We start from the raw sequence: 72089 nt of genomic DNA, 5'->3' as shown, positions 1-72089 counted from the left end.
TTTGCCCCCAGTGATGCGTTGTGCAGACCTCACTACCCTCTGGAGAGCCTTCCGGTTATGGGTTGAGCAGTTGCCGTACCAGGCGGTGATACAGCCCGACAGGATGCTCTCGATTGTGCATCTGTAGAAGTTTGTGAGTGCTTTTGGTGACAAGCCGAATTTCTTCAGCCTCCTGAGGTTGAAGAGGAGCTGCTGCGACTTCTTCACCACGCTGTCTGTGTAGGTGGAACAATTCAGTTTGTCAGTGATGTGTACGCCGAGGAACTTAAAACTTACTACCCTCTCCACTACTGTCCCGTCGATGTGGATAGGGGGGTGCTCCCTCTGCTGTTTCCTGAAGTCCACAATCATCTCCTTTGTTTTGTTGACGTTGAGTGTGAGGTTATTTTCCTGACACCACACTCCGAGGGCCCTCACCTCCTCCCTGTAGACCGTCTCGTCGTTGTTGGTAATCAAGCCTACCACAGTAGTGTCGTCCGCAAACTTGATGATTGAGTTGGAGGCGTGCATGGCCACGCAGTCGTGGGTGAACAGGGAGTACAGGAGAGGGCTCAGAACGCACCCTTGTGGGGCCCCAGTTTTGAGGATCAGCTGGGTGGAGATGTTGTTACCTACCCTCACCACCTGGGAGGCGGCCCGTCAGGAAGTCCAGTACCCAGTTGCACAGTGCGGGGTCGAGACCCAGGGTCTCGAGCTTGATGACGAGTTTGGAGGGTACTATGGTGTTAAATGCTGAGCTGTAGTCGATGAACAGCATTCTCACATAGGTATTCCTCTTGTCCAGATGGGTTAGGGCAGTGTGCAGTGTGGTTGCGATTGCGTCGTCTGTGGACCTATTGGGGCGGTAAGCAAATTGGAGTGGGTCTAGGGTGTCAGGTAGGGTGGAGGTGATATGGTCCTTGACTAGTCTCTCAAAGCACTTCATGATGACGGAAGTGAGTGCTACGGGGCGGTAGTCGTTTAGCTCAGTTACCTTAGCTTTCTTGGGAACAGGAACAATGGTGGCCCTCTTGAAGCATGTGGGAACAGCAGACTGGGATAAGGTTTGATTGAATATGTCCGTAAACACACCTGCCAGCTGGTCTGCGCATGCTCTGAGGACGCGGCTGGGGATGCCGTCTGGGCCTGCAGCCTTGCGAGGGTTAACACGTTTAAATGTTTTACTCACGTCGGCTGCAGTGAAGGAGAGTCCGCAGGTTTTGGTAGCGTGCCGTGTCAGTGGCACTGTATTGTCCTCAAAGCGAGCAAAGAAGTTATTTAGTCTGTCTGGGAGCAAGACATCCTGGTCCGCGACGGGGCTGGTTTTCTTTTTGTAATCCGTGATTGACTGTAGACCCTGCCACATACCTCTTGTGTCTGAGCCGTTGAATTGCAACTCTACTTTGTCTCTATACTGACGCTTAGCTTGTTTGATTGCCTTGCGGAGGGAATAGCTACACTGTTTGTATTCGGTCATGTTTCCGGTCACCGTGCCCTGGTTAAAAGCAGTGGTTCGCACGAATGCTGCCATCAATCCACAGTTTCTGGTTTGGGAATGTTTTTATAGTTGCTGTGGGTACGACATCGCCGATGCACTTTCTAATGAACTCACTCACCGAATCAGCATATTCGTCAATGTTGTTGTTGGACGCAATGCGGAACATATCCCAATCCACGTGATCGAAGCAGTCTTGAAGCGTGGAATCAGATTGGTCGGACCAGCGTTGAACAGACCTGAGCGTGGGAGCTTCTTGTTTTAGTTTCTGTCTGTAGGCTGGAAGCAACAAAATGGAGTCGTGGTCAGCTTTTCCCGAAAGGAGGGCGGGGGAGGGCCTTATATGCGTCACAGAAGTTAGAATAACAATGATCCAGGGTTTTACCAGCCCTGGTTGCGCAATCGATATGCTGATAGAATTTAGGGAGTCGTGTTTTCAGATTAGCCTTGTTAAAATCCCCAGCTACAATGAATGCAGCCTCAGGATATGTGGTTTCCAGTTTACATAGAGTCAAATAAAGTTCGTTCAGGGCCATCGATGTGTCTGCTTGGGGGGGAATATATACGGCTGTGATTATAATCGAAGAGAATTCCCTTGGTAGATAATGCGGTCGACAATGGATTGTGAGGAATTCTAAGTCAGGTGAACAGAAGGACTTGAGTTCCTGTATGTTGTTATGATCACACCACGTCTCGTTAATCATAAGGCATACGATTAACGATTAACGATTAACGACGATTAAGATGTCTTACTTTCTGGTAAGACATCTTCTTACCAGAAAGATGCTTGTTTCTGTCGGCGCGATGCGTGACAGAGTGGTGTGACAGGGTGCATCAATGCCTTTAGTTATATTAAATCCATGACACCCCTGGGATGCATCACAAATGGCACCCTTTTATAGTGCACTAATGTTGACGAGGGCTCTGGTCAAAAGTAGTGCATTATTTTATGTATTTATGTTTTTGACATTTTGCAGGCTGAAATCTCTTGAGATTGAAGAAGGTTAAACCAAGGCCTTATACCTTTTAAAGGGATAACAAATTATGTTATTATAAACTGCAAGGTCTCCTCTTCAGGAGGAGGTCTCTTCTTCAACCTGTTTTTGAGTGTTGTGACCTTCAGACACTATCAGAAGGCCTCTATGTTCAGACTCCTCCTGTCTGGATCCCACCGTGGTTATCTGGTTTTCCGAGAACACAAGGCTGCCACAGACCTGATGAAACCAGCCACCTGCCAGAAGATGCTTATGCTCGTTCACATTGTTATGACTCTATACTTGTGATGAAAGGTGAAGTTTTGGTCAAACCCACTTCTGAATTTTTACTTGCTGATAAGATGGTTCCTGCTGTCAGGGGGAGGTTAGATTTATTAAAATGTTGTTGCTAGGGAAAGTTACGTAAGGGGGATTGGGGAGGCTATATAAGTTACAGAATGTCTTAGACATTTTGCAGAACTTGGGGAGAACTATCATATACTGTTATACTGTAGTCTGTATCAACTTCTGTCTACAATTGTATTACTAAAAGGAGTATTTTAATACTTAAACAAAGAGTCTGTTTCCTTTCCATTACTAATGTATGTTTGATTATTATATAGACCTCATCATTTGTTGAAGAAATTGACCAACAAGATGCACCATCTCATTTTCAAGAGTTTCCCCAAAAAATACAAGTAATTATAATATGGCACTACTGCAGGGGCGTCAGTTGGGTATGGCAGACTAGCTCAAAAATGTAAAAGTAGGCTATAAAATGAGAGTAAAATCATTCCAATCCCGATTAAAATACAATGGCTGTTTAGCGTGTTGATTGGCTAGCTTTAGCACCATGCAGAACATTGCTCGGAGAGAAGCTGACAACCTGTGTGCCTTTCTCTCAGAAGAGAGCAGAGACAGTCCCAATCAGTTTGCTTTGCCGGTCAGCCATTTAGGCAGTGTGCCAGTTACTTTCACATTGATGTCGGCATAGGCGGTGCGTCCAATAGGGTAGGGGAAGATAAGCTTCCCCTAAAGTAAATTTAATTACATTTGCCAAAATTTGCTTTAGAATTGCTGATGCCTATACATAAATAAATTAAATATTTCAAAATACTACACCAGAGAGCATGATTTGGCTACAGATGATCATTAGCTTCTTTTAAAAATGAGCTGTGGACTGTTTTAAGCAGGCAATTTGGGCAGAGACACGGCAAATAACCTACCAAATAGCTGATGTTAACTTGCAACGGTCAGTGAAAAGCAGTTAAATAGGCCTAGAGCTATTGCAATATTTCAACATTCAATCGTAAAAACATAGTTTAGAAAGCAAATGGCTATTGCTGAAAAGAGAAGACCAAGAAAAGATTCCAATCTGTCTTTAGTTATACAAATGATCAACTCCCAATTGAGCGAACGGTAGCTCACCGGTATCTTATTGGCACCAGCAGAGAGGATCAGCCATATCCCCAGGCGCATATTCACTGTCTTTATCATTCACATTTTTTGTTGGGGACAATAATTCTCCTCCAGGCTACATGGACGTCATATTGTACAATTTGTGTCTCCCCTTTTCGTAGGCCTAGATTAGATGATTGCATTCAAGTCAAGGTCATTTTTATTGATCTGTTTGTCTGTGTCAGCAGAGTAAGCTACTAATTTGTGTCATATAAAAAAATATGTTGCTTATGTCTCCAGTCATATAAAGTGTAGTAGAATTGCATGAAATGTGTTTATAAAAGGCACGCGCTCAGGCATGTATTGTTATGATCTGTTTGTTTTGCTGACAGAGATTGAGTTATATTATTAGTCTAAATTATAACTATGCAATATACTCATCACATTAGGAATATTAGATTACTCTGCAAATTTCACGATAGATGTATACAATCCTTTAATGTAAAGGTGGGATTTTAGGATGAAAAAATACAGTAGGAGGGAGGATTAAGCCCTTGTATCGATTACCGTGGACTCAATGACGTCTCCACGAAGTATCGGTAGACTCTCCTGCTGGTGCCGTCAGCCATCGAGCAGCTCTGCGGGGCCCGGTTCTTCACCAAACTGGACCTGCGGAGTGCCTACAATCTCATTCACATCCGGGAGGGGGGATGAGAGGAAAACGATGTTCAGCACGATGTCTGGTCACTACGAGTACTTGGTTATGCCCTTTGGCTTAGCCAATGCTCCATCAGTGTTCCAGGCATTCGTCAACAAGGTGTTCAGGGACATGCTCGGACGTCAGGGGATTGTGTACATCGATGACATCCTGATCTTCTCGACCAACCTGGAAGATCACATCACTCATGTTCGAGCAGTCCTGGAACGCTTCTTGGCTAACCACCTGTTCGTCAAGGCGGAGAAGTGCCAATTCCACCAGAGGGCTGTCTCCTTCTTGGGCTACCAAATCAGCCCGCAGGGAGTGAGGATGGAAGACAAGAAGGTAGATGCGGTAAGGTCATGGCCAGTCCCAACCACCATGAAGGGGTTACAACGTTTTTTTGGGTTTGCCAACTTTTACCGCCGCTTCATCAGGGACTTCAGCGCCATCGCCGCCCCTCTCACCTCCCTCCTCAAGGGTGGGCCTCGTAGGTTGGTTTGGTCTCCATGAGCCGACGAGGCCTTTCGTCTCCTCAAGGGGCGTTTCACCTCCGCCCCTTTGCTAATACATCAAGATCCCACGCTACCTTTTGTGGTTGAGGTAGATGCATCGGAGGTGGCCCCCTAAAATTATATCATTGTGCTTTCTCCTCCAAGAAACTGTCCCCCGCAGAGAGGAATTATGACGTTGGCGATTGGGAGCTCTTGGCGGTGAAGTTAGCATTAGAGGAGTGGAGACACTGGCTGGAGGGTGCCAAGGACCCATTCATCATCCTCACCAACCATCGGAACCTTGAGTACATATGGACAGCGAGTAGACTGAATCCGCGCCAAGCCAGCTCGGCCCTCTTCACCAGGTTCGACTTCACGCTGACCTATCTCCCAGGTTCTAAGAACATCAAGGCCAATGCCCTGTCCTGTATCTACGATTCGGGAAAGGCTCCTGTCCAGAGGGCACCCATAATCCCATCCTCCCGAGTCGTGGGTCCAGTGGTTTGGGATGTAGATGTGGACATCCGCCAGGCTCTAGTGAGTGCGCCCGCACCCTGGAATTGTCCTCCTGCACGCATCTATGTTCCCACAGGGATCGGCTGCTGACCTGGACACACACAGCTGTCGTCGCTGGGCATCCAGGTTGCTTGGCTGGGCTGATTTCTCACACGATCCATTCCATCACTGAGAAATACTGATGGTTCACCTTGGTGCAGGATGTTACGCGGTATGTCAACTCCTGTTTCGTGTGTGCTCAAACCAAGTCCCCCCAGAATGCTCCAGCAGGGAAGCTCCTGCTGCTCCCCGTGCCTCAGCGACCTTAACCCCATCTATCCATTGACGTTGTAACTGATCTTTCCCCTTCTGATGGTTTTACCACCACTCTGGTGGTAGTGGATAGATTCTCCAAGTCATGTCATTTAATCTCTCTTCCTGGTCTTCCCAAAACTCTCCAGGTTGCTGAGGCACTCTTCCAGCAGGTCTTCCAGCATTACAGCCTTCCGGAGGACATTGTCTCGGACCGTGGCCCCCAATTCACTTCCCGAGTATGGAGGACCTTCTTGGAGAAGCTTGGGGTCATGGTTAGCTTCACATCCGGGTATCGGCCTCAGTCTAATGGGCAGGTGGAGAGGATGAATCAGGAGCTGGGGAGGTTCCTGAGGAGTTACTGTCAGGACCGGCAGGGTGAGTGGGCACCTTTTCCTTCCTTGAGCAGAGTACGCCTAGAACTCTTTACGTCACTCCTCCACTGGGTTGACCCTCCCTTCCAGTGTGTTTTGAGTTTCCAGCTGGCCCTGGCCCCTTGGACCCTGGGCCAGATCGTGGCTCCTGAAATAGATGAGTGGTTCCGGCGTGCGGAAGAGGTGTGGAACAATGCGCACATGAGACTCCAGCTCGCTGTCCATCGTCAGAAGGAGCAGGCAGACCGTGACCGCAGCGAGACCCCAGAGTACCATCCTGGGGATCGCATCTGGCTCTCTACTAGGAACCTCCCACTCCATCCTGCCCTGCAAGAAAGCCCCTGGTTTGTGAGGCCGTTCAAGGTTCTCCGGAAGGTCAATGAGGTGACGTACAGGTAACAATTACCCAGTCACTACCGTATCTCACCCTCTTTTTATCTCCCTTCTCTGGCCGGTGGTTCCTGGTCCCCTAGCTGATGCTGTTCCCCACGACACACTACCACCCCCCTCCCCCTGGACATCGAGGGGAGTCCGGTGTAGATCCCGACGTCGTGAGGGTCGGCTCCAGTATCTGGTGGACTGGGAGGGGTATGGCCCAGAGGAGCGGTGTTGGGTTCAGGTGGAGGACATCATGGACCCCAAAATCATCCGTGATTTCCACCTTCACCGCCGGACCGACCCACTCCTCGGGGTCGTCCCTCTGGTTGACGTCGTCCTGCGGCTGGAGCCACATGTCGGGGTGGGGGGGTACTGTCACATCAGCTCCTCCCTCCGGCGTACGACATCGCCAGAGTATTAACCACCGGTCCTGGGATTCATTATTACGCACACCTGGCACTCATTACACGCAACTGTGAATCATTACTTTTTAAAATTTTATTTAACCTTTATTTAACCTCTCGAGGGTACGTGAGACGGTAGCGTCCCACCTCTTCAACAGCCAGTGAAACTGCAGGGTGCCAAATTCAAATCAACAGAAATCCCATAATTAAAATTCCTCAAACATACACGTATTTTACACCATTTTAAAGATACACTTGTGGTAAATCCAGCCACAGTGTCCGATTTCAAAAAGGCTTTACGACGAAAGCAAACCAAACGATTATGTTAGGTGAGTGCCTATTCACAGAATAACACAACCATTTTTCCAGCCAAAGAGAGGATTCACAAAAAGCAAAAATATAGATCAAATCAATCACTAACCTTTGATGATCTTCATCAGATGACACTCATAGGACTTCATGTTACACAATACATGTATGTTTTGTTTGGTAAAGTTCATATTTATATCCCAAAATCTGAGTTTACATTGGCGCCTTACGTTCAGAAGTTCATATACATCCTTTGATTTTGCAGAGAGCCACATCAATTTACAGGAATACTCATAATAAACATTGCTAAAAGATACAACTGTTATGCATGGAATTTTAGATGCACTTCTCCTTAATGCAACCGCTATGTCAGATTTCAAAAAAGCTTTACGTAAAAAGCAAACCATGCAATAATCTGAGTCGGCGCTCAGAGACCAATCAAGACACAAATATATCCGCCTTATTATGCAGTCAACAGAAGTAACATTATAAACATTCACTTACCTTTGATCTTCCTCAGAATGCACTCCCAGGAATCCCAGTTCCACAATAAATGTTTGTTTTGTTCGATAATGTCCATCATTTATGTCCAAATTCCTCCTTGTTGTTCTAGCGTTCAGTACACTTTCCAAACACACGACGTGCGGGCAGGTCCAGCAGAAAGTACGGACGAAAAGTTTAAAAAGTTATATTACAGTCCGTAAAAACATGACAAACGAAGTATTGAATCAATCTTTAGGATGTTTTTAACATAATTCTTCAATAATGTTCCAACCGGAGTATTCCATTGTCTTCAGAAATGCGATGGAACAGAGCTCGCTCTCTGGTGAACACGCAAGGTCAGGGCATGTTCAGGTCATGATAGACCTGACTCATTCCTCTCTCCTTCGGCCCCACTTCACAGTAGAAGCATCAGACAAGGTTCTAAAGACTGTTGACATCTAGTGGAAGCCTTAGGAAGTGCAACATTACTAATATCCCACTGTATCTTCAATAGGAGCTGAGTTCGACCAATCTTAGATTTCCCACTTCCTGGTTGGATTTTTTCTCAGGTTTCTGCCTGCCATATGAGTTCTGTTATACTTACAGACATCATTCAAACAGTTTTTAGAAACTTCAGAGTGTTTTCTATCCAAATCTACTAATAATATGCATATGCATATTCATATTCTATATTCCTTTATGGCTTTGTAGCAGGCCGTTTACTCTGGGCATGCTTTTCATCCGGACGTGAAAATACTGCCCCCTACCCCAAAGAAGTTAACCAGGTAGGCCAGTTGAGAACAAATTCTCATTTACAACTGCGACCTGGCAAAGATAAAGCAAAGCAGTGTGACAAAAACAACAACACAGAGTTACACATAGGATAAACAAACGTACAGTCAATAACACAATAGAAAAAATCTATATACAGTGTGTGCAAATGTAGTAAGATTAGGGAGGTAAGGCAATAAATAGGCCATAGTGGCAAAATAATTAGAATTTAGCATTAACACTGGAGTGATAGATCTGCAGATGATGATGTGCAAGTAGAGATACTGGGGTGCAAAGAGCAAAAATAAATAACAATATGGGGATGAGGTAGTTTGGTGGGCTATTTACAGATGGGCTGTGTAAAGGTGCAGTGATCGGTAAGCTGCTCTGACAGCTGATGCTTAAAGTTAGTGAGGGAGATATAAGTCTCCAGCTTCAGTGATAAAAAAATAAAAAAATAAAATTCGTTCCAGTCATTGGCAGCAAAGAACTGGAAGGAAAGGTGGCCAAAGAGGAGTTGGCTTTGAGGATGACCAGTGAAATATACCTGCTGGAGCACCTGCTACAGGTGGGTGTTGCTATGGTGACCAGTGAGCTGAGATAAGGCGGCGCTTTACCTAGAAAAGACTTATAGATGACCTGGAGCCAGTGGGTTTGGCGACGACTATGAAGTGAGGGCCAGCCAATGAGAGCATACAGGTCGCAGTGGTGGGTAGTATATGGGGCTTTCGTTACAAAACGGATGGCACTGTGATAGACTACATCTAATTTTCTGAGTAGAGTGTTGGAGGCTATTTTGTGAATGACATCGCCAAAGTCAAGGATCGGTAGGATAGTCAGTTTTACGAGGGTATGTTTAGCAGCGTGAGTGAAGGAGGCTTTGTTGTGAAATAGGAAGCCGATTCTAGATTTAATTTTGAATTGGAGATGCTTAATGTGAGTCTGGAAGGAGAGTTTACAGTCTAACCAGACACCTAGGTATTTGTAGTTGTCCACGTATTTTAACTCCGAACCGTCCAGAGTAGTGACGCTAGTCGGGCGGGTGCGGGCAGCGATCGGTTGAAAATCATGCATTTCGTTTTACGAGCATTTAAGAGCAGTTGGAGGCCACGGAAGGAGTGTTGTATGGCATTGAAGCTCGTCTGGAGGTTTATTAACACAGTGTCCAAAGAAGGGCCAGAAGTATACAGAATGGTGTTGTCTGCATAGAGGTTGATTAGAGAATCACCAGCAGCAAGAGCGACATCATTGATATATACAGAGAAAGGAGTCGGCCCGAGAATTGAACCCTGTGGCACCCCCATAGAGACTACCAGAGGTCCAGACAACAGGCCCTCCAATTTAACACACTGAACTCTATCTGAGAAGTAGTTGGTGAACCAGGCGAGGCAGTCATTTGAGAAACCAAGGCTGTTGAGTCTGCTGATAAGAATGCGGTGATTGACAGAGTCGAAAGCCTTGGCCAGGTCGATGAAGACGGCTGCACAGTACTGTCTTTTATCGATGGCGGTTATGATATCGTTTAGGACCTTGAGCGTGGCTTAGGTGCACCTGTAACCAGCTCGGGAAACCAGATTGCATAGCGGAGAAGGTATGGTGGGATTCGAAATGGTCGGTGATCTGTTTGTTAACTTGGCAGGGTGGATATAGGTCGATAACAGTTTGGGTCTAGAGTGTCTCCCCCTTTGAAGAGGGCGATGACCGCGGCAGCTTTTCAATCTTTAGGGATCTCAGACGATATGAAAAAGGTTATTATTCACACCTAGACTCCAATACCTTCATAATTTCCTCCCCTTTATATGTCACTCTCCCATGTCACTCACCAGTTGGTATTGTTCTTGTGTGTCAGCCTTATGTTAATGTCGTGTTCTTGGTTTTGTTGTTTTATTAAAATGTTGCACCTGCTTCCGACTCACCGCCCCATCATTACAGATTTGTAGAAACCATGCTGTCTGTCTCTCCGACATTTGCAATGTTGTTTCAATATTCAAATTCGATCTCCTGCTGTTCCAAGAACATGTCGGGAGTCGGGACAAGACAGAAAGGCAGGCAACGTTTCTCAGCCAGTCGAAATCATGAATCTGCTGGCATAATTTTTATGGATATATACAAAAAAATGACAATTCATAAAAGGTCAAACAAAATGCAGCTAATTTGCAGTCTTTCCAGCTTCAGTTTGAAGTGATTGTGTTACTGTAGCTGTGTTGGCTAGCTCCTCTGAACAACAGTGTCCTGACGAGTGAGAACATCTTCTATGCCAGGCGAAATCGTGCCTCATTAGCTTATTGTTATGGATGTATTCAAATAAATGTCACCAGAAAACAGCTTATGCAAATGCAGTTACTTTGCTGTTATTCTGGCTACACTTTTTGACTTGACTAAGTTAGCCGTAGTTGGCTAGCTAGCAAGCAAGGGATAAGAATGTTGCCAGCAAGTATGGCAATGGAACATTTCGAACAAACAACTGGGTCGCGTGCATAGATACAGAACAAAAAGACTGAATGACTGGTTCACATCCATCGATACAGAACAAAAAGACTGAATGACTGGGTTGCGTCTATAGATACAGAACAAGACTGAATGACTGGGTCGCATCTCTAGCAACTCTAGATCTGTGTCAGGACTATATCTGGTGGAAGGATGAAATTGTATGAATAAATTAATCCAAATAACGTTTTTAATGAAAATATGTCAGTCATTATTTGAATTTATTGGTAACCCGTTGTTTAAAAGTGATAATGCCCTCGAAGCCGGTGTTTGGATGATATATTGGCATGGTTTACTTATGTTGAGGTTGAGTAGTGGTTGACATTGTATATGTCGATCGACAGACCCTTTAAACCTAATATTGTGGTAACATGGGGTCATTTTTGTTTGTTTTTGCTTTTCTCCAAATAGCATTTGAGTTTTTAAATTCTGTAAAAATGCAGTAAATGAGCTTCAACTTCCAAAAGATTCCTTGGAACCACCCCCCCACAACCCACTTTGCCATACCCTAGGTTTAGCTGAACTGACATTACTGCACTGCTGTCTAATAATACTAAAATTCCATTTGGGATACAGACCTAGCCTTCTCCATGTGGGGCAGTGAGATTTCTCTGTCTAGACTAGCTGGTCATATTAGAATGAGGACAGCTATTCAGATGTTGACAGAGATTGTTCAGGAGATGTCTGGAGAAGCCTGATGTTATTGGTGGATTAATTTTTTTCTTCCCCTTTCGAAATGTCAGAGAGAAGCAGAGATATCCGAGACTAGTATGAGGGCGCTCACCTGTGTGTCTGTGTATGTGTGTGTTTTGGGGTATGTGTGTGTGTGCCTCATTTTCTCAGGTGTGTGTTTGTCTGTCTGGTATGTGTTCGATGTGAAAAGATGTGTGTGAAGGTGTGTGTGTGTATGTGTGTGCTTGTGTGTGTGTGGCCCACAGGCCCCCGTCAGCACGTCTGGTAATTGAATTGGCCTGTTGGTGTAATTGAATATTTCTGCCGGGCTGGAGGTAGAGGAGGCTTTCATTACTGTATGAGTGATGTGCTCTACTTGGGCTCCATAAGCAAATCAGCCCAAACGAATACATGAATATAGATTAATGGACAAGGACAAGACAGGGTCAGCCTCCCTCAACAGTCTCGGTCACTCACCTACCTGCAGATAAAGTGCATTCGGAAAGTATTCAGACCCCTTGACTTTTTCCACATTTTGTTACGTTACAGCCTTAAATTGTTTTCCCCCTCATCAATCTACACACAATACCCCATAAATGAAAAAGCAAAAACAGGTGTTTATTTTTTGTGCAAATTGATTACAAATAAAAACAGAAATATCACATTTACATAAGTACTCAGACCCTTTACTCAGTACTTTTTTGAAGCACCTTTGGCAGCGATTACAGCCTCGAGTCTTCTTGGGTATGACGCTGCAAGTTTGGCACACCTGTATTTGGGGTGTTACTTCCATTCTTCTCTGCAGATCCTCTCAAGTTCCCCCAGGTTGGATGGGGAGCGTCGCTGGACAGCTATTTTCAGGTCTCTCCAGAGATGTTCGATTGGGTTCAAGTCCGGGCTCTGGCTGGGCTACTCAAAGACATTCAGAGACTTGTTCCGAAGCCAATCCTTCGTTGTCTTGGCTGTGTGCTAGTCACTTGTGGTACAGTGGCTTGTGAAAGTATTCACCCCCTTGGCATTTTTCCTATTTTGTTGCCTTACAAACTGGAATTAAAATGCATTTTTTGGGGGTTAGTATCATTTGATTTACACAACATGTCTACCACTTTGATGATGCAAAATATTTTTTCCTGTGAAACAAACAAGACAAAAAAAACTGAAAACTTGAGCGTGCATAACTATTCATCCCCCCAAAGTCAATACTTTGTAGAGCCACCTTTTGCAGCATTTACAGCTGCAAGTCTCTTGGGGGTATGTCTCAATAAGCTTGGCACATTTAGCCACTAGGATTTTTGCCCATTCTTCAGGCAAAACTGCTCCAGCTCCTTCAAGTTGGATGGATTCTGCTGGTATACAGCAATCTTTAAGTCATACCACAGATTCTCAATTGGATTGAGGTCTGGGCTTTGACTAGGCCATTCCAAGACATTTACATGTTTCCCCTTAAACCACTGGAGTGTTGCTTTAGCAGTATGCTTAGGGTCATTGTCCTGCTGGAAGGTGAACCTCCATCCCAGTCTCTAATCTCTGGAAGACTGAAACAGGTTTCCCTCAAGAATTTCCCTGTATTTAGCACCATCCATCATTCCTTCAATTCTGACCAGTTTCACAGTCCCTGCTGATGGAAAAACATGGGATGGTGTTCTCGGGGTGATGAGAGGTGTTGGGTTTGCGCCAGACATAGCGTTTTCCTTAATGGATAAAAAGTTCAATTTTAGTCTCATCTGACCAGAGTACCTTCTTCCATATGTTTAGGGAGTCTCCTATATGTCTTTTGGCGAACACCAAACGTGTTTGCTCATTTTTTTCTTCAAGTAATGGCTTATTTCTGGCCACTCTTCCGTAAAGCCCAGCTCTGTGGAGTGTACGGCTTAAAGTGGTCTTATGGACAAATACTCCAATCCCCGCTGTGGAGCTTTGCAGCTCCTTCATGGTTATCTTTAGTCTCTTTGTTGCCTCTCTGATTAATGCCCTCCTTGCTTGGTCCGTGAGTTTTGATGGGAGGCCCTCTCTTGGCAGGTTTGTTGTGGTGCCATATTCTTTCAATTTTTTAATAATGGATTTAATGGTGCTCTGTGGGATGTTCAAAGTTTCAGATATTTTTTAGAACCCAACCCTGATCTGTTCTTCTCGACAACTTTGTCTCTGACCTGTTTGGAGAGCTCCTTGGTCTACATGGTGCCGCTTGCTAGGTGGTGCCCCTTGCTTAGTGGTGTTGCAGTCTCTGGGGCCTTTCAGAACAGGTGTATATATACTGAGATCATGTGACACTTAGATTGTGCACAGGTGGACTTTATTTAACTAATTATGTAACTTATGAAGGTAATTGTTTGCACCAGATCTTATTTAGGGGCTTCATAGCAAAGGGGGTGAATACATATGCATGCAACACCTTTCAGTAAAACATTTTTTTGAAACAGGTAATTTTTTTACATTTCACTTCACCAATTTGGACTATTTTGTGTATGTCCAGACATCAAATCCAAATTAAAATCCATTTAAATGACAGGTTGCAATGCAACAAAATAGGAAAAATGCCAAGAGGGATGAATACTTTTGCAAGGCACTGTAATAGTCACACACACACACATATTTTCCAGTGTGTTCTAATAAACACACAAACCCAATATAGTGCATTACTTTTGACCAGAGTCCTATGAGTCCTGGTCAAAAGTAATGCACAAAATTGGGGATATGGTGCTGTTTGAGACACACACAGTGTTCAAGTGGTTCTCTTTTGCTGTTTGTCATCAGGTTTGGTTGTTTTCTGTTAGTCGTTATGTCACCTGTCGCCATGGGAACCCGGCACTGAGTGGAGTCAATCTGAATCTCTCGTTCTCCTCCCACTACCCTGTAGGAGTGTGTATGGTGTCTGGGTTTTCATTATGGCGCGTGTGTGTGTGCGAGCAAGTGTGTGTGTGGGATGGCGTGTTTGTGTGTGGGAGAGATTGTATTCACTATAGCTTGTCTTGTTTTTCTTCAGTAGCAAGTTGGACTCAAGCAATTATCAGTGTAGTTTAGCTGATGGGCATGTGAAAATCCTCGGTGTGTGTGTGTGTGTGTGTAAGAGAGAGAGAGAGGAAAGAGAGAGAGAGAGCAACAGAGAGAGAGAAAGCACATGTGATGATATTAACACCATACAGTAAGCCAACCATCTATCATCTCATTCCTGCAGATGCATACATTCACCCACAGCTAAGCTACTGTTACCTTTGTGCAATCTCACAGAAATGTTTTTGGAGGTTAGCATGTCCACTTTTAGGAACCCACTTGAGTGGTTCAGTAATCACAGCCCTTACAGTGTGGTCAGAAGAGGGGGGGCCGAGAGGGAGAGAGGGAGTGAGAGAAAGAGAGAAAGAAGAGAAGGAGAAGAAGAAAAGGTGACTCCTCCACACCAAAGAGAGGTCACTTCTCCAAAGGGAATGAGAGAGGAAAGGGAAGGCTTTTAGCGTGGCGACATGCCCCTCCCCTCCATCCCTCCCTCGCCTCGTTCTTCTCTCCTCCCATACTGAGCCGCAGGCAAGGAGAACCGGTACAGAACAGAAGTACAGCAATTAAAGACGGAGTGTTCTAACAAACGACCGACCCACTCTCTGTCTGTGTCCCAAATGGCACATTATTCTCTACATAGTGCACTACTTTTGACTAGAGCCCTATGGGCCCTGGCAAAAAGTAGTGCACTAAGTAGGGAATAGTGTGCCATTTGGGACGTAGCTTCTCTCTGCAGCAGGCAACGTTGACCTCCTCTGGTCCTTTGATCTCTGACCCCAAGGGAGGTAGGCGTCTGGGAACCGAAAATATCCAACTGCCTTTACTCTCACCCTCTACACATTTTGTATTTTTTCAAACGCTGTTGTATAGATAAACAATTACTGCTCACAATTGATAAGAGAGAGTATGTTGGTGTGTCTGTTTGTCTCTCTCTGTGTGTGTGTCTGAGGCCTAGATTCAATCCGGACCACGGAAGATTCATGGTAAACACTGCATATTTCGGCTTAATCGGAAATGTAACATTTTTATCACATTATAACGCAGATCTTCCACGGTCCGGATTGAATCTGGCCCTGAGTCAGTGTGTCTGTCTGTCTGCGCATGTGTGTGTGTATGTATTTGTGTGTGTGCGCGTGCTTGCATCCATGTGTGTGTGTGTGTGTGTGTCAAGCCCTCTCTAAAATACACGTTTTATTGTGGCAGTGATTGGATGACCAAGTGGATAGCCACATGTCTGATGTGGTGTTAATGAACTCTTATTCACCCACCAATAGCAGTGATGTGACCTTCCAATTCAGACAGCCTGCTCTGCATCACAGGTAAACCCACAGCTATACACAAACACTCACACAGGCAGACACATGCCCACACACACTCAGGCACACACTTATAGACACAGGCACATAGAAACACGCATAGACACAGGGCAAACAGACAGCTATGCACACACACAGAGGCAAAAACAGACACTCACTCATAGAAACAGGCACACACACATATACACTGGATGTTGTCACTTCGTAAGGGTATGTATACACTTCAACACAAACATGTGGTTGAAAACACACTTCTGCACACATTCACACAATGCGATGTAATTATTCAGTTTTGTCTTTTTGATCTTGTACAAACTAGGGGAGTGAAAGCATCTTAGTGAGTCTGAGAGCTGATTTCCCCTGGCAGTAAATGCCGAGCAAACCTCTTGTGTAGAGAGCTGTTTAGTGTGTGTGTGTGTGTGTATGTGTGTGTGTGTGTGTGTGTGTGTGTGTGTGTGTGTGTGTGTGTGTGTGTGTGTGTGTGTGTGTGTGTGTGTGTGTGTGGAGTGGTTTTTAGTCTGTGTGTGTGTGCACGTGTGCATGTGATTGAGGGGAAGGTGACCCTGGCAGATCTGGATGAGAGATGAAAAGGCTCTGCCAAAGTGGGATACCAGACACCGTCACTGAACCTCTTCAAAGTGTGTGTGTGTGTGTGTGTGTGCGTGTACGTATGTCTGCATCTATGCCTCAGTATGTACACTGAACAAAAATATAAACGCAACATGTGAAGTGTTGGTCCCATGTTTCATGAGGTGAAATAAAAGATCCTAGAAATTTTCCATATGCACAAAAAGTTTATTTCTCTCAAATGTTATGCACAAATCTGTTTACATCCCTGTTAGTGAGCATTTCTCCTTTGTCAAGATAATCCATCCACCTAACAGGTGTGGCATATCAAGAAGCTGATTAAAAAGCATTATCTTTACACAGGTGCACCTTGTGCTGGGGACAATAAAAGGCCACTCTAAAATGTGCAGTTTGGTTACACAACACAATGCCACAGATGTCTCAAGTTTTGAGGGAGCATGCAATTGGCATGCTGGCTGCAGGAATGTCCACCAGAGCTGTTGCCACACAACGGAATGTTCATTTCTCTACCATAAGCCGTCTCCAACGTCATTTTTTTATCGATGGCAATTTGCATTTTGGCAATATCAATGACAGAGATACCATGACAGGATTTTGAGTCCCATTGTCGTGCCATTCATCCACCGCCATTACCTCATGTTTCAGCATGATAATGCACGGCCCCACGTCACAAGGATCTGTACACAATTCCTGGAAGCTGAAAATGTCACAGTTCTTCCATGGCCTGCACACTCACCAGACATGTCACCCACTGAGCATGTTTCGGATGCTTTGGATCAACATGTACGACTGCGTGTTCCAGTTTCCGCCAATATCCAGCAACTTCACACAGTCATCGAATAGGAATGGGACAACATTCCACAGGCCACAATCAACAGCCTGATAAATTCTATGCGAAGGAGATATGTCGCGCTGCATGAGGTGGTCACACCAGACACCGGTTTTCTGATCCACGCCCCTACCTTTTCTTTAAGGTATCTGTGACCAACAGATGCATATCTGTATTCCCAGTCATGTGAAATCCATAAATTAGGGCCTAATGACTTATTCCACATTTTGTTGTGTAACAGCCTGAATTCAAAATGTATTCAATAGATTTTTTCTCTCTCACCTATCTACACACAATAACCCATAATCGCAAAGTGAAAACATGTTTTTCAAAATGTTAGCAAGTTTATTGAAAATGAAATACAGAAATATCTCATTCACATAAGTATTCATTTCCCTTTGCTATGACGCTCCAAATTGAGCTTGGGTGCATCCAATTTCCTTTGATCATCTTTGAGACGTCGGTACAACTTGATTGGAATCCACCTGTAACCAATTCAATTGTTTGGACATGATTAGAAAGAAACACACCTGTCTGTCTATTTAAGGTCTCACAGTTGGCAGTGCATGGCAGAGCAGAAACTATACCATGAAGTCCAAGGAACTGTCTGTAGATCTCCTACAATAGATGGAAATGTGATTAGGCATATACTGTTTCTGGGGAAGGGTATAAAACAATTTCTAGAGTGTTGAAAGTTTCCAAGAGCACAGTGGTCTCCATTTGAAAATAGAAAAAATATGGAACTGCCAAGACTCTGCCTAGAGCTGGCCGTTCGACAAAACTGAGCAACCGGTCAAGAAGGTTCTTGATCAGGGAGGTGACCAAGAACCCAATGACCACTCTGACGGAACTACTGAGTTCCTTGGCTGAGATGGGAGAACCTGCCATAAGAACAAAAGTCTCAACAGCACTTTACCAATCTGGGCTTTATGCGAGAGTGGCCAGACAGAAGCCACTCTTGAGATAGCACGCTTGGAGTTTGCCAAAAGGCATGTGAAAGACTCTGATATCATAAGACAAAAATTCTGTGGTCTGATGAGACAAAAATGGAACGCTTTGGCGTGCTATGTTTGGAGAAAACTAGGCACAGCTCATCACCTGTCTAAACACCATCCCTACCATGAAGCACTGCAGTGACAGCATCATGTTATGGGGATGCTTTTCAGCAGCAGGGACTGGGAGACTAGTAGGGATAGAGGGAACAAAAAAAATGGAGCCAAATACAGGCAAATCCTTGATGAGTAAAAGGGCCTCCCATCTGTCTAAGGCACTGCATCACAGTGCTAGAGGCGTCAATACAGATACGGGTTCGATCCCGGATTGTGTCACAGCCGGCCGCGACCGGGAGACCCATGAGGCGGCGCACAATTGGCCCAGCATCGCCCTGGTTAGGGGAGGGTTTGGCCGGCCGGGATATCCTTGTCCCATCGCGGTCTAGTGACTCCTGTAGCGGGCCGGGCGCATGCACGCCACACGGTCGCCAGTTGGGTGGTGTTTCCTTGGACAGGTTGGTGTGGCTGGCTTCTGGGTTAAGCGAGCAGTGTGTCAAGAAGCAGTGCGGCTTGGCAGGGTCGTGTTTCGGAGGATGCATGGCTCTCGACCTTTGCCTCTCCCGAGTTCGTACGGGAGTTGCAGCGATGGAACAAGACTGTAACTACCATTTGGATATCACGAAATTAGGGTGAAAAAAGTACAAATATATATTTTTTATCCTTGATGAGTGCAAATGACCTTCGACTGGGGTAAAGATTTACGATCCAACAGGACATTGACCCCAAGCATACAGCCAAAGCAATGCTGGAATGGCTTCAGAACAAGAATGTGAAAGCCCAGACTTGAATCCCATTGGAAATCTGTGGAATGACTTGAAGATTGCTGTTCACCGCCGCATCCCATCTAATTTAACAGACCTTGAGAAAATCTGTGAGGAAGAATGGTAGAAAATCGTCAAATCCAGATGTGCAAAGCTGATGCAGACATACCCAAGACGACCTGTAATCTCTGCCAAAAGTGCTTCTACAAATATTGACTCAAGTGTGAATACTTATGTAAATTAAATATTTCTGTATTACATCTTCAATAAATTTGCAAAAAATTCTGCCCCATAATGACAAAAGGTGAAAACATGTTTTTAGAAATTGTGTAGATGGGTAAAAAAAAAATTGAATCCATTTTGAATTCAGGCTGTAACACAGCAAAAATATTGAATAAGTCAAAGGGTATGAATAGTTTATGAAGGCACTGTATATGGCACTACTTTTGCCTTGATCAAAAGTAGTGGACTATAAAGTGAATAGGGGGACATTTGGGACACAGCCATGGTGTCCGTCCTTTACCCGGATTACACAGTGCTGCCTGGTGCGCGACTGACAAATTAACTCTTGTGTAGAATGTCGAGGTAGGAGGCCTGGGTTCACTCCCAAATTTCACCCTATTTCCTAAATAGTGCCTAGGCTCTTACGTTCAAAAGTAGTCACTATAAAGGGAATAGGGTGCCATTTGGGAAGCAATGGCACACGACCCATTGACCTGTGATCTTGTCAGGGATTAATCGGCAGGATACACCAGCAGGTTTAGGCACCAGATTAGGCTTCACGCTGACCCATGGCACTGCTGCACTCTGGCTGTCATGGGAACTATGGAGGTGACATTACATCATCATCACTAATCTAATCTGATTGGTCTGAAGATGTTGTTTTTTTGAGAGAAGAATATTCCCATTGATCCTTCTGTACATACTTGGATTTAACACACACATGTAACATGTTTACACACGCACGCACACACACACACACGTACACATAGACAGAGGCCAGGATTCAATCCCATCGCAGATTATAGGAATTTCAGCTTTTAAAGGCAATGTTCCTGCTTTTGCGGAGATCGCAATTCCAATAACCGAGATCGGATTGAATCCTGGCCACACACACAAAATTGGACCACATACAGTACCAGTCAAAAGTTTGGACACACCTACTCATTCAAGGGTTTTTCCTTATTTTTAAAAATGATTTTCTACATTGTAGAATAATAGTGAAGACATCAAAACTATGAAATAGCACATATGGAATCATGTGGTAACCAAAAAAGTGTTCAACAAATCAAAATATATTTTATATTTGAGATTCTTCAAAGTAGCCATCCTTTGCCTTGATGACAGTTTTGCACACTCTTCGCATTCTCTCAACCAGTTTCATGAGGTAGTCACCTGGAATGCATTTCAATTGACAGGTATGCCTTGTTAAAAGTTAATTTGTGGAATTTCTTTCCTTAATGCGTTTGAGCCAATCAGTTGTGTTGTGACAAGGTAGGGGTGGTATACAGAAGATAGCCCTATTTGGTAAAAAACCAAGTCCATATTATGGCAAGAACAGCTCAAATAAGCAAAGATAAACAATAGTCCATCATTACTTTAAGACAGTCAATCCAGAACATTTGAAGAACTTTTGACTGGTACTGTATTTCAACTGCTGTGTCTCTGTATGCACGAACGCACGCACGCACGCACGCACGCACGCACGCACAGTCAAGGTCAAGCCACCGAGCTTTATGGAGAGGTGGTTATACTGGCAGCTGGTAACTGCCCACTGGACATACACTGGTTGAATGAATGAAATGACGTTGAACCAATGTGGAATAGATGTTGAATTGACATCTGTGCCCAATGCCAATAAGGGTCTGTTCAAATGTATGTACTATGTAGGGAGTAGGGTTCCATTTGGGATGAAACGACGCCAGGTCAGCGGAGTCAATCACCACCTTCCGGAGACACCTGAAACCCCACCTCTTTAAGGAATACCTAGGATAGGATAAAGTAATCCTTCTAACCCTCCCCCCCCTTAAAAGAGTAAGATGCACTATTGTAAAGTGGTTATTCCACTAGATATCATAAGGTGAATGCACCAATTTGTAAGTCACTGGATAAGAGCGTCTGCTAAATGACTTAAATGTAAATGTAAATGGATGTGACCGCTGTGTTATTTCGTTGTTGGCCCAGCTGTGGCATTTTTTTACCCCATATTTTCAGGCGTCGATACATAACCCTGATACATAGCCTTTTGAAAAATAAGAAATGTTTAATTTGTTGGAAATATACACGCACACACACACACACACACACACACACACACACACACACACACACACACACACACACACACACACACACACACTTTATCCCATAGCAGATTACACTTTCCATTTATTACTCAAAGTCGATTAGTCCTGTAGGATCAGGGACCTTATAAGGACTTACACATCAATCTATACTGTAACTGTGGATCCTCTCCACTTGAAAGTGTGTGTGTTGTGTGTGAGTAGGAGTCTCTGACTCCGTACCCCAAATTGCCAATCATAAATCACACCTGTCTCTCTCTTTTCTCTCTCCCTCTCCCTTTTCTCTTCTCTCTCCATCCTTCTCTCTCACTCCTCTTCTCTTCCCTCTCTTCTCTCCTCTTAACTCCCACACTTCTTTCTCTTCAGTCACATCACAAATGATTATGTCAATGAGAAAAGAGACACAGTTAAAACGCAGTTACATTTTGTAATTATATATATTTTTTTGATGATTTATTAAAGTTTTCATCGTTTATTGTTCATTGAAATAAACCAAAAGGTAGGAGAAAAATATATCAACAACAACCCAGTCAGTGTAATTCAGCATCTCGGGCTCGTTCAGAGAGTGGAAGACGTCCGATAGAGGTCAAAGTTCAACCAGTCCATCCAGTCGAGTCAGTTACCGAATCCCTTCTCCTTTCTGAAGATAAATAGCAATTAGTTTTAATCAGAGACTTAGTGAGCAGCTCGGACATCTCTTATATCTCCACAACTTTCTGGTTGGTATCATCTGATGGCTTATGTTAATGATATTTTAAATCTAGATTTAGAGATTATAGATCAGTAGTTATGACGTGCTAAAAGCTCAGTTTGAATGCAGTTTCAGTTTGTATCTTCCCCCCAATTCCCTCTCCTCATCCCCAGGTTTTCAGTTTCAGTTTGTGCTCAAGTATCAAGCTAACTCAAACCCTTTCCTCATCCTCCAAGCATATTCAGAGATATTAAGAAGAAAAACCAGCTCACCAAGATTGATATAAAAATAGAATAGTGTTGATTTATGAAAATAGTGAGCAAGTAAGATTCCACTGCACATAGACAGACTGCCCTATCTACGGACCCATATGGGAGTATTACTAAGAGTCATGGATAACTAAGTCTAAGTCACAAATGGCACCCTATTCCTTACATAGTGAAATACTTTTGACCAGGGCATAGGTAGTGCACTATATAGGGAATTGGGTATCAAAAGTGTTAATTCGACTCATTAAATATCAATGGTCATCCACTACCCTATGATACCGTAGATAAAGCAGATGTTGATGATGGTTTTGCATCTCTATGATCGCCCATTGCCATCATTATTACGGAGACGACACCTGCTACTACGACAACAGTAGTAGCAGCACGTTTCCCTTCAAAGTGCACTACTTTTGACCAGGGCCCAAAGTTGTGCATGATATATCGTGCCATTTGGACGCAACCAATCTTCCTTGCCATGTGTTTACCTTCCCAGAAAGCTAAATAATGTGATGCTGTAGAATTACCAGCCAGTTCACCCGTGACACCAGTCAGTAGTCGACATATATCAATATCTGATATGACGTGGAAACTGGCCACTAGGTGCAACAGGGAGCACCGTTACCTTCAAGTAGGTTTTGGTTTTGTTTAGATATTGTAGACAGGGATGGTGGGTAAGCATATGCATCTGCTGTCAAAGGTTGCATGTTCAAATTCAGTGAAAGAAAGTTGTTTTTAAGTTTTTAACTCCACAAAATGTGGAGTTAATGTCTAAGTACACAATTTGACATTTGGAAGAACTTAGAAATTGGACGTTTGAGAGACATGGATGAACGTCTAATTCTGACGTGAGACTGTGAGAGCTAGTTTAGAATTACAATGTATTGATACTGTTCTCTCCATTCCACATGAATTATTATGAACAAAACGATATAGCCGCACAATTTAACAGATCAGATAGTGTGTGAATTACACAAAGTTCTGAAACAAAACAAAAAAATCAACAATTACTTGAATATTTCGTCAAACCACTACTCCTCCAAGTTCATTAGCCATCTGACTGGCATCCATCCAACATTGCTTTTCAAAAGGTGATGGCCATTCTATACAAGACATTTCTATGTCTCTAATGTCTACTCTATGAAAGATTGCCACAAAAACTATTATAGGCTATATAGTGAGTTACTTTGTGCAGTAGGAGGGACAAGGACTTCTGGTACTCTACAAAAATATACTAGAAAACAGTAACCTGTTTGACCGGTCTGTGGATCCTCCATACAGTGTCCTGGGGCTCTGTTGGGTTTGTAGGGAGGACTGAGGGTGCGCCCTTAATGGCACCTTATTCTCTATGTACTGTAGTACTCTATTTTACTTTGCTCTACCAGAGCAAGAGCACCATAGTAGACTATATAGGGAATAGAGTGCCATTTTGGATATCGCAACCTGACACATACAGTACATGGACGAGTATTGCTCAAGCTCATGCACTAAAACCAGCTCTATCTGGCTCTGACTACACAGTCCAGTACACAACTTTGGTTTAGGTTTCATTTGGGAAGAAGAGTCCCGACGGGTAGTTAGGGCTTGAAGCCAAAGTTTTGTGTTGCTTGAAAGTGTTGAAAGAAAAGAAGCATCAGGAGGTCTATTTTGGACCTATCTTCTGTCTATCGCCAAGGGTTTGAATAATAAGAGTCAGTTGATTGGATCGGATACAACATGAGAGGTTCTGATACACGCCCACAAAAGCCAACAGCAAGCTTCACCTTGAGAATAATGCTTATCTGAATGGACCTTGATAGACAAGGCGTATTCTGGATAGCAGGACTGTACAACCCAGTTTTAATTTAACATAAACCACTGTAGTACCACCATACACTTCTTGATTCCCGTTCAAAACTGGAGTAGCATAAATTGGTGTAAGTTAAACAGTAGTAACCTAACCTAAGAGAGTTTCTGATCTACTACCATAATACTGACAAATTTCCAAATCTGTCAGGTGTACACTTACTGTTGTGTTGAACCTAAATTAATGACCTGTCTTGACTCTATAGTATTGTTTTCGTGTTGTTATTAATTTTCACTCTTCTTTAAAAAAAACGGTATCTAAGGTGCATAGTTCAGATATGAAAAGCAGAAAGAACAAGGATTGCATCACAAATGGCATCCTATCCCCTACACACCTATAGGGCTCTGGTCAAAAGCAGTGCACTATGTAGGGAATAAGTACTATGGGTTCTGGTCAAAAGTGGTGCACTATGTAGGGAATAGGTACCATTTGGCACTATTTCCCACCCAGAGTTTTTCTAATTCGTGGTGACAAGTTTTGCAGGCAGTAATCTATTTCTACAACACATTTAATTTATTAAATTATGTTACATATTCCCCCCGTACTGTAATTAGACATGTTCATTTCTCCAAGTGCTGCCTGTCTGCAAAGAGCCCTTGTGGGAGAACAGGTCGCTAATGTAATCCTCTTTTGTCTCTCTCCATTATTCTATTTCTCACTATTTCCTCCTTTGGGTCTGTTTAGGGATGTCCAATGGTATCTCCTCTTTAAGCAACCTCATGGCCGTGTTCATTAGGGCACACAACGTTTCAAAACATATGCAATAGTGAACAAAAATTTGCGGTTCCTGTTTTAATCTGTTTTTATTCCCTTTTGGTGCCTGATGAACATGACCCATGTCTTGATTGATGTCTCTTCAGCCAATGTGATGACTGGAAGGAGATGTAACAGTGCAAATTATATACCCATTTTTAGTACCGTACCATACTTTATTCCCACTTTTCACTTATTTCCTCTGTTTTAAGGTTTTTGGTAAGACTGTCTGTCAGTAGGTCAATTCTACAGTTCTATATTATCTGGTCTTTAACCTCAGTCACCCAGCCAACTCCCATTTTAGTATTATCAGCTGAAATGTAGCCTAATATACAGCTAAGGCTACCGCTCTTTTGTTAGCCAATCTTTTGCTTTTGTGCGGTGGCTATTGGGTTAATTTGTTTGATTTTCAAGTGTAGCCGAGTGTAGCCCCTTAATGCAGTGCTTTGTTCTATTTGTGCTAGATTTCGGTACGAGCTAACCTGTAACTGTGCTTTATCAATGCCTGGTCTGCCGTTCAGCTGTGTGCAATAACTGGAGCTGTCTAAATCAATCAGATTCCCTGTTCAAAACAAATAAAGTGGTGGGGTGCAATTGCTAGAGAGTGATTTAGACAGCAAAACATAGTGTTTTGTTCACTTGATAGTAAATTGTGCCCACTAATTGTTTTCTATACAGATTCCCAGTAATATAACAAAATCTACTTTCATGCTATCAATTGTTCACTTTCTAAGGGATTCAAATTGCAAAATACACAACGCAAACGTATGCATTTATGCATTTTATCACTGTATTCTTCCAATTTGAAGTTTATATTTCATATTTATTTCAAATAGCTAATTAGCAGCAGGCAATGTTTATGGAAAGCACCTTTAAAACTACAGGTGTGCATATATAAAATGTTTAACTAAACAGCAGTAGGTATCCAGTGTTTCTATTTCCAGCACACTCTGCCTCTTTGACTCTGTAAACTACAACATAGGGCAGTTGTAAGAATCCCCCAAAATCCCCTCTTGATCTGTTGAAAATACTTCACACACTCAACTAAGAAATCAATATATATTTTTTTATAGCTAAGATATTATTTCCTAATAGACAATGAATATTGCATTATATAAAGCTCCTACCTCAAACCATCTCATGACCAAAAGATTTAAAGTTTTCTTAAAGAGAGAGGGGTCTTTTTTATGACTGTTCCTGTTACTCCATGCTATGAGCAAGCATGGCTGTTTCAGAGTGATTTCCTCCTTCCTCATGGCTGTAGCGTGATGCGAACACATAAGTCATGGGTTTCATATGGCACTTGCATTGCTCTGCATGTATTCACATGGAAAACAACCCGCTAGAACTGAGTTACAAGAAAACTATTTTGAAAGGTCAAATGTCAAAGGTCATATCTCTGATTCTCTACGATATGACCTCTGGTCTAGGCTGACGGTGGCCTGCAGTCTCTCCAGCTCTGGCACCCTGTCCCCATCCTCCTCCCCCTCCTCATCCTCTTCCTCGTCCTGGCTGATGAAAGCCAGCTCATTCTCATAGCAGAAAGTGTTGGCGGTGGGCGTAGGATCCTTGTCCTCATCCTCCATCTCCGCCATGTCCTTGGCACTGCACTGGGGGGTGGATGGCACCTCAAAGGTTTTGTGGAAGTGAGCGTAATCCACTTTGTACTGGCTCTTCTCCTCGAAGACGACAGGCTCGAAGCGGTGACCCCACAGAATCTCTGAGGACAGGTAGGAGCTGCGAGCTTGCGCTGTCATGGCTGTGGCTTCCACCATCCCTTCAAGTATCACCACTATCTCAAAGTCGGACAACTCCAGGTCCTGCTTGCTGATGCCAAACAGGGGGCTCTCCTCATCGATCTCGTGCACAATGGTGAGCGGAGAGACCAGGAAGATGCGGTCAATGCCCGTGTCATACCCTACGTTGATGTCGATCTGGTCCAGGGGGATGTACTCACCCTCCTCTGTGATGCGGGGCTTGATGAGCTGGGCCCGGACATGGGCCTCCACCATGTGGCTCTTCCTCAGGTTGCCCACCCTCCACATAAGGCTCAGCTTCCCATCCCGCATGGCGATCACTGCATTGTTGCTGAACAGTAGCGTCTCTGCACGCTTCTTAGGCCGCGCCATCTTGGCTAAGATGGCACCAATCATGAAGGAGTCGATGATGCAGCCGAAAATGGATTGGAAGACCACCATGAAGACGGCTGAGGGGCACTCCTCCGTCACGCAGCGGAAGCCATAACCAATGGTGGTCTGTGTCTCCACGGAGAACAGGAAGGCGGCCACAAAGCTGTTGACCTGCAGGACGCAGGGGGTGAAGTTATCGTCTCCACCACCCGGGTTGTCCATATCTCCGTGAAGCAAAGCGATGACCCAGAAGGCCAGGCCGAATGCCAGCCAGGACACCACGAACACCAGTGTGAACATCAGGAACATCCAGCGCCAGCGGATGTCCACGCACGTGGTGAAGATGTCCGACATGTAGCGCTGCGACTTCTCGTCCATGTGCGAGAAGTGCACATTGCACTGGCCGTTCTTGTTCACGAAGCGGCTGCGGCACTTGCGGCGCGTCGTGTGGATCTTGCCGTTACCGAAGCCGTTGCCCATTGTGACGGAAGGCATGGCACCGAGACGCAGGCCTTCTTCCTCCGAGGACACAATGCTGTAGCGGTGCGCCCCGACCACACTCATGACCAAGTCAGGCTCAGCCAGTGGGGCACCAGAGAGTCGCTGCTCCAACTCAACAGTCAGAGTGGTAGTCGAGATGCGGGAAATAGCACTGGGGATCACAGGAAATGGGCATAGGCAGTTCCCCCCTGATGCCAAAACAGATCTCTGTCCAAGTGGCCAAATGGGTCCTAGACACACCCTTCCTGACCTGAGGAGAGAAGAGAAGCCAGAGGTTAGTGTACTACACACAGGATCCTGATATTATCTACTGTTTGTATGATAAAACAATTAATAAACTAAATATCTAAAACATTGATGTGTATTCTATGTGCAACACTTCAATAAAAACTAAGCTATTACACGCAGGCCATGTTAAACAACACCCCTCCCATTCTGCCTCAAAGACTCTTCTACTCAGTGGATTTTGGCTTTATTTTAAGCAGTGTTTTATCACTACAAAGGTGTAGTGTGTAGTACTCCGTCACTTTGGGCTCGGTGCGCCTTAGCAGCAGCAGATGTTGCTAATTAAACCAAGTTCACACTCTTTCTTGTGAAAATTGTAAGCAGCCATTCAGCTGGGATCCTGGTTTTTAGGCTTATAATAGTCGTTTTTAAACTCCTCAGTAAACTAGGTTTGTCTCCCAAATGACACCCTATTCCCTTTTATAGTGTACTACTTTTGACCAGGCCCCATAGGGCTATAGTCAAAAGTAGTGCACTATATAAGGAATATGGTGCCATTTGGGAAGCATCCTAGATCTAAACAACAGATTCATTTGCTTCAGGGTTGGGGGTTCAATGCCATTTGAACTCAATCAATTCATCACCAATGTTTTTATTCAATTGGGAACTGGCAACAATTTTCACTATGTATGTTTTTATAGTCCTAAAATTGAATTGGAACTCATCTTCTGAATTGAACAATACAACCTTAGATGTGGGGTTATTATAGATAAAGTAAGACCCTTTGTACTGTAACTGTAGTAAGCTAATAAGGCATTTATAAGTGACATTCTTTAAGAACCAATTGGTATCTTGACCCATTAATGGACCTGATTTAGGAGTAACCTCCCACCACCACCCGTCATCAGCACCCCCTGGTCTGGCTCTGGCTGTACTGTAGTCTAGTGGCTGAGCAGTGTGATTTGTCTCTCTAATAATAGCTGCCAGTCACGTTGAGTCCCCTTTTCCACAGCTCAGGCTCTGAGAGCTCACTGTGTTCTGAGTGCGTTTCTTTTCAACACAAGTACTGTACAGACCATTTTATTTCAATGCATCTCCAGCACAGTTCATGTCAACGCAACTAAGAAGCTAGTTTCAATGATACAATGTTTTGACTCTTAGGTGTTCATCAGGTGCTGAAGATGAAGACAGAACTGATACCATATTGCAGTGAAATGTTAGTGACACAAAAAGTAGGTTATGGCATATGGACCACATCGTTGTTGATTGACCTCCTAACTAACATGCACCTCTCTCATAGTCTCTCTCTCTCTCTCGCTCGCTCTCTTTCTCTCTCAAGTCTCTCTCTCTCTCTAATATTGCCACATGGTGCGTTTGGCTCAGTGTAGCGACCAACCAGTAAACAGGAGTTGCCGAAAGGGAACCTGATTTGCTGAGGTATTGTGGGATGGCTCAATGTAAGAGAGTGGTAAAAGCCATCACCATGGAAACAAGTCACCGCGCCGAGACTGAGGTCTGCTGAGATTGGGTGCGCGGCATAGCAATACCTACAGTAAGATGTGTTAACTTTGGGGGCTGGTTTGATCGCAGGTGTGAGGTGGTTTGTAATTTCCTAATGTTGGTGGATTGTTGTGGTCTCAGTACACAGGTAACTTAAAATCATCCAGGGGCAGTCTTTCCTTCCTGCCCTCTTCACTATCTCCTCCTCTCCCAGAATATAGCTGTAAATCTTTTTTTTTTTAACAGGAATAACTGGCCTGGCCTGTCTTGGTGTCTTGCCACCCAAACTTAAGTATTTCTGGTTCACTCCAGGTGGCAAAACAGTCAGAATGCCATTTGGAACGCAACCCATGTACAGAGAAACCAGCCAACAGCGAGATAGATTGAGGAAGATTAGATGGAGAGGGCTAGTGATGGTGAGAGGGAAGTACTGTAATGGAACACAGAGAAACCAGAGAGAGAGAGAGTGAAGAGGTGAGAAGAAAGGATTAGAAAAGGATAGAGGTCAGGGAAGACAGGGGAAGCACTGTGGAAGGACACAAGGAAGACGGAAGGGTAGAGAAGGAGGCAGAAAACAGGGGGGACCCTTAAGATTGTAGAAGGGAGGGAGAGGGAGAAATGGATACTGGTCTAAATATAGCTTGTCTGTCTGTTTCGTCAAATGTCTGCCAAGAAATGACTCCGCTATCTCTCCAATAACCAAAGAAAAACCCTCTGATGCTGTCACCGTGGTTACTGCTCTCATCTTGTTCTGTACCTACCTGCCGATTAGACATTTCAGTATAATTTTACTTCATTTTACTGCAGTTGGCGAAATCAGGGTCACATAGAGTGTTTCTTGGTAGTCTTAAACAAATCTACTTTTAAACAAAAGTGTACACCTCACACACATGGTTATGGGCAAAAAAAACAGACAGCATGTCAGATATAGAGTTGAAATGTATTCAATTTTGAGTTTGCATCCTAATATTACACTTTATATGCATCTCAGAAGATTGAAATAAAACAAAATTGTTTAACATAGAAACACAGGATTTTCCGACACCCGCAATTTTTTTACTAAATTAATTCTGAAATTCTGAAAATATTAATAAAATTTGACCCATGAGGCCACTGGTAATTTTACTACAGGAAAGGGCTAGAGCCAACAGGTACAATGCATTATGTTGCCAGAAGAGGCTTCCATTTTACGGGCTCCTAACCAATTGTGCTATTTTGTGTTTTTTTTTCGCGTTGTGCGTAATGTTTCTGCCACCGTCTCTTATGACCGAAAAGGGCTTCTGGATATCAGAAAAGCGATTACTCACCTCGAACTGGAGAAAGATTTTTTCTTTAACAAGTCGAACGCAAAGGATTTACTCGAGATACCCGACCAGGCCCAAATACCCATCATTCGCATGAAGAGAAGACGCCGATACAGGGGACGCAGGTCAGGGTGCCATGGGAGAATTCATTGGTGAGTGGGTAACGCGCCTCTACCATCCGTCCTATTGGACAACGTGCAATCATTGGAGAATAAACTGAATGAGCTCCGTTCAAGACTATCCTACCAACTGGACTTAAAAACTGTAATATCTTATGTTTCACCGAGTCGTGGCTGAACGACGACATGGATAATATACAGTTGGCTGGTTTTTACGTGCATCGGCAAGACAGAACAGCTGCCTCCGGTAATACAAGGGGTGGTGGTCTGTGTCTATTTGTCAATAACAGCTGGTGCTCGAAATCAAATATTAAGGAATTCTCTAGGTTTTGCTCACCTGAGCTAGACTATCTCATGATAAGCTGTAGACCACACTATTTACCAAGACTTTTCATCTATATTTTTCATAGCTGTCTATTTACCACCACAAACCGATGCTGGCACTAAGACCGCACTCAACGAGCTGTATAAAGCCATAAGCAAACAAGAAAATGCCCATCCAGAGGCGGCACTCCTATTGGCCGGGGACTTTAATGCAAGGAAACTTAAAACCGTTTTACCAAATGTGCAACGAGGGGAAAGAAAACTCTAGACCAGCTTTACTCCACACACAGAGACGTGTACAAATCTCTCCCTCGCCCTCCATTTGGCAAATCTGACCATAATTCTATCCTCCTGATTCCTGCTTACAAGTAAAAACTAAAGCAGGAAGTACCAGTGACTCGCTTAATACGGAAGTGGTTAGATGACTCAGATACTAAGCTACAGGACTATTTTGCTAGCACAGCCTGGGATATGTTCCGGGACTCATCTGATGGCATTGAGGAGTATTCCACATCAGTCACCGGCTTCATCAATAAGTGCATCGATGACGTTGTCCCCACAGTGACCATACGCACATACCCCAACCAGAAGCCATGGATTACAGGCAACATCTGCACTAAGCTAATGGGTAGAGCAGCCAATTTCAAGGAGCGGGACTCTAACACGGACGCTTATAAGAAATACCGCTATGCCCTCAGACAAACCATCAAACAGGCAAAACGTAAATACAGAACTAAGATGGAATCCTACTAAACCGGCTCCAATGCTCATCGGATGTGGCAGGTCTTGCAAACTATTACAGATTACAATGGGAAGCCCAGCCGTGAGCTGCCCAGTGGCACAAGGCTACCAGAGAAGCTAAATAACTTCTGTACGCACTTCGAGGCAAGCAACACTGAAGCATGCATGAGAGCACCAGCTGTTCCGGACGACTGTGTAATCACGTACTCGATGTGAGCAAGACCTTTAAACAGGTCAACATTCACAAGGCCGCAGGGCCAGACGGATTACCAGGACGTGTACTGCGAGCATGCGCTGACGAACTGTCAAGTGTCGTCAATGACATTTTCAACCTGTCCCTGGCCGAGTCTGTAATACCTACATGTTTCAAGCAGACCACCATAGTCCCTGTGCCCAAGACCACCAAGATAACCTATCTAAATGACTACCGACCAGTAGCACTCATTTCTGTAGCCATGAAGTGCTTTGAAAGGCTGGTCATGGCTCACATCAACACCATCATCCCAGAAACCCTAGACCGACTCCAATTTGCATATCGCCCCAACAGATCCACAGATGACACAATCAATATTGCACTCAACACTGACCTTTCCCACCTGGACAAAATGAACACCTACGTGAGAATGCTGTTCATTGACTACAGCTCAGCGTTCAACACCATAATACCCTCAAAGCTCATCACTAAGCTAAGGACCCTGGGGGACTAAACATCTCCCTCTGCATTTGGATCCTGGACTTCCCGACGGGCCGCTCCCCAGGTGGTAAGGATAGGTAAGGGTAGGCAACAACACATCTGCCACGCTGATCCTCAACACAGGGCCCCCTCAGTGGTGTGTGCTTACTCCCCTCCTGTAATCCCTGTTCACCCATGACCAAGTGGCCAAGCACGACTTCAACACCATCATTAAGTTTGCCGACGACACAACAGTAGTAGGCCTGATCACCGACAATGATGAGACAACCTATATGGAGGTCAGAGACCCGGAAGTGTGGTGCCAGGACAACAACCACTCCCTCAACATGATCAAGACAAAGGAGATGATCGTGAACTACAGGAAAAGGAGGGCCGATCACGCCCCCATTCTCATCGAAGGTGGCTGTAGTGGAGCAGGTTGAGAGCTTAAAGATCCTTGGTGTCCACAACACCTAAAAACTAACATGGTCCAACCACACCAAGACAGTCGTGAAGAGGGCACGAGAATGCTTATTGAAAAGATTTGGCATGGGTCCTCAGATCCTCAAAGAGTTATACAGCTGCACCATCAAGAGCATACTGACTGATTGCATCACCGCCTGGTATGGCAACTGCTCGATCTCAGACCGCAAGGCGCTACAGAGGGTAATGCGTACGGCCCAGTACATCACAGTGGCCAAGCTTCCTGCCATCCAGGACCTCTATACCAGGCGGTGTCAAAGACTCCAGACACCCTGGTCATAGATTGTTCTCTCTGCTACCACACGTCAAGAGGTACCAGAGTGCCAAGTCTAGGTCCAAAAGGCTTCTTAACCTTTTCTCAATATAGGGGGTGCTGTTTCCACTTTGGAAAATATCGTCTCCAAATTAAACTGCCTCATACTCAATTCTTGCTCGTACAATATGCATATTATTATTACTATTGGATAGAAAACAATCTCTAGTTTCTAAAACCGTTTGAATTATGTCTGTGGGTGAACCAGAACTCTTTCTGCAGCGAAATCCATGACAGGAACTGCGAAGGTCTGAAAACGAGGCTCTGTTCTCAGATCAGTTTAAAACTCTGTATGTATCCTATGGGTCGACATGAACTGCACCCGCCTTCCCCTGGATGTCAGTAACCAATGAGAATTGGAATGGAGTTTCTAGGCAGATCTCAGACCTTATAAAGCCCCAAGGAACGAAGGGAGCTCTCTTTTCGACGTTCGTCATTGCGCAAAGCAAGACCTCAGGATGGCATTTTGAAACGCTCAGTTATCGGCCTTAGATATATCCGTCTGTAATTTAATTCGATATAGGTGTTAGAAACATCATAACGAAGTTATTTTAAACCGAGTTATATCAGTTTATGCGAGTATATTGCTATTTTCGGAATTTCCTTAGTATTGCGTTTTGAGGATTTGGGCATGTTGTGGCCACATAGCTATAGTTAGCTGCTAATTCCGAAGTTGAAGACGACGTTTTACAACCAAGCAACGATTATTTTGGACAAAGGACAACTTGCCCAAGATTCTGATGGAAGCTCGTCCAAAAGTAAGAGCTATTTATGATGTTATTCCGTATTTATGTGGAAAAATGTAAACGCATTTGTCCGCCATTATTGCGGCACTAGTCTGGCTGTAACGCACACTGTATGTCTAGTAACGTTAATTTTAAAAATCGAACTCAGCGGTTGCATTAATAACTAATGCATCTTTCATTTGCTGTCCAACCTGTATTTTTTAGTCAAGTTTACGATTATTTATTGATTAGATTAGGTGCCTTTCCAAGATGGCGCCGGCCAGAATGCATGACCTGTTGCCACTGATCACATTGTATAACCACGATTTGTGCTGCTAAATATGCACATTTTCGAACAAAACCTATATGCATTGTGTAATATGATGTTACAGGACTGTCATCTGATGAAGTATATCAAGGTTAGTCAAAAATTATATATCTTTTGCTGTATTGTTACGATCGCTAACCTGTGCTGCTGGTAAATTGCTTGTGTTTCTGGCTATTGTGCTAAGCTAATATAATGCTATATTGTGTTTTCGCTGTAAAACACTTAAAAAATCTGACATATTGGCTGGATTCACAAGATGTTGGGCTTTCATTTGCTGTACGCTGTGTATTTTTCAGAAATGTTTTAAGATGAGTAATTAGGTATTTGACGTTGGTCTCTGTAATTATTCTGGCAGCTTCGGCACTATTTCAGATTGCAGCTGCAATGTAGAACTGTGATTTATACCTGAAATATGCACATTTTTCTAAAAAAACATATGCTATACAATAAATATGTTATCAGACTGTCATCTTATGAAGTTGTTTCTTGGTTAGTGGCTATATATATCTTTATTTGGTCGAAATTGTGATAGCTACCCATGCAGGAAAAAAATGGTGGGAAAAAAAAGTTGTGTCTTTTGCTATCGTGGTTAGCTAATAGATTTACATATTGTGTCTTCCCTGTAAAACATTTTAAAAATCAGAAATGATGGCTGGATTCACAAGATCTGTATCTTTCATCTGGTGTCTTGGACTTGTGATTTAATGATATTTAGATGCTAGTATTTACTTGTGACGCTATGCTAGGCTATGCTAGTCAGCTTTTTTTACTGTGGGGGGTGCTCCCGGATCTGGGATGCGTAGCAGCTGCTACCCCCAAGCCATAAGACTACTGAAGAGCTAATGAAATGGCTACCTGGACTATTTTGTATTGACCCCCACCTTTTTTTACGCTGCTGCAACTCACTGTTTATTATCTATTATCAATGTATAGTCACTTTACCTCAATTACCTCGACTACCCTGTACCCCCGCACATTGACTCGGTACCGGTACCCCCTGTATATAGGTCTTGTTATTGTTATTTTATTATTGCTATTTTATTTTTTACCTTAGTTTATTTAGCAAATATTTTTCTTAACTCTTATTTTTCTTAAAACAGCATTGTTGGTTAAGGGCTTGTAAGTAAGCATTTCACGGGAAGGTCTACACCTGTTGTATTCGGCGCATGTGACAAATACAATTTTATTTGATTTTGATTTCGGTTATGATGTCTGTGTGACCCCTTGTAATGAATCATAAGAAACAAATTATGTTTTAGTTGTCATAGAAGACTTGGTAAACAAGTTATGTATTATAGCTTGAAAACATGCTTAAAAATAATGTAATGTTGCTCTCTACAGATATAAAATATAACTCAAGCGCTATCTGCATGAGAAAATAAGTATTTGTCAGAGGCCCACCCTGAAATGTAATGCATTACGCACATCTTACAGAGTGAGAATTTAAGTCCATTACACTGTCCCTGTGCAACACATAATGTTACCCAAAGTTAATATGCCTCTTCTTTGTCAGTGAAACCGTGAGATAATTGCCATCTGAACCTGATCAGCCATCTGAGATGGCAGAGTCACACAATATGCAGAGGCTGCACTATTGCCAGATGACTCGCAGATCATATGAAAGTTTTAATGCCACGAATAGACACACGGCGGTGTTAGATGTTACACAGTAGAGGGACAGGACAGGAGTTGGAACATCTTCAGAGGGGAAAAAACATATATTAGTCTGTCTGGCCATTGAAACAAGGCTGGTTAGACTAGTTTAGATCAGGCCTTGTACATAATGTCACTTTTCTCTTTAATGCTTTTCAGATGAAGTGGGGCTGAATATTGTCTATAATGTACACTGAACATGTATTAATTAAACACTTTACATTTCATGTCATTATTGAAAGCCTGCTGGTTCCAATTGCAATGAAATTATCACAGAGTTAGTGGGAGAGGAATAAAATAAATGAGAGCTGAACAGAGGAACACACACACACTTTCAGAGCGCCCTATGGGCCCTGCTCAAAATACGTGCTATTTGGGACACAGGCTAAGTGAGTCAGAGAGCACTGTAGAGAGAGACATCTACTGTGAGATGATTCAGCACATAGCCAATTGTAATCAGACCTTTATAGCTGATCCCCCACCCTCGACTTATGTGACCCACTGCCTGACTGGCTAACAAACACACTCCGAACTCTCAAAACAACACAAACGTTCAAACACAGAGACAAAGACAGACAGAGAGACGAAAATACAGACAGACACAGAAATGTGTGTCCTTCCATGATTATCTCCTTGGTATTTATGACTATTATATTTCAAGAGGGTCTTAAAGTCCAATGAATGAAGTCCGTGCCAAGACGATCTCGTTGCTGTAGTTTGGTTTGACTGACATGTAGTTACAGACATTTAGGCTACCTGTCTGCTTTCTGAATATTCACAGCAAAGGTATAGGGTCAAGTGAATTTCATGATCTACAGAATTTACTATTATTTTTACTGCATCTTTTGAATGTACTGAGTTGAAATGAGAGGACCTCATAATTCCCAGCTTTGATCTATACTGAAATCAAACTCCCAGAGCTGTCAGCATGCAGACGGGACACCACAGGTGTGTGTGTGTGAGTGTTTCACAACGTTCGTAGTAGAGTATGTATGAATACTCATCTGACATGGAACAGAATGCACAGACTACAGGATGGAATAACATGGCTATGTGAACGTTGTGTGGCTCTTTCTCATATTTGTCTCATACCACATTCATAGCCAATCCAAGTAAAATGCTTACAGTTAGAGATGAATTATCACACAATTTGGAAACTTGGAAACTATCAGAATTCTGTCTTCCCTAAACACAATTAAAATTATTTGGGTGTTCTGTAAGATTTCAGTAACCCTTTACTTGACACCCAGCATCAGAACACGTTATGCCACCGTCATAACCATGTCATAATTTGTCATAACAGCTGACATAACTTGTCATAACCTGCTATAACTGTCATGACACATATATTTAGACCTGTTGTGACATGTATTGCGTTATTTTATGGCTGGTTACCACATCTACATAAGAGTGTCAAAACCTACCACAAAACATTGGGCCATAACACCATTCCATTACACCATAGCCTACATGTCAAAGGTATGTTAATGTTAAATAATACTTTTTTTATTGACCATGTTAAATTGTCATTGTAATTGCGCACACATTGATGTCAGACATGCACCTACGACACGGTTATAACCGTGTCATAATGTCTTATGACATTGGGTGTCAAGTAAAGTGTTACCAAGATTTCTAGAATATAGACTGATGTGAGTATAGTATTTGTTAAGCCATGTTATAAAAGTGGTTTATTTACTGTACACAAACAAACACATACTCTCTCTCTCTCTCACACACACACACACACACACACACACACACACACACACACACACACACACACACACACAACTGTGCAAGAGAAAGAAAGGGGCGTACAAAGAAGTACGATTACAAAAGCATTTTATAATAATAATAATACAGTGCCGATAGAATGTCTACACTCCCCTTTGGATTTATTCATATTTTATTGTGTTACAAAGTGGAATCAAAATGGATTTAATTGACATTTCTTGTCAACGATCTACATTAAATAATGTCAAAGTGTGAAAACAATTCAGAATTTGATAAAAAATGAATGAAAAATAAACACTATTATATACTTTGATTGGATAAGTATTCACCCCCGAGTAAATACATGTTAGAAACACCTTTGGCAGCGATTACAGCTGTGAGTCTTGGGTAAATCTCATAAGAGCTTGGCACACCTGTATTGTACAATATTTGTTGATTATTATTTTAAAAATTCTTCAAGCTCTGTCAAGGTGACATAGATTTATCAAGCAGATTTAAGTCAAAACTGTAACTTGGCCACTCAGGAACATTCACTGACTTCTTGGTAAGCAACTCCATTATAGATGTGGCTTTGTGTTGTAGGTTATTGTCCTGATGAAAGGTGAATTCCTCTCCTAGTGTCTGATGTAAAGCAGACTGAAGCAGGTTTTCCTCTAGGTTGTTGCCGGTGCTTAGCTACATCCCATTTTTTTCATCCTGAAAAACTCCCCAGTCTTTGCTGATGTCAAGCATACCCATATAGCCACCACCATGCTTGAAAATAAGGAGTCAATTACTTAGTGATGTGTTGTGTTGGATTTGCCCCAAACACAAGGCTTTGCATTTAGGCCAAAAAGTGTATTCCTTTGCTGTGTGTTCTTGTAGTATTACTTTAATGCCTTGTTGCATACTGTACATATGCAAAAAACGGCTTCAGTCTGTATATTTGTATTCAGTTCAGAAGGACTACTGCATCTTTGTGTCTGGGTGATTTACTACATCATCCACAGCATAATTATTAACTTGACCATCCTTTAAGATATATTCAATGTCTGATTTGTTATTGTTACCCATCTACCAATCACTGCCCTTCTTTCTGAGGCTTTCGAAAAGCTCTCTGGTCTTTGTAGTTGAATCTGTTCTTGAAATGCAATACTTGACCGAGGGACCTTACATATGTTGAACTTATTATGTGATTTGTTCAGCCACATTTTACTCCTGAACTATATTTAATTTTAATTAGGGATCCAAGGCAGCAGCTACTCTTCCGTGGGTCCAAACACATCGGCACTTATATCACACATTAAACAAAAGATAAACACAGTACATCATACAATATTATTACACCACTACATATCCACAACATAAAATGTACAACACCACCATACAACAATATTACAATGTACGTATGTGTAGAGTGTGTGAGTGTGCATATCTGTATCTGTCTGTGTGTGTGTGTGTGTGTGTGTGTGTGTGTGTGTGTGTATATCTTCATGTCACACCCTGATCAGTTTCACCTGTCCTCGTTATTGTCTCCAACCCCTCCAGGTGTCGGTTGTTATCCCTGGTGTATATATCCCTGTGTTTCCTGTCTCTCTGTGCCAGTTCGTCTTGTACATTCCAAGTCAACCAGCGTGTTTTTCCCGTGCTCCTGCCTTTTCCATTCTCTTTTACTAGTCCTCCCGGTTTTGACCCTTGCCTGTTTTCTGGACTCTGTCCATTCTGCCTGCCCTGACCTAGAGCCTGCCTGCCACTCTGTACCTCCTGGACTATGAACTGGTTTTGAACTTTTGCCTGTCCACGACCATTCTCTTGCCTACTCCTTTTGGACTAATAAATATCAAAGACTCAAACCATCTGCCTCCCGTGTCTGCATCTGGGTCTCGCCTTGTGCCCTTATACTTCACATTCTCCGCTGTTCCATAAGGTGTATTTTTATCAGTTTTTTAATCTGATTCTACTGCTTGCATCAGTTAACTGATGTGGAATAGAGTTCCATGTAGCCATGGGTCTACGTAGTACTGCTCACCTCACATAGTCTGTTCTGGACTTGGGGATTGTGAAGAGACCTCTGGTGGCATGTCTTGTGGGTCATATCCGAGCTGTGTGCTAGTAGTTTAGACAGACACCTCAGTGCATTCAACATGTCAACACTTCTTACAAAAACAAATAGTGATGAAGTCAATCTCTCCTCTACTTTGAGCCATGAGAGATTTACATGCATATTATTAATGTTAGCTCTCCATGTACATTTAAGGGCCAGCCGTGCTGCCCTGTTCTGAGCCAATTATAATTTTCTAATGTCCCTCTTTGTGGCACCTGACCACACCACTGAATAGGTGTGACAAAACTAGGGCCTGTGGGACTTGCCTTGTTGATAGTGTTGTTAAAAGGCAGAGCAGTGATTTATTATGGACAGACTTCTCCCCATTTTAGCTACTGTTGCATCAACATGTTTTGACCATGACAGTTTACAATCCAGGGTTACTCCAAGCAGTTTAGTCACCTCAACTTGCTCAATTTCCGCATTATAACAATATTTAGTTGAAGTTTATGTTTTAGTGAACGATTTGTTCCAAACACAATGCTTTTAGTTTTGAAATATTGAACGTATTACTTGCCACCCATTCTGAAACTAATTGCAGCTCTCTGTTAAGTGTTGCAGTGATTTCACTTGCTGTAATAGCTGACGTGTATAGTGTTGAGTCATCTAGATACATAGAAACACTGGCTTTACTCAAAGCCAGTGGCAATTCATTAGTAAAGATTGAAAAAAGTAATGGGCCTAGACAGCTGCCTTGGGGAATTCCTGGATTATGTTGGAGAGGCTTCCATTGAAGAACACCCTCTGTGTTCTGTTACATAGGTAACTCTTTATCCACAATATAGCAGGAGGGTGTAAAGCCATAACACATAAGCTTTTCCAGCAATATACTATGATCGCTAATGTCAAAAGCTGCACTGAAGTCTAACAAAACAGCTCCCACAATTTTTTATCATAAATTTCTCTCAGCCATTCATTTGTGTAAGTGCCGTGCTTGTTGAATGTCCTTCCCTATAAGCGTGCTGAAAGTCTGTTGTCAATTTGTTTACAATAAAATAGCATTGTATCTGGTCAAACAATGTTTTCCAAAAGTTTACTTAGGGTTGGTAACAGGTTGATTGGTCGGCTATTTAAGGCAGTAAAGGGGCTTTACTATTCTTGGGTAGCGGAAATACCTTTGCTTCCCTCCAGGCTGAGGGCACACACTTTTAGTAGGCTTCCTTTGTTTTGTCTTTGTTTAGTTGGTCAGGATGTGAGCTGGGTGGGCATTCTATGTTATGTGTTTCTATGTTGGGTTCATGTTCAATTAGCCTGATATGGTTCTCAATCAGGGGCAGGTGTTTTACGTTTCCTCTGATTGAGAACCATATTAAGATAGGCTGTTCTCACCGTTTGTTTGTGGGTGATTGTTTGCTGTGACTGTGTTTGTTCACCTCACGGTACTGTTTCGTTTCGTTCGTTCGTTTGTTCCTGTTCGTGCGTTCATTTGTTTTATGTGTTCTCATGTTCAGGTCTGTTAACGTCGTTTATTATTTTGTAGTTTGTTCAAGTCTATTTTCGTCTTCGTTATTATTATAAAAATTATGATGGATTCAACCCAAGCTGCATATTGGTCCGATCCTTGCTCCTCTTCAGGCGAGGAAAACGACCGTTACACTTAGATCGAAGATATGGCCAAAAGGAGTGGCAATATCGTCCCCTATTATCCTAACTAATTTTCCATCCAAGTTGTCAGACCCCGGTGGCTTGTCATTATTGACATACAACAATCATTTTCCCCCTCTTCCACACTCACTTTACGGAATTTAAAATTACAATTGGTTGGTCTTGTTGGCAGCGATGGGCCCTGGTCAAAAGTGTACATTATATAGGATGCCATACACCTATGGGGACAAACACCTACAGTACTGTAAGTCCAGACAGTATGCTTCAGAGGCAACCTGTTCCATAACTCTGTGTACAAATGAGGGTATTAGGGCTCCCTTGTGCTTTTGGTGTGTGAGTCATGAGTCATGAGTCATATGTATTCAAGTTATGCCTCTTAGTAATATTGAAATTATAATTAGTAGCATTTAAATTGCGCTGATTCCTGGGTGTCCTATGAGTGTGAGAAATTGCTGTGTTCCAAATTGTCACGGTGGGTTTCCTTGGGGCTTAAAGATATTCATGGTTGAATGATACCTTAGTGAAGCATTGGGTCAGTCAGGACAATGCGAATAAACCTGGTCCCAAGTGTTGAGAATGTGCTCATTCCCTGTCTGTTTAGTTGTGTGAAGTCTTTTGGATACAGGAAGGACTGTGCAGTTGCGTCCCCTGGGACTTCTGTAGGAGACCCCTAGGGTACCTTGCTTGTCCCTTTCTCCTCTCCCCCTTCTTCTCACAGCACACACAGCCCATGGCCTAAATATCCACCTCTTCCTTCAAGCCTCACTTCCCTCTCCCCTCCCTGCACCACAGAATGCTCTGGATCTGGAATCCAGCTGCAGTGGAGGTGTTTTGACAATAGGGAGAAAGACAACACGGAGGGAATAGAAATATAATTACTAGAATGTAGTGCTGAGCGATTAACATAAATGTTGGTTAAGGGAGCACCTCTATAGAGATGAGATGTTGACTTGGAATGAAATAATAGTCATCAAATAAAACAACTGTAATATACACAATAACTGAAATTTTTTATTAAAGTAATGTGAATAAATGATGGTTAATAAGCGTAAAGGAATAATGGGCAGTCACTACCATTATGGGACTTTAATTCATTGTTTTATTCTGAGTTGTTACAGCATTCAACCCACATAATGCATAGTGCATTTAATGTTTAAAACAATTCTCCAAACCAAAATCGAAAACGGTGATTATTTAAAAAATACTCTAACCAAAACCTAACCGACCTCATCGCTCAGCACTATTAAATTGTTACCCGTTTAGACTTGAATGGGGATGTCTGTTCAAGTAATAGGAGCTAGGGTTAGGTTTATAGGGTTAGGGTTAAGGTTAGATTTTGGGTTTAGAGTTAGGGTATGGGTAAGGTAATGGTTAGGATTAGGGGTTAGGGAAAAAAGGATTTTGAATGGGACTGAATTGTGTGTCCCCACAAGGTTAGTTATATAAGACTGTGTGCGTGCGCATGTGTATTTGTGCACATGTGTACGTGTGTGTTTGAGCTGGGTGGATTGAGTCCGGATTAGGTTATTCCAGGCTTCAGTGATGTACGGTAGATAATCATCTGACTAGAGGAGCTTTAGTGTGCTGTTGTCATATTGCGGGGCTGTCTCTGGCTGGTCAGGACTTCACTCCTGTCCTTTGCGTCCTCTGCGCTTCCTGAATCAAACTACAAAGGTTGAATCTCAGTCTTTCCTCTGTCCTATCCTCAAATCCTCTCTTCCTTTCCTCTCTAGCCATTTAACTACTACTAGTTTCAGCCATTAAGTTAGTCAATCGAGATCTCCTCTTCCGTCCACAATAACATCAACAGCAGGGATGTAGACGTCAAAAAGGTGGGTAAACTCGAGGCAGATAAAATCTTATGACACATATAAGCCTAGGGGAGACAAAGACTGGCTGCACAGACCAATGAGACAGAGATCAGATAAAGGGATGAGATCAAGGACAGACTCATACAAATTACAGCCAGAGAACCACAGATTGAACGTGGACATTCGCTCTGTATAAATGTACTATTTCCATCTGTCCCTGTCCAGGTCTCCCACATAACAGAATGTTAATAATAAACAAATAAATAAATAATTACACGTCTCTTTGTCCCCCTTGGCATCCTTTCATCTCAGGTTTACCTGTGCCCAATCAGATGAGACAGCTGTCATCTTACTGTTCTCATATTCTGAAGCTACGTCCCCTACGGAACACTATTCCCTATATAGTGCATTACTTTCGACCAGGGCCCATTGTGCACTCTAGGAAAAAGGCTACCATTTGGGATGGAATCTGAATGTAAAACCTCCTGACAAACAACGCCGGAGGAGGATGACATCATGACACGTGCTGATCGGGGAAGGCATCCATATGCAAATGTAATGCTGAAGCAGGTGCATGTGATACGTTTAATAAAACAATAAACATGGAACGAGACAACATAGCAGTGGCGTCTTCACATAAACACAGAAACAATACTGACTGGGGAAAGAACCAAAGGGAGTGCCAGATATAGAGGAGGTAATAAGTGAGGTAATGGAGGTCAGGTGTGCCTCATGATGAAGTGCAGGTGCGCATAATGATAGATGCCAGGACCGGTGGTTAGTATACCGGCGACGTCAAACGCCGGAGGGGGGGAGCGGGAGTAGACGTGACAGCAAAGGACGGCAGGTCCCTGACAGACCAGACTGTCGACATGCCCATCACCAAACCAGCTCCCATGAGACCCAGCGGCGCTCTCAAAGAATCACCACGGCAACAGGAGAACAGTCAGGGCTGCTTGTTTGCTTGGCTATTTGTCTGAACAGCAGAATGTTATGCACAATTTTACATGGCCAATTTAGGACTTTAGGATCTCTTATCTGCTCTGCAAGATGGTCTGGAGAGAAATCTGCTCTAATATAACGCAGAGTTTTTTCATGTTTTATAAGACAGGATGGAAGTGGGGAGGGAGAACAGAGGGGGAGGGGCGAAGGAGCCAGAGGGGAGTGGAGTAGCTGGGCACACAAGACCCATTTGTGCTCTTTCAGTCCCAGTGAGTCTGACAACTGAGGAAGAAATGTTCTGCCACACTTTACTAGAAGGGGGTATGTAAGTATAGTGGCATCTCAACATCTCATAATGAACATGAATGTTTCCTTCAATTCCTTCATTACTTTCCTTCAATTTATTTATTGTAATATGCCTGGAGAGAAGAAAATAAAAGCATCCCTTTCATCGCAGTAAAATAAAGATAGAATAAATGCATGTCCAAAAAGTCACTTTTATTTTGACTAATGCTGCCAAGCTGTAATGTTAGGAATGACAATGATGTTGAATGAATGCGTCATCAACAAAGATGTGGCAACACTCACAGGTGCAATGAAAGGGGTTATCAATACCATCCTTTAAGTAAATAGTGTTAACTGAACATTACTCCTATGCATCCCTGCCTCCCATCCTACCCTCATTGTGTCAGTGGAACGGTATCTTTCCGTGTTGTGTGTTTGACAAACAGAGTTCTGATTTACATATCTACAGAGCCTACACTCTTATAATAAAGGGTTCCAAAAGAGTTCTTCAGCTGTCCCCATAGTAGAACCCTTTTTGGTTCCAGGTAGAACTATTTTGGGTTCAATGTAGAACCCTGTATGGAAAGGGTTCTACATGGAACTCAAAAAGGTTCTACCTGGAACCAAAGAGGATTCTTCAAAGGGTTCACCTATGGAGACAACCGAAGAACCCGTTTAGGTTCTAGATAGCACTTTTTTTCTAAGAGTGTATAAAAAGTCTACACCCCGTTGAACTTTTTTCACATTTTGTTGAGTTACAAAGTGTGATTGAAAAAGATGTTGTAATTGTTTGTTATTGTGCTACACAAAATACTACATAATGTCAAAGTGAAACAAAAATTATACAAATGTTTACAAATAAAATGACAAAAATAGTCGTAGCATAAGTATTCATCTCATAAAGAAGTGCAGTTTTTGGTAAATTGGTAACAATAACAAATCAGACATTGCCTTCAGAAAGTATTCATACCTCACTTGACTTATTCCACATTTTGTTACCACCTGAATTTCGAATGGATTAAATAGATTGCTAGACAGACAAAGACTTTCAAGCCGATTTAAGTCAAAACTGTCTTGGTAAGCAACTCCAGTTTATATTTGACCTATTATTATTATTATTATTATTATTATTAACAATATTATTATTATTGTTATTGTCATATTGAGAGGTGAATTGGTCTCCCATTGTCTGTTGTAAAGCAGACTGAGCCAGGTTTTCCTCTCCTATTTTGCCTGTCCTTAGCTCTATTGCATTTATTTTTATCTTTGAAAACTCCCTAGTCCTTGCCGATGACAAAGATACCCATAACATGACGCAGCCACCACCGTGCTTGGAAATACAGTCCATTCAGAAAGTACTCAGACCCCTTGACTTTTTCCATATTTTGTTACGTTACAGCCTTATTCTAAAATTGATTAAATACTTTCCCCCCCCTCATCAATCTACACACAATACCCCATAATGTCAAAGAAAAGTTTAGATGTCATAATGTCAAAGTTTTTAGAAATGTGTGCTAATTAAAAAAATAAAATAAATGATATCACATTTACATACAGTACAAGTCAAAAGTTTGGACACACCTACTCATTCTAGGGTTTTTCTTTATTTTTTAAAACTATTTTCTACATTGTAGAATAATAGTGAAGACATCAGAACTATAAAATAACACCATATGGAATCATGTAGTAACCAAAAAAGTGTTAAACAAATCAATGTAGAAAAAATGTTAAATGAGAAAAAAACCTTGAATGAGTAGGTGTGTCCAAACTTTGACTGGTACTGTAAGTATTCAGACTTTTTTGATGCTCCCTTTCCAGCGATTACAGCCTCAATTCTTCTTGGGTATGAAGCTACAAGCTTGGCATACCTGTATTTGAGGAATTTCTCTACAGATCCTCTCAAGCTCTGTCAGGTTGGATGGGGAGAGTCGCTGCACAGCTATTTTCAGGTCTATTTTCAAGTCCGAGCTCTGGCTGAGCAACTCAAGGACATTCAGAGACTTGTCCCAAAGCCACTCCTGCGTTGTCTTGGCTGTGTGCTTAGGGTCATTGTCTTGTTGGAAGGTGAACCTTTGCCCCCAGTGTGAGGTCCTGAGCTCTCTGGAGCAGACTTTCATCAAGGATCTCTCTGTACTTTGCTCCATTCATCGTTCCCTCGATCCTGACTAGTCTCCCAGTCTCTGCCGCTTAAAAACATCCCCACAGCATGATGCTGCCACCACCATGCTTCAACGTAGGTACGGTGCCAGGTTTCCTCCAGATGTGATGCTTGACATTCAGGCCAAAGTGTTCAGTCTTGGTTTCATCAGACCAGAGAACCTTGTTTCTCATGGTCTGAGAGTCCTTTAGGTGCTTTTTGGTAAACTCCAAGCGGGCTGTCATGTGCCTTTTACTGAGGAGTGGCCTTCGTCTTGCTACTCTCACATAAAGGCCTGATTGGTGGAGTGCTGCAGAGATGGTTGTCATGTGCCTTTAGGTGCCTTTTGGCTAACTCCAAGCGGGCTGTCACGTGCCTTTTACTGAGGAGTATCTTTTGTCTGGTCACTCTCACATAAAGGCCTGATTGGTTGAGTGATGCAGAGATGGTTGTCCTTCTGGAAGGTTCTCCCATCTCCAGAGAGGAACTCTGGAGCTCTGTCAGAGTGACCATCAGCTTCTTGGTCACCTCCCTGACCAAGGCTTTTGTCCCCCGATTGCTGAGTTTGGCCTGGTGGCCAGCTCTAGGCTGTATCACATCCGGCTGTAATTGGGAGTCCCATAGGGCGGCACACAATTAGCCCAGCTTCATCGGGTTTGGCCAAGGTAGGCCGTCATTGTAAATAAACAACTATCTTGCCTAGTTAAAAATAGAAAAAGTCTTGGTGGTTCCAAACTTCATCCATTTCAGATTGATGGAGGCCACTTTGTTCTTGGGGACCTTCAATGCTGCAGAAATGTTTTGTTACCTTTGCCCAGATCTGTACCTCGACACAATCCTGTCTTGGTTCTCTATGGACAATTCCTTCGACCTCACGGCTTGGGTTTTGCTCTGACTTGCACTGTCCAAATCATGTCCAATCAATTGAATTTACAACAGGTGGACTCCAATCAAGTTGTAGAAACATCTCAAGGATGTTCAGTGGAAACAGGACGAACCTGAGCTAAATTTCGAGTCTCATAGCAAAGTGTCTGAATAATTACGTAAATAAGGTATTTCTGTTTTTATATATTTTTTTATACATTTGCAAAAATGTCTAAAAAAACTTTTTTCTTTGTCATTATGGGTTATTGTATGTAGATTGATGATTAAAAAAACATACACTACCGTTCAAAAGTTTGGGGTCACTTAGAAATGTCCTTGTTTTTGAAAGAAAAGCAAATTTTTTGTCTATTAAAATAACATCAAATTTAGCAGAAATACAGTGTAGACATTGTTAATGTTGTAAATGACTATTGTAGCTGGAAACAGCAGATTTTTTATAGAATATCGACATAGGCGTACAGAGGCCCATTATCAGCAATCATCACTCCTGTGTTCCAATGGCACGTTGTGTTAGCTAATCCAAGTTTATCATTTTAAAAGGCTAATTGATAATTCGAAAACCCTTTTGCAATTATGTTAGCACAGCTGAAAACTGTTGTTCTGATTAAAGAAGCAATACAATCGGCCTTCTTTAGACTAGTTGAGTATCTGGAGCATCAGCATTTACAGGCTCAAAATCGATTACAGGCTCAATATGGCCAGAAACAAAGACGTTTCTTCTGAAACTCGTCAGTCTATTATTGTTCTGAGAAAGGAAGGCTATTCCATGCGAGAAATTGCCAAGAAACTGAAGATTGCGTACAACGCTGTGTACTACTCCCTTCACAGAACAGCACAAACTGTCTCTAACCAGAATAAAAAGAGGAGTGGGAGGCCCCGGTGCACAACTGAGCAAGAGGACAAGTACATTAAAGTATCTAGTTTGAGAAACAGACGCCTCACAAGTCCTCAACTGGCAGCTTCATTAAATAGTAGCCGCAAAACACCATTCTCAACGTCAACAGTGAAGAGGTGACTCCGGGATGCTGGCCTTCTAGACAGAGTTGCAAAGAAAAAGCCATATCTCAGACTAGCCAATAAAAATAAAAGATTAAGATAGGCAAAATAACACAGACACTGGACAGAGATTTGGCTTTTTCTTTGCAACTGTGCCTAGAAGGCCAGCATCCCAGAGTCGCCTCTTCACTGTTGACGTTGAGACTGGTGTTTTGAGGGTAGTATTTAATGAAGCTGCCAGTTGAGGACTTGGTTGGTGTCTTGACGGATTTGTCCAAAATTGTGTGACATAAAATATTAGTTTTCTTTCGCTGCAGTTATGGCAGTGTAAGTTGTCATATCATATATTAAGCATTAATCAGTTAAATTAGACATGGAACTTGAACCCTGTAATAATAAATGTGATTGCAAAATAGATGCTTCTAACCGAAAGAGTCAACATGCCTTGACACTTAAAACCTAAATTGATACCGTCATTACTGTGGTTCTTCAATAATTATGCATAATACTTGTTGGACGTGCATTTTGTGTACAGCTGATTAGTTATGCCGTGATATTTTCACACATCATCATCTGATCCAGGAAGGAATTTTCAGAATGACAATCAAATGATGAACAGCTGTTGTGATAGAGCAATGTAACAACAGCCTAAGTGCTGGAAAAAAGGTGTTCGTGAGGAATGTCCTGAACATTTTGGTGTCTCATTCCTTACACCTGTGAAGACTGCTGTTCCTGGATCCACGTTGGATCTAAAATATCCCTAGCGAATTGATATTGATCGTCGGTTGTTGTCTGCTTGATTTATAGCAGGGTCTCGTTAGATTTAACAGAGAAAGTATCAAGGTAATGTTTTTGTGCCTCGGATTGGACACCGAATCTACTGTGCGCAATTGTTTAGGATATGCTATTGCGCAACACCCAACACTATTTCTATTCCTTATTCTGTAGATAATGACACAAAATTACATGGACTAGTGGGTTTATTCACAATATAATCTGGTAATGAAATAACATGACACGTACATTTTGTTTTCCATCTAGGTTGAATTTGGAGCTCCGAAATTCAAATACTGGAATAGGCCTATCACAGCCTTGTGATCTCCATAGACAAACAATGGCAGTAGAATGGCCCGTACTGAAGCGCTCAGTGACTTTCAACAAGGCACCGTCATAGGTTGCCACCTTTCCAACCACCTGCCCCAATGCATAGTGCTAACTGTAAAGTTTGGTGGAGGAGTAATAATGGTCTGGGGCTATTTTTCATGGTTCGGGCTAGGCCCTTTCGTTCCAGTGAAGGGAAATCTTAACACTACAGCATACAATTACATTCTAGACAATTCTGTGCTTCCAACTTTGTGACAACAGTTTGGGGAAGGCTCTTTCCTGTTTCAGCATGACAATGCCCCTCTGCACAAAGCGAGGTCCATACAGAAATGGTTTGTCGAGATTGGTGTGGAATAACTTGACTGGCCTGCACAGAGCCCTGACCTAAACCCCATTGAATACCGTTGTGATGAATTGGAACGCCAACTGCGAGCCAGGCCTAATCGCCCAACATCAGTGCCTGACCTTACTAAAGCTCTTGTGGCTGAATGGAGGCAAGTATTTGTGTTTGTATTTAATAGGGATCCCCATTAGCTGCTGCCAAGGCAGCTACTCTTCCTAGTGTCCAAACATATTTAAGCATTTACATTACATTTAAAACAAAAGATAAAACAGTACATCATATAACATTATTACACCACTACATATCTACAATACAACATGTTTAATACCACCATACAACAATATCACAATGTATGCGTATGCATGTGTCTGTACCTTTGTGTGTGTCTCTTCACAGTCCCCGTTGTTCCATAAAGTGTATTTTTACCAGTTTTTAAAATCTGATTCTACGTCTTGCATCAGTTACCTGATGTGGAATAGAGTTCCATGTAGTCATGGCTCTATGTAGCTCTGGACTTGGGGACTGTGAAGAGACCTCTGGTGGCATGTCTTGTGGGGTATGCATGGGTTTCCAAGCTGTGTGCAAGTAATTTAAACAGACAGCTTGGTACATTCAGCTTGTCAACACCTCTTACAAAAACAAGTAGTCATGAAGTCAGTCTCTCAAGTCCCCACAGCAAAGTTCCAACATCTAGTGAAAAGCCTTCCCAGAAGAGTGGAGGCTGTTATAGCAGCAAAGGGGGGACCAACTCCATATTAATGCCCATGATTTTGGAATGAGATGTTCGACGAGCAGTTGTCCACATTTCTTTGGGTACAGAAAAATCGCCATGCATGTATCCATCCAATCTATTTAGTCAGGGGGGTTCTATACTAGGCACTATATGTACAATCATATGATATATTCAATTGTATAACATTGAGGAACTTGAAAATTACAATTAAGTGCTTGAAAAAGTCCCTGAAAGTGCTTGAATTTGACTTGCCAAAGTTATTTCCAAAAGTTTACTAAGGGTTGGTAGCAGGCTGATTGGTCGGCTGTTTGAACCAGTAAACGGTGCTTTGCTATTCTTGGGTACCGGAATGACTTACTTCCCTCCAGGCCTGAGAGCACACACTTTTCTGTAGGCTTAGATTGAAGAGATGGCAAATAGGAGTGGCAATATAGTCCGCTATCATCCTCAGTAATTTTCCTTTCATGTTGTCACACCCAGGTGGCTTGTCATTGTTGATAGACAACAATAATTTTTTCACACTTACTTTACAGAATTCAAAATTACAATGCTTGTCTTTCATAATTTGGTCAGTTATGAATGCATATGTAGATTCAGAGTTTGTTGTTGGAATGTTATGCCTAAATTTGCTAATCTTGCCAGTGAAAAAATCATTAAAGTAATTGGCAATATCAGTGGTTTTGTGATGAATGAACCATCTGATTCAATGAAGGATGGAGCTGAGTTCGCCTTTTTGTCCATATTTTCATTTAATGTGCTCCAAAGCTTTTTACTATCATTCTTTCATAGTACAGTTTGTTCTTATTTTTATTTTATTTAGTCACATGATTTCTCAATTGACAGTATGTTTGACGATTAACTGTGCAGCCAGACTTATTTGCCATTCCTTTTCCCTCATACCATTTTTCAATTCCTTATCGATCCACTGGGATTTAACCGTTTTTACAGTAATTTTCTTAATGGGTGCATGCTTATTAGTAACTGGAATAACTAATTTAATAAATGCATCAAGTGCAGTGTCTGGTTGCTTCTCATTACACACAACAGTCCAGCAAATATGCATTACATCTTCAACACAGGAATCACTACAAAACCTCTTCTATGATCTCATTTGTCTTAGCAACTTCCCACAAGAATAGGCTTAAGTGAGGCAGGTGAACCTGAAGGATTCCACAGGATATCCTCTCTTACCTTAACATAATTTAACACTCTTATCCAGAGAAACTTACAATAGCGAGTGCATACATTTTCATACTTTTTTTGGTACTGGTCCCCCGTGGGTATTGAACCCACAACCCTGGCGTTGCAAGTGCTATGCTCTACCAACTGAGCTACACAGGACCACTTCACAAGAATATCACTCTGAATATAAACAGCAACACCACCCCCATTGGCATTCATGTTTCTTCTGAAGATGTTGTAACCATGTATTGCTATCATCAAAGGTATTATCTAATTGCATTTCAGAGATGTTCAGTATATGAATGTTATCTGTTACCAGCAAGTTATCAATTTTATGAACCTTGTTTCTTAGGCTACATACAGTCAGGTCCATAAATGTTTGGACATTGACCAAGTTATTATTATTTTAGCTGTCTACCACAGCATAATGGAGTTCAAATTAGGTGGTGTGTGTGTATTATTACCTCATTTAGTTCATTTACAAGTAAGCAGACAAAAGGTCTAGAGTTGATTTCTATTGTGGCATTTGCATTTGGAATCTGTTGCTGTTAACCATCAATATGAAGTCCAAAGAGCTGTCACTGCCAGTGAAGCAAGCCATCATTAGGTTGTAAAATCTAGCAAACCCATCAGAGGGATAGCAAAAACATTAGGTGTGGCCAAATCAACTATTTGGTACATTCTTAAAAAGAAAGAATGCACTGGTGAGCTCAGGAACACCAAAAGGCCCAGAAGACCACGGAAAACAACGGTGGTGGATGACAGAATAATTATTTCCCTGGTGAAGAAAAACCACTTCACAGGTGGCCAGATCAAGAACACCCTCTAGGAGGTAGGCATATCTGTGTCAAAGTCAACAATCAAGAGAAGATCAGAGTAAATACAGAGGGTTTACCACAATATGTAAACCATTGGTAAGCCTCAAAAACAACCAGATTAGAGTTTTTGCCAAAAAAACATCTAAAAAAGGATGTACAGTTTTGGAACAACATCCCATGGACAGATGAGACTAAGATCAACTTGTACCTTAATAATGGGAAGAGAAGAGTATGGAGAAGGGAAGGAACTGCTCATGATCCGAAGCATACCACCTCATCTGTGAAGCATGGTGGAGGTATTGTTATGGTATGGGCATATATGGCTGCAATGGTTCCCTTGTATTTATTGATGATGTGACTGCTGACAAAAGCAGCTGGGTGAATTATCAAGTGTTTAGGGCTATATTATCTGCTCAGATTCAGCCAAATGCTTCAAAACTCGTTGGACGGCACTTCACAGTGCAGATGGACAATGACCCGACGCATACTACGAAAGCAACCCAACCCCTAAGGCAAAGAAGTGGATTGTTCTGCAATGGCCAAGTCATTCACCTGAGCTGAATCCAATTGAGCATGCATTTCACTTGCTGAAGATAAAACTGAAGTCAAAATGCCCCAAGACAGCTGCAGTAAAGGCCTGGCAGAACACCACCAGGGAAGAAACCCAGCATCTGGTGATGTCTATGGGTTCCAGGCTTCAGACAGTCATTGACAGCAAATGATTTCCTACCAAGTATTACAACTCACAATTTAATTTATGATTATGTTAGTTTGTCCAATTACTTTCGAGCCCATAAAATTGGGGGTCTATGTATAAAAATGGTTGTAATTCCTACACGGTTCATACAATAATTTTGACAAAACCCTTAAATTAAAGATGAAAGTCTACACTTAAATCAAATCTTGATTGTTTCCTTTCAAATACATTGTGGTGGCGTACAGAGCCAAAATTATGGAAATTGTGTCACTGTCCAAATACTTATGGACCTGACAGTATGTTAATGTGGGCACTTTTCTGGGATTCTCAATAGTTTTTATTGCTTTACTAGGAGGCTTAGCAGAGGTAGACATGACAGTAATATTTATGTTGGAGCTGATAGTGCAGGGTGAATTGCACGCAGTGGGCTTCCTACTAGAGCAAACTGCCTCATTGCTTACAGTATAACTCAGGTTCATAGGCACATGATTACTGCTGACAATAGATGTTGCATTGACAGGCATTCTGGGGAGTTAGAGGATCATAAATTAGGTTACTTACATTATGACTTCACAACACCCCTGGGACAATGTACATTTGCAGCATACTACGACAACCCAGCGACACAATGGTAGGGATTAAGTGAGCAGGGTTTGAGTCACTGATAAATAATTGTCTCAACGCGGCCTTGAAATACGGGGACAAGGTCCAGGCACCAAGATGACTTGGATGGACTCTTTAAAAGTTATGCTAACAGAGCTACAGTAGTCTTTTAGCCAGATGTGTAATGCCAGTAGCCTCAATCTTTCGCACCCAGCGATGGTACGGGGCCTGACATAATTGGCCAATTTTTGGAGTCTTTCAAAGCTAGAATCAGTTCTCTAAAATCCAGTTTCATTAGTTCCGAGCTAACATTCCTAATGTTATTTGACCCCACATGAACTATGACAGCGTCAGCCCCCGGCAGCTGTCGTAGAACGGTAGGAAGCAGCCTTGTAATGTAATCATCTTCTAGGAAAGCACAGGTTTTTGGCCCCGGGACCCAAAATATTTTTCACCATAGCGCTGCCAATGATGACAGCTGGTGAAATGGCAGAGGAGTTCCAGACATTTATTCGCCTCGAATGGTTTAGGAGGCCCCTCGAGTAGCCAGCCGTAGAGTCCATCATGGCTGATAAAGGGGCCAGAGCTCAGACACCCTCACAGTCTGATGAGGGGGGGAGCTGGGAAGATCTTAAACCGAGGTAGGATCCCACCTCCAAGGCCACAGGGAGGTTGGATCCTTAATGTCTGGATTGGGCTTCGCAAAGCCAAGGAAGCCCCATTCACCATAGGCTTACAGCAACTGACATGTTTCCATTTATTTACTTAACTAGGCAAGTTGGTTAAGAACAAATTCTTATTTACAATGGCAGCCTAGGAACAGTGGGTTAACATCAAATTGTTCCTTGTCAGCTCAGGGATTCGATCTAGCAACTTTTCGGTTACTGGCCCAACACTCTAACCACTAGGCTACCCGCCGTCCCATTGCTGGAGAGTGCGATTGGAGCCTGTGGCCTCCACTAGATCCTCTAAAAGTGTCAGTCCTGTTCTATTTTCCACAGACAGGGGAGACTTCTCCTATGAGAGGTCCCTGTGAAGACTGGCCAGTCAGTCAAAGAGTGGTGACAGGGCGGTGATACTCTCACCATATCGAAACGACATCCAGCCTGAGGTGTAGAGAAGGAGAAGGTAGTCGGCCATGGTTTTCTCTGCAAGTTGTGCAACGCCGAGATTTGCTTGCTTAGGGTAGACAGCTCGGTTCTACAGTCCTCCTTAGTTCTTGCATTGAAAATCCGGTTGGTACACAGTGTCCCGGAAAATATCATAATAAACACAACTCCTACAAGGCAGGAAAGCGTTCGCCTCTTCCTCTGAATGGGGAGGCCTTCATGAGAAGAGGCAGTCCCAAATTAGGAAAATCAAAGCAGCTATCTTTGTTAGTTGATGGCTAGCAGTTTAGCTAGCAGCTTAGGTTAAGCAGGTTAGCAGCTGTCAAGCAGGTTTCAAATTGTCTGTTAAGTGGGACTCTGGGACAAGAAATAGCAGTCTTAGCTGTTAAGAGTTTACCACGGAGGCGCAGATTTTTTTTAATACTCATGCTACAGACGGCTATATTGGTCTGCTAATACAGGACTGGGAAAGACACAGTGAAGTACTTTTTTGAACAATTATATTTTTTCATGCATATATTTTTTTATTCCGATTTTTCAGGTGGTGCTGCAGCACCCTCAGCACCCCTACTTCCCGCTGCTAAGCCAGGGAGGTTTTCCAATGCCTTGCAAAGAACGGCACTGATTGGTAGGTGGATGTAGTAAATAAATAAAGCTGACTTTGAATATCCCTTTGAGCATGGTGAAGTTATTTAATTAAACTTTGGATGGTGTATCAATACTCCCAGTCACTACAAAGATACAGGTGTCCTTCCTAACCCTCAGGGATATCACAATGAGGCCAATGGTGACTTTAAAACAGTTTCACAGTTTAATGGCTGTGATTGGAGTCAACTGAGGATGGATCAACAACATGGTAGTCACTCCACAATACTAACCTAAATGACAGAGTGAAAAGAAGGAAGCCTGTACGGAATAAAAATATTCCAAAACGTGCATCCTGTTTGCAATAAGGTACTAAATTAAATCTGTGAAAAATGTGGCAAATAAATTAACTTTATGTCCTGAATACAAGGCATTATGTTTGGGGCAAATTCAACACAACACATCACTGAGTACCACTTTTCATATTTTCAACCATGGTGGTGGCTGCATCATGTTCTGGGTAGGCTTGTCATCAGCAAGGATGAGGGAGGTTTTAAGGATAAAAATAAATGGAATTGAGCTAAGCACAGGCAAAATCCAATAGGAAAATCTGGTTCATTCTGCTTTCCAATAGACACTGGGAGGCAAATTCACCTTTCAGCAGGACAATAACCCAAAACACAAGGCCAAATATTCCCTGGAGTTTTGTACCAAGATGACATTGAATGTTCCTGATTGGCTTACGTACAATATGTGGAATAAGTCAAGGGGTATGAATATTTTCTGAAGGCACTGGAGTTGCTTAACAATGAATGTCCCTAAGTGGTCTAGTTACAGTTTCGACTTAAATCGGCTTGAACATTTATGGCAAGACTTGAAAATGTCTGTCTGGCAATGATCAACAACCAACTTGACAGAACTTGAATTTTTTTTTAAAGAATAATGGGTCCCGCTTAAAATTACATGCAGCTTATAGAGGCTTCATAAAGTCATCCTAAATGTGTTACAAATCATCTATAACCGTTTGCCATGATTTTTTATAAATGTTGCATAACTGTCAAATGTGACAGAACCCACTCTGACAAATATGACATAAACTTGTGCTTTATAAAGGGTGGCAAAAGCACCACTTAATAAAGGCCCAATAAATCATATTAAATTGAAGCTTCACAAAGCATTCATAACCCTGTCATGCATCTTGGTAGAGCATTGCAATGCCAGGATATTGGGTTCGATTCATGGGACCACCCATATGTTAAAATGTATTTACGCATGACTGTAAGTAGCTTTGGATAAAAGTGTCTGCAAAACTGTATATATTATATTTCACAAAAATATTCCAAGGATGGCCCAACCTCTTTCCCTCTTGGGTGCATAGACAATATTGGACCTGACCTCAACTTCCCCAAAATGCTGCAGGATGACACAAACTCTAAAGTGCAGTCCTGCACAGCAAAAAAAAGGTTGGTAGGGCCTTTTAAAATCTGCCTACTTATTTTTTCCCCCAAATTCCGTTTTCTTGGTTTCGTTTTTCCAGGCTTCGGATTTCCCCCATTTTTTTCTGGTTTACCCCATTTTTGACACTAATTTAATAGAAAAACAACAGCATTGGATTTATTTGTTCACAACAATGCTTAAACCACACCAGGGGATGACTTTTGAAGTCTAAAAAACTTTTGAGTGTAGTTTTCCTTTAATTCAGTGAGCATACCCAGCACTGTTGTTTGGTTAGCAGATTTTCTGTAGTGCAGCAAGCGCACATGTGATGTGATGCAACCGTCAGTGGAATGGGTGGAGTAAAAGGTCAGCAACACTGTATTATTCAGAGCTCCATGAAATGACACCATGTATACAGTCTACAGACCCTACTGAGTATTCCCATACTTTTACTGCTGCACCCAGAATAGTTCCTGCTCTAAGCCAATATGCAGGGGCGCAACTTTGGTTTTAGAAGTGGGGGGCATATTTGTATTTTTGTTTTAGTTCTCCAGTAGGATAAACACTCCAAACAGCCTACCCGACCACTTGGAGGCGTCCGCATGGTCCTAACGACACCCGTGAGTCGTTTTGTATCACATTCCAATGATAAAACTTGAGGACAAGGGGACAAATATATATATAATGTCACTTAAATTTGAATAAAATATAAACAAATAGAAATCACTGTTAAAGCTTAGACAAGTTTTCATATATCATGAATGGTCATTGACACTTTTCTAATATTACGTGGGAGGCTTTCATTTTGAACATTTCCAAAATTCCTGACCCGGAAGTACTTTTTTAGTGTCGCTAACAAGAAGCTGATAATGTGACGAGTTTGCAAATCAAATGCCCCGTATTGTGCTGCCACTGGACAGCGAAAAACAGGTAAGTTAACCTTTATTTATTGTAATTTAAAATAGTTTGTAGTAGTTAAGTGTTGAGTTAGATTACTTACTGTAGCTACCTCAATCGTTATTTCAAATAATTTCAGTGACTTCACAGTAATTCCTATCTAGCTCAGCAAAATACAAATCCCCCTAGATACAGCCATGTCTCATAGTCACATCATGAGATTTGTAAATTAAAGAGGAATATAATAATACTAATTGAATGGAGCTTCCCAGCTTCCCATGTACTGTAGAGTTTCTGGCACAGCACAGAAATGCCGTTATCCAGATGGTGTAACAAAGGCATTTCCTAACAGACCTGCTAACATTCTTTGTTGTTACTTTAAGGTTGGAACCAACATGCAATACCTCCAGCAGGAAGAGAGGCAAGAACCATTCGTCCTCCAGCTCAGGGACAAGCTACATTATCCACAGCCCTGTGTAATGTTCCATGTACACTACATGACCAAAAGTATGTGCACACCTGCTCGTATGTGTGCACACCAAGTATGTGCACACCACCTGAACACCTCATTCCAAAATCATTGGCATTAATATAGAGTTGGTCTCCCTTTTTCTGCTATAACAGGAACATTGCTGCGGGGACTTGCTTCCATTCAGCCACAAGAGCATTAGTGAGGTCGGGCACTGATGTTGGACGGTTAGACCTGGCTCGCAGTTGGCGTTCCAATTCATCCCAAAGTTGTTCGATGGGGTTGATGTCAGGGCTCTGTGCAGGCCAGTCAAGTTCTTCCACAACGATCTCGCTTTGTGCACAGGGGCATTGTCATGCTGAAAGAGGAAAGGGCCTTCCCCAAACTGTTCCACAAAGTTGGAAGCACAGAATTGTCTAAAATGTCATTGAATGCTGTAGCATTAAGATTCCCTTCACTGGAACTAAGGGGCCTAGCCCCAACCATGAAAAACAGCCCCAGACCATTATTCCTCCTCCCCCAAACTTTACAGTTGGCGCAATACATTTGGGCAGGTAGCGTTCTCTTGGCATCTTCCAAACCCAGATTCATCCGTCGGACTGCCAGATGGTGAAGCGTGATTCATCACTCCAGAGAACGCGTTTCCACTGCTCCAGAGTCCAATGGCGGGGAACTTTACACCACTCCAGTCGATGCTTGGCATTGCGCATGGAGATCTTAGGTTTGTGTGCGGCTGCTCGGCCATGGAAACCCATTTCATGACGCTCCCGACCAACAGTTATTGTGCTGAAGTTGCTTCCAGAGGCAGTTTGGAACTCGGTAGTGAGTGTTGCAACCGAGAACAGGCAATTTTTATGCGTTACACACTCCAGCACTCGGCGGTCCCGTTCTGTGAGCTTGTGTGGCCAACCACTTCGCGGCTGAGATGTTGTTGCGCCTAGACGTTTCCACTTCACAATAACAGCACTTACAGCTGACCGGCAGCTGTAGCAGGGCAGAAATGTTAAGAACTGACTTGTTGGAAAGGTGGCATCCTATGACGGTGCCACGTTGAAAGTCACTGAGCTCTTCAGCAAGGCTATTCTACTTCAAATGTTTGTCTATGGAGATTGCATGGCTGTGTGCTCGATTTTATAGACCTTTCAGCAACCTTGTGTTTACATCATTACGCCTTTATGTATGTGTTATGAATGACCAAAGGTGTCTAACCTTATAGTAAGTATAGTGTCATATGATACAAGGCATGTATGTACAGTTGAAGTTGGAAGTTTACATACACCTTAGCCATGTACATTTAAACTCAGTTTTTCACAATTCCTGTCATTTAATCCTAGTAACAATTCCCTGTCTTAGGTCAGTTAGGATCACCACTTTATTTTAAGAATGTGAAATGTCAGAACAATAGTAGAGAGAATGATTTATTCCAGCTTTTATTTCTTTCATCACATTCCCAGTGGGTCAGAAGTTTACATACACTCAATTAGTATTTGGTAGCATTGCCTTTAAATTGTTTAACTTGGGTCAAACGTTTCGGGTAGCCTTCCACAAGCTTCCCACAATAAGTTGGGTGAATTTTGGCCTATTCCTCCTGACAGAGCTGGTGTAACTGAGTCAAGTTCATAGGCCTCCTTGCTCGCACATGCTTTTTCAGTTCTGCCCACAAATTTTCTATGGGATTGAGGTCAGGGCTTTGTGATGGCCACTCCAATACCTTGACTTTGTTGTCCTTAAGCTATTTTGCCACAACTTTGGAACTATGCTTGGGGTCATTGTCCATTTGGAAGATCCATTTGCGACCAAGCTTTAACTTCCTGACTGATGTCTTGAGCTGTTGCTTCAATATATCCACATAATTGTCCTCTCTCATAATGCCATCTATTTTGTGAGGTGCACCAGTCCCTCCTGCAGCAAAGCACCACCACAACATGATGCTGCCACCCCCATGCTTCACAGTTGGGATGGTGTTCTTCTGCTTGTAAGCCTCCCCCTTTTTCCTCCAAACATAACAATGGTCATTATGACCAAACAGCTCTATTTTTGTTTCATCAGACCAGAGTACATTTCTCCAAAAAGTATGATCTTTGTCCCCATGTGCAGTTGCAAACCATAGTCTGGCTTTTTTATGGCGGTTTTGGAGCAGTGGCTTCTTCCTTGCTGAGCGGCCTTTCAGGTTATGTCGATAAAGGACTCGTTTTACTGTGGATATAGATACTTTTGTACCTGTTTCCTCCAACATCTTCACAAGGTCCTTTGCTGTTGTTCTGGGATTGATTTTCACACCAAAGTATGTTCTTCTCTTGGAGACAGTACGCATCTCCTTCCTGAGCGGTATGACGGCTGCGTGGTCCCAGGGTGTTTATACTAGCGTACTATTGTTTTTACAGATGAATGTGGTACCTTAAGGCATTTGTAAATTGCTCCCAAGGATGAAGCAGACTTGTGGAGGTCTACAATTTTTTGGTCTTGGCTGATTTCTTTTGATTTTTCCATGATGTGTAGCAAAGAGGCACTGAGTTTGAAGGTAGGCCTCGAAATACATCCACAGGTACACCTCCAATTGACTTAAATTATGTCAATTAGCCTATCAGAAACTTCTAAAGCCCTGACATAATTTTCTGGAATTTACATACATTTTATAAGCTAAACGTAATTTAAAGCGGGACCGAATAGGGTCCAAATATTATGGAATCTAGGTGTGCAAAGCTCTTAGACTTACCCAGAAAGACTCACAGCTGTAATTGCTGCCAAACATGTATTGACTCAGGGTGTTGAATACTTATATTAGGGTTTTACTTTTCTTAATTTCTTTACTAATGTTAAAATTGTTCTACTTTGTCACGGCCGTTTAAAGGAGTGGACCAAGGCGCAGCGTGATTAGAATCCATTCCTCTATTTATTTAAACAAAGAACACTTTAACAAACTCACAAAACGAACCGTGAAGCCAACGTAGTGCTCACAGGCAACTAAAACAAGGACAACTACCCACAAAACCAACTTGGAAAATGGCAACCTAAATAGGCTCCCCAATCAGAGACAACTATAAACAGCTGTCTGATTGGGAACCCATCCAGGCCACCATCAACCTAATTACCCCTAGACAATACAAAATCCCCATAGATAACAAAAACCCTAGACAAGACAAAAAACCCATAGACAATACAAAAACTAAATAAACCACCCTTGTCACACCCTGACCTAACCAAATAATAAAGAAACCAAATATAAATAAAGTCAGGGCGTGACAGTACCCCCCCCAAAGGTGCGGACTCCCGGCCGCAAACCTAAACCTATATGGGAGGGTCCGGGTGGGCATCTCCCCGCGGTGGCGGCTCTGGTGAGGGACGCAGACCCCACTCCACCTCTGGCTTTACCCACTTTGGTGGCGCCTCTAGAGCGGGGACCCTCGCCGCGGGCCCCGGGCAGGAGGGAGACTCTGGCAGCTCCGGGCAGGAGGGAGACTCTGGCAGCTCCGGGCAGGAGGGAGACTCTGGCAGCTCCGGGCAGGAGGGCGGCTCTGGCAGCTCCGGGCAGGAGGGCGGCTCTGGCAGCTCCTGACTGACGGGCGGCTCTGGCAGCTCCTGACTGGCGGGCGGCTCTGGCAGCTCCTGACTGACGGGCGGCTCTGGCAGCTCCTGACTGACGGGCGGCTCTGGCAGCTCCTGACTGACGGGCGGCTCTGGCAGCTCCTGACTGACGGGCGGCTCTGGCAGCTCCTGACTGACGGGCGGCTCTGGCAGCTCCTGACTGACGGGCGGCTCTGGAGGGAGGAGACAGAGAGACAGCCTGGTGCGTGGGGCTGCCACCGGAGGCCTGGTACGTGGAGGAGGTACCGGATAGACCGGACCGTGGAGGCGCACTGGAGGTCTCGAGCACCGAGCCTGCACAACCTTTCCTGGCTGGATACGCCCCGTAGCCCGGCCAGTGCGGCAAGGTGGAACAGACCGCACTGGGCTGTGCTGGCGAACCGTGGACACAGTGCATAGGGCTGGTGCCATATACCCCGGGCCGAGGAGACGCACTGGAGACCAGATGCGCTGAGCCGGCTTCATAGCACCTGGCTCGATGCCCACTCTAGCCTGGCCGATATGAGGCGCTGCGATGTAACGCACCGGGCTATGCCTGCGCACCGGGGACACCGTGCGCCTCACGGCATAACACGGTTTCTGCCCGGTCCACCTCTCTCCACGGTAAGCACGGGGTGTTGGCTCAGGTCTCCTACCTGACTTAGCCACACTCCCCGTGTGCCACCCCCCCAAGAAATTGTTGGGGCTGCCTCTCGTCCCAGCCAGCCACGCTGCCGTGCTGCCTCCTCATACCACCGCCTCTCGGCTTTGGCTGCCTCCAGCTCTTCCCGGGAGCAGCAATATTCCCCAACCTGTGTCCAGGGTCCTTCTCCGTCTAGAATCTCCTCCCATGTCCATGAGTCCAGATTGCACTGCTCCTGGTTCCCACGCTGCTTGGTCCATTTTTGGTGGGTAGTTCTGTCACGGCCGTTTAAAGGAGTGGACCAAGGCGCAGCGTGATTAGAATCCATTCCTCTATTTATTTAAAGAAAGAACACTTTAACAAACTCACAAAACAACAAAACGAACCGTGACGCCAACGTAGTGCTCACAGGCAACTAAAACAAGGACAACTACCCACAAAACCAACTTGGAAATGGCAACCTAAATAGGCTCCCCAATCAGAGACAACGATAAACAGCTGTCTCTGATTGGGAACCCATCCAGGCCACCATCAACCTAATTACCCCTAGACAATACAAAATCCCCATAGATAACAAAAACCCTAGACAAGACAAAAACGCATAGACAATACAAAAACTAAACAAACCACCCTTGTCACACCCTGACCTAACCAAATAATAAAGAAACCAAATATAACTAAACTAAACAAAAAATGACTTTTAAATCCGTTTTAATCCCACTTTCTAACACAACAACATGTGAAAAAAAAGTAAAGGGGTGTGAATACTTTCTGAAGGTACTGTATGTTCCAAAGTAAGATTGATAAGTGATGAGACACTCGTTATGCTTTGTCAACACAAATGGCACCCTATTCCCTATTTAGTGCACTATTTTAGGGAATAGGGTGCTATTTGTCATCACACCCCACCACTAGCCAGATGCTCTTTACACGTAGTTCATAGCTTGGAAGCATCATCATCTACATGATTGGGTTTCCCACCGCCGTGCACCGAAACCTGATTGATTCGTTAGGAAGGCGCTTGTGACTCCGATACAGCCAGCTGGTGTTGGAAGCTGGCAGGTTTGGGGCAGAAACAAACTGTGAAACGGGAGGGAGGGAGAGGTGGGAGGGCGGACGGGGGTATACATGTGTGTCCTGCTATTGCTGTAGACTAAGAGAGCACAGAACTGGTCTTGGTATGGTGTCGGATGGTGGTGGTGATGACAGACAGCAACAGAACACACACTAATTTAACTGTCCAAACAACTGTCCAAAAATACACCTACTGTACACGTTCTATTAAACATGGTGAAATATGAAGTGGCACACTCATTAAATGTTAAGTGTATGAAACAGAAACAGACATTTTACAATGATTTTAACTACTGTGAAGGTCTCAGAAATATTTTGAAGCTGTATGTAATGAATTCCACTTACGTTTGTATCTGAAAAACCTGTCAAGTAAATACTTGTCTATTCAAACTAGAAATCATTATGTACAGTAATTTGTTATTGGTTGACATTGCAACTGCCACTGTAAATGAAAGACAATCAGAACAGCTCATGAGGTAAGTTTTGCCCTGAATCAGATAGACTCCAAATACACCACCTTGTTGATCTCAAGCTATACAGGGATTCAGTAATCACACATTTTTTTACCAGATGATCAACTAAAACTACAAAGTACAATAAATTACTAAATGTAAGCATGGCTGTTTCTGTTGATCCATTGATTTTAACTGAATCCACATTCAGACCAGCTGACACCTAGGAATAGAGGAAGGTTTATATATTTTTTATTTATCCTTTATTTAACTAGGTAAGTCAGTTAAGAACAAATTCTTATTTACAATGATGGCCTACCCCAGCCAAACCCTAACCTGGACGACGGTGGGGCAATTGTGCACTGCTCTATGGGACTCCCAATCATGGTCGGTTGTGATACAGCCTGGAACAGCCTCGAACCAGAGTCTGTGGTGACATCTCTAGCAGTGAGATGCAGTGCCTTAGACCACTGCGCCACTCGGGAGCCCCAATATGATTGGACCTGAACACGTGTGTATTACAGGACACATATAGTGCTGGTACATGGCATTTTCAGGTACTTATTTCAACTTCTGATGTAACTAACAACCATTTGCTTATTTCAGTGATCAAACAAAACAGTTGTGAGTGAGTAATACGAATATTTGGTAAAGAAATACTGTATATTGTAAAATATCCATAATACCAAGTGAGTAGGCTATCATTCTGCTTTTAATAGTGGGAAAAATGCATGATACATCAACTTTATTTTGATTATTCATCTTTCAACGAGGTAAACAAAAAAAAGTATGTATTGTTATTTACTCAAAACATTTGGATCTGCCAAAGGAGTGGTTAAAACATGCTAATAATGGTCCTCTGAGTATATCAAAAAAAGTTTGGTATACCTCCACTGGTATGTCATCCAGCCCTGGAGTTTTCCCAGACTTAAAGGCTTTAATTGCATCAAGAAGTTCCTCCTCTATAATTTGGCCTTCACATGAGTCTTTCTGTACAGATGTTAATTTTACATTATTAATATAAATAAAATCCATACAATTAGCTTCGGTTAGTGGAGATGGAGGAGACTGAAATGAAAAGTACTTTACTTCCTCTTTCAAAATATTGTTTGGTGAATCATGAGTGACTCCATCATTTGTCAGCAGTTTCAGTAAAAAGAAAATTGGTAGCATTTCTATGTTGAAGATTGAAAAATAATTTGGTGCCTTTTCCCCCATATTCCATCCAGTTCGCTTTATTTTTTATAATATATTACACTGGATCTTTGTTGAATTAGTTCCTCCATTTATTTTTGTTTTTCCTCTACTTTGAGCCTCTATGGTAGCCTCTGTCATAGTTAAAAACAAGTTATAGGCTTTGATAGGCTTTGATTCAATTTCCAATGTCCTCGCCGACGTGGAAATTCTGTAAGAGTAATATATATGCCAATTATGTGATGGTCCGACCGCATTCTGTCCTCAATCAACACTTTTGGTGCCAGAGAGAACGACATAAGAAAGTAATCAAGATGATTAGCTTGTTTAAGCCCCCTCCATGTATGTCTCACTAGGTCAGGGTATTTAAGCCTCCATATATCCACTAATACCAATATATCCATGACATTCATGAATTCCTTAAGTGCCTGAGGGTGATAGTTTGTAGTGTGATTTCCTTTACGGTCCATAAAGGTATTTAAAACCGTATTATAATCTCCCAACATAATAATGGAGCCTTGTGTTGCTTGTAGGGTTGATACATTTTCAAAGAAGCGTGGATCATCATTATTTAGACCGTATAGGTTAATAAGCCATATCTGTTTATGGTCCAATAACATATTTAAAAAGATCCATCTACCAAACAGGATCTGTTTGGACAATTTGCACATTTGGATCAACATTTCTGTTGATTAAGATCATCACCCCTTTTGAATTTCTTTACCCATGGGCAAAAAATATTTCACCCCCCAGTCCTTTTTCCACAAAACTTAATCTAAAATTGTTGAATGAGTTTCCTGTAAACAATAGATAATATATTCCTTCTCTTTTATCCAGGTAAATACTGATCGTCTTTTCTTATTATCTGCTAAGCCATTACAATTATAACTGGCTATACTTATTTCACCAATTACAATAATGAGACACAAGTTTCAATTCTATTTATCTTAATATATGTTTGTAATCGTACAATTAAAAAGTACCATGATGATTGAGTGTCTATATAGCTGTACCGTGATATTTGCATTGCCACTAAATAAACTCCAATTGGTCCCCACTATTCCACCTGCTAAAACCCCTCCCCATCCCAAGTTGGGTTGTCATCACAATGTCCGGCAGACCACACCCAACCACCCGGATCCCATGGTCCCGGAGAGACCAGGACCCATCCTTCGAAAAGAGCACACAGTGCCACCCACAGAACAGAAGCAGATCAACCGCCAAAAGCATTTCCATCGGCCTCACCTCGATTTGTATTACATATAGCTATTAAAAAATAAATATATTGAAAAAAAATCCTGTTTATCTTTATTTCCATAATTAGCTATTCATATTTGTAGTAATCTAGGCAGTTTATGCAAAGGACCTTCGCTGGAGAACCCGTGCCAGGGACCGTCGCTGGAGACCCCGGGCCGGGGACCGTCGCTGGAGACCCCGGACTGTGGCCCGTCGTTGGAGGTTCCGGACTGTGGCCCGTCGTTGGAGGTTCCGGACTGTGGCCCGTCGTTGGAGGTTCCGGACTGTGGCCCGTCGTTGGAGGTTCCTGACTGTGGCCCGTCGCCGGAAGCTCTGGACTGGGTGCTGTCACCGGAAGCTCTGGAATGGGTACTGTCGCCAGAAGCTCTGGACTGGGTACTGTCGCCGGAAGCTCTGGACTGGGTACTGTCGCCGGAAGCTCTGGACTGGGTACTGTCACCGGAAGCTCTGGACTATGGAAGCGCACTGGAAGCCTGATGCGTGGTGCCGGAACTGGTGGTACCGGGCTGAGGACACGCAACTCAGGGCGAGTGCGGGAAGCGGCACAGGCCGTACTGGACTGTGGAAGCACACTGGAGGCCTGATGCGTGGTGCCGGAACTGGTGGTACCGGGCTGAGGCCACGCACCTCAGGGCGAGTGCGAGGAGCAGGAACAGGCCGTACTGGACTGTGGAAGCGCACTGGAGGCCTGGTGCGTGGTGCCGGCACTGGTGGTACCGGGCTGGGGACACGCACCTCAGGGCGAGTGCGGGGAGGAGGCACAGGATACACTGGGCCGTGGAGACGCATTGGAGATCTGGAATGTAGAGCTGGCTCAATGCGTCCTGGCTGGATGCCCATTCTAGCCTGGCAAATGCGAGGAGCTGGAATAAAGCACACTGGGCTATGAATGCAAACTGGAGACACCATGCTCATTTCTGCATAACACGGTGCCTGACCAGTCACACGCTCCCCACAGTAAGCACGAGGAGTTGGCTCACGTCTCCAACCTGACTCAGCCAATCTCCTCGTGTGCCCCCCAAATGTATTGGGGCTGCCTCTCGTGCTTGCCTTGTTTGTATTTCTCCTCGTTATATCGCCGTTCCGTTTTCGCTGCCTCTATTTCTTCCTTCGGACGGCGATACTCCCCCGCCTGCGTCCAGGGTCCTGCTCCATCCAGTATCTCCTCCCAGGTCCATTTCTCCATAAAACGCTGCTCCTCCTTTTCACGCTGATTGGTGCTTTTGTGGTGGGTTCTTCTGTCACGGCAGTCATAAGGAGGAGACCAAGGCGCAGCGTGGTATGCGTACATTCTTCTTTAATCTAAGAATGAACACTGAACAAAACTAACAAAATAACAAAACGAACCGTGAAGCTATACAAATGAGTGCTGACAGGCAACTACACATAGACAAGAACCCACAAATACCCAAGGGAAAATGGCTACCTAAATATGGTCCCCAATCAGAGACAACGATAAACAGCTGCCTCTGATTGGGAACCATATCTGGCCACCATAGACATATATATACCTAGACCTACAAAACCCCTAGATAAACAAAAGCCCTGGACAAGACAAAACTAGCATACCCACCCTAGTCACACCCTGACCTAACCAAAATAATAAAGAAAACATAGATAACTAAGGTCAGGGCGTGACACATACACTCAGATGCTCAGCAGTTGCACCATCACAGAGCCCATCTCAAGTGTATATAGGTTCAGAATTTTTGTGAAATAGCACAGTTACAAATATATGGAAAATAGAAATCAAAGTGGATGGACATCAGAAACAGAGGAAGGCCAGGACTAAAAACAAACCAAATATAACTATTGTAAAATAGATTGTGTCTGTAAAATGTGTATAGTATGTATAAGCTGGAAGTAGAAGCCTAAGTGTTATTTTTTATTAGTTTACTCCAATTGGGGGAGCGGTGGTAGGGTTTGTGGGAATAATAAAGGATGGTATATTCTAAAAAAAAGTGTGTATGTGTATATATGTGTATATATGTGTATATGTATGAATGTTTATTTATATGAATGAAAGAATGACGAATGAATGAATGGACAAATTAAATTCTATTTTCGTGTCAAATCGCCAATTGGCAACCCATCCCTTATGGGATTAATTGACACATAAACAAGCTAATCTAGGCAGAGTTCCTCTGTCCAGTGTCTGTGTTGTTTTGTCCATCTTAATATTTTCTTCTTATTGGCCAGTCTGAGATATGGCTTTTTTGCAACTCTGCCTAGAAGGCCAGCATCCCGGAGTCGCCTCTTCATTGTTGACGTTGAGACTGGTGTTTTGCCGGTACTATTTAATGAATTCGTAATGTCCTTTCTTTTTCCATTTCACAACAATACTGACCTGTTTCAATACGTAGAGGCAATATCCCTGATCTTACCTGTACATAGCGATCTCTTGCTAGGTAGGTTATACATAATATATGTCTCACACACGAATTCACCCTTAATCAAACAAAAGGCTCTCAATTTGGGTTTATGATTAATCTCCTCCACCAATTTTTTTTCATATTGCATCAACAGTTTATTTGTAATCATATCTATGTCTCCCTTAATTTGGTTTTCATACAGATATTCACAGTCAGACTGTTGAAAAAGGTGAGACATTTCAGTTGCCCACTATGGATAGATCCAGGATATATATATATAAACTAATAAACATATACATAAACATAAACTAATAAACATATATATATATATATATATATATATATATATATATATATATATATATATATATATATATTTACCCCAAAAAGATATGGGGGATTGGAAATGATGCAGACAATTACATTGATGGAAGCAACAATCTATCTGTAATATTAAAGCTGATCTATCCCCTACGTAAAAAAAAAATATATATATATATATATATGTATAAAAAATGTAAAATATATAAATACAGATCCAAAACCGTGAGAACTATTCAATAATGTTGTTCCTGTGAAAAATTATTATTTTGAAAATGTTATAATGTTCAATTGATATATATATCGGGTGGCAGGTAGCCTAGTGGTTAGAGTGTTGGACTAGTAACCGAAAGGTTGACAGATTGAATCCCTGAGCTGACAAGGTACAAATCTGTCATTCTGCCCCTGAACAAGGCAGTTAACCCACTGTTCTTAGGCTGTCATTGGAAATAAGAATTTGTTCATAACTGACTTGCCTAGTTAAATAAAGGTAAAATGTATATATTACTTGGCTAGATTTTGAAACATTGATTCCTGGTGCAATTGTCTAGACTGTTTAGTGAGAGGAGAATGACTCTCTTTACTAATAGCCTAGTTAACTGTACCTATATTTGACTATGAATTCTCATCAGTGTGTGTGTTCCCATTAGACCCATGCAGGTTCAGAACAGTTTTAGAACAGCTTAAGCATTAACATGTTGCCCCAGGTTCAATTCGTTATGTCCCAGATGTACAGCAGGTTGGGAGCAGGTAGAAAACGTAATCTGTGCCAGCTGGTGTGCTTCACGTTGTAGCTGCTCAATACAGTTTCTAAGATGCCAGCGGCGAACCATACCAGAGATTTTAAGATCCATACCGTTCTCTTAGACTCCTCTCTGACCCTTTCCTGCCCTCAGAACAATATGTATGCTTATCATAACATGATTATAAACGTGTATTTCTGTACAACAACTGTTATTTTAACAGAGACTGTAGGCTACATCCAAAATGTCAGTTGTCAGATTTTCAGGGTAATGAATCTGCACTAGACAGCTGTTGAAGAAAGAGGTGGTGAATTACCTTGTGATGTGATGATCCCTATTTGTTCAAGTTAAAGTTCCCTTCCTCCAACTGCTCTAAAACAGAGGTACAGAGATTTCCACAGAGGTTTTCCAGTTCCCCTTCTGCTCGCTAAGGTTCTTTAGCCAAACTGTAGCATGTTCTCTGCTGGGTTCTGGCTAATTCTCTTCAGATCCTTTATGGGTAGAACCACTCCATCCGAGTGAGGCAGAACCGGAAAAAGCCGCTGAGCTTCTTCATCTCGATCGGTCCTGGTTGTCAATAGTCTCTTTCTCCGTTCAGGAAAAGTGTCTGCACAACACAACGCAGTGACAGGACAGGGACTGTACCGCTACACAACACCTGTTCCAGCAAGACGCACTCGATAGGTGCTCTGGGTTCTGTGTGCTCTCGTTTTCAGAAATAGATAGATGAGAAAATTGGGAAGGAAAGTAGCCCTTCGCAAATGACCAGAACCCCCAAAGGTAACCTCTCTAGGTAACAATTTTCTGGGAAAAGAAGCATGATATTTCGGTCCGAATGATCTTTGAGGATCTCTCTCTCTCTCTCTCTCTCTCTGGAGGGGTCCACTTGTTTAACGTTTTCCCCAACCTTGTCCAATCCATACAGTCACCCTCTTTTCTTTCTCTGTCTCTCGCTCTTTCTCTCTATCTCTGCTATCTGATCCAGGTCTGCTGCAGTTCTATCTCGCTCACTCACTGTTGATCACTGCCCCCTCTCTCTCTACCTCCCTCTTTCTGTTTCTTTCTCTCCCTTTCCGTCTGTGTCACTGTAGTTGGCATTTTTAGACTATGCGCTTGTCCGCTCCCGAAGAACTGCGTTGGCACTGAGATGCAGTCTGATGCTCAGTGTACACACAATCAACTGAACACACATTAGGTAACACACATTTTCAACAACCTTGACACCATACATTAAAATATTAATTATAATATTGCAGAGTCCAAAACATACACAAGTTTATACACATAAAATACACAATCCATTACCTGCACTACCTGTTGGTGTAGTCATGAATGTGTTGGTTGATTTCTTGTTGCCAGTTTAAACTTACATAGATTGCTGATGTTTATTTGTGTGAGTGTGTGTGCATGCGTATGTGTGCATGCGTGTGCGTGCGTATATGCCTTTGTGTTACGCCGCCACCTTGAAAACTGTCTTGGGGTTAAGGTGGTGTGGTCTTGTTCTTTTAATACTTACAGTAATCAAACACGAGGGGTTACGCCATAATTCTCAGTGCTGTATGAGAGTGAGTGGGCGAGTGTGTGTGGATGGGTGTGTGCCAACCCCCCCCCCCCCCCCCCCCCCCGTGTCCTCTGTCCACCCCCACCGCCTTCCTCTCCACCCCCTGTCCGGGCGATCCCTGTGGATGATCTGACCTTTCTGGCTCATTGGGGAGTGTTTGGGAGGTGAGGCTATATCCCAAATAAAAATGTATCCACAATTGTTACACAACCCCCCTTACATAAGAGTGAGTTGAAATGATGGAGAGCACAACACCAGCTAGAATACAGTAAGGTTTCACTTACAATATTGGACCTGAAAAAGTGTGGCAGTAA

The 72089-nt window shown here is 42.9% G+C and overlaps 1 protein-coding gene across 1 annotated transcript; it reads right to left on the bottom strand.

The window, feature by feature from the left end:
* Positions 1 to 21980: 21980 nt before the first annotated feature.
* LOC139581959 (ATP-sensitive inward rectifier potassium channel 12-like) lies at positions 21981 to 71304 on the bottom strand. Its single transcript, XM_071412150.1, has 2 exons — positions 70531 to 71304; positions 21981 to 27998 (listed from the first exon to the last, which is right to left on the bottom strand). Exon 2 carries the CDS (start codon positions 27809 to 27811, stop codon positions 26510 to 26512), a length of 1302 nt encoding a protein of 433 aa, XP_071268251.1. The 5' UTR covers positions 27812 to 27998; positions 70531 to 71304; the 3' UTR covers positions 21981 to 26509.
* Positions 71305 to 72089: the final 785 nt, after the last annotated feature.

The sequence above is a fragment of the Salvelinus alpinus genome, chromosome 1 (assembly GCF_045679555.1).
Source record: "Salvelinus alpinus chromosome 1, SLU_Salpinus.1, whole genome shotgun sequence".
In the NCBI taxonomy this organism is placed as follows: Eukaryota; Metazoa; Chordata; class Actinopteri; order Salmoniformes; family Salmonidae; genus Salvelinus; species Salvelinus alpinus.
This window is presented reverse-complemented; position numbering and strand designations above follow the sequence as displayed.

Excerpts from the sequence above, each read along its gene's own strand:
- LOC139581959 (XM_071412150.1), bottom strand. The coding sequence starts at position 27,811 with ATGAGTGTGGTCGGGGCGCACCGCTACAGCATTGTGTCCTCGGAGGAA.